Source organism: Pinus tabuliformis, chromosome Q, assembly GCF_031772625.1.
Source record: "Pinus tabuliformis cultivar Carrire ecotype Pingquan chromosome Q, CPIR1, whole genome shotgun sequence".
Lineage (NCBI taxonomy): Eukaryota > Viridiplantae > Streptophyta > Pinopsida > Pinales > Pinaceae > Pinus > Pinus tabuliformis.
Window position 1 is genome coordinate 1,320,313,953 of NC_142296.1, and position 72,089 is coordinate 1,320,386,041.

The window sequence follows — 72,089 nt, forward strand, 5'->3', positions numbered from 1 at the left end:
AGTTCAGTGTGCATTGTACTAGAGGGTGGACTCTTTGCACACAGAAGGGTGTGCACAAGATATGATATGGAGAAACATTTAAATTTCTTTGTGTACAATGAAAAATAGTTGTTATGAATACCAAGCTTCCTTTGCACAATTGTTTAGAACCCTCCTTCGCTCACCCAACTTTTTGCACTTAAGGGACCAGCAATATTAGGTAGAGAAATAGTAGTGGCATGCATCTCAAGGTTAGCAGTGTCACACATAGTAAGGTTAGACTTAACAGTGTTAGTGTTAGTGTGACTTACAAATACTAAAAATAAAATTCCCACCATTAGGGGAATTATGTCCCATTAGAGCTAGTTGAGCCAACTAAAAATTAGAAATAATATTTCTAGGAAAGTAGGAAATTATTTTTGAATTTACTAAAAATAGAAATACTTAGAATTTTTGCGAAACTTTGGTTAAAATTGCAAAAAAAAAAAAAAAAAATGTGCAAATTCAATGCATTTTCAGCCCAAGGTGAATGCTATAGTCCCTTGTGAGGAAGGTACTAATACGTTATTGAGAATTTATAAAACAAATCAACAATGTGGACTCAAAGAAAACATCTTTATAACAATTGTAAGGAAAAAAGATTGTATTCCTAGTTTGCATGAGTGTCTAGTACCAAACTGCTATAAGAACACATTGAAGATCATACATATAGAATCACAAGCTATAATTTTCTAATTTCATATCATGACAACAAAACATTAGATAAGATGATAGACGAGAATGCTAACGGAAAATACAAAATAGGTTAAATTATAGTATTGTAATTCATGTTTCTTAATTTCTACCACAGCTTGTCCTTCCCTTGGAAATTAATGGTTGCCTTCTAGGGGTCTCAAAATTATCAACATATCTATGCTTTCGCTTGCTCCAAAAACTTCATGTTACATAGATTAAAATGGCTAAAATACAGGTTTCAATTTCAAAATTAGTTATAGCCCCTTTAGAGATAAATTTATATGCTTTGGTGCCAAAACAAGGGGTATGTTGTGAACTTGATTTAAATATACAGTGTAACTAAGTATATTTACAACATTAGTTTTCAACCAGAATTAAATTTCATATATTGAAGTATGTTTTCAATCTTGAATGTAGGCCAAAAACGTTTTCCTTACATTCCCATTATCCTCATCAAAGCCACCTTTTTTCAAATTCAAGGTCTCTATTTTTATGAATGTCTCCTAACCCTCAAATCCTTCATAGGGAAGGCGTCTTTCCCCCTTGGGTAATAAGGAATGGAAAAGACTCATATATAGGAGTAGGGTTTAGATTAATTAGCCCTATATCCATACAACCTTGAACTTGAAATCCCATCCACTAACCACCAATGTGGGAATTAACGTCCTACCCTCGGCAAGACATGAATTAGATTAGTAATGATAACTTGTGCTTAAATACCCTTACAACAATAATGTTGACCAAATTTGTCATCTTTGTCCTTGTCCTAGTCAAGTTTAACTAGAAATAAGCTTGTCTCATTCCATTTCTTATCATGTTAATGGAAACATGCCAATTCCATCATGATATCGGTAACTAAGGTGTATCATTGTATTTTTCTTATCTTCCTATTGCTACTTGAAACTATAATGATAATTAGAGATTCTTGAACTTATAACTAAAACTAATTATCATTGTATTCAAGAAATGTCTATAGTAGTATTGACTACATGAAAGGAAGATGTGGTTTATTTCGCTCTACTTTTTCTTGGAGAGAATATAATTTATTCACTTATAGTGCCTAGATGAGGATTCCATGATACACTCTATAAAAATGTTGGAGAGAGTAGGCTTGGTCAATTTTAACTTCTTTTTTTGTGGATAAGGATGAATTGGAAAGATGCTTCTCTAAAATGGCATGTTGTGTTATACAACTAATGTCATATTAAGATAACTTAATGGCTATGATGGCCCCACTATTTAATGTAGAAAAACATACCATAGTATTTGGGAGAGTTGTCCTTAGATGGGGGAATTCCATTACCCATTATTTACCATCAAATCAAGACCTTGGTGGTGTTTATTGATAATATAAGATAAGTTGATTCCATTAATGTACAATAAGTTACCAAAAGGTAGGTCATTGGAAAGCTTAGTCTCTAGGAGTGTACTAGGCTGCTATGGATGAAAAATGGAAGTAAAAAGATAGATATATGAAAAATATGTTATACATCAATGAAATAAAATATACAATGAGACTTGTTATATGGAAATAGGTGAAAATAAAGAAATGTAGACAATGAAGAGGAGGAAGTGTATGTGATTACACTAACCATTAAAACAATAACAATGCACTATTTGGTAATGTTGTCAAGAGAAAGTCCAACACTGAGAGGGCATGGATGGGTGACCTTGCGAGGAACATGGATGTCATTAGTAGAGACCATCCTAATATTCAAGGTTGAAGGACTGATATCATGATAGGGGCTTGGCCTATGTTTGATTTCCAATCTAGTCCATGTTGATTGTTAAATTTATCAAGTGCTTGGCACAAAGATAAAATTTATTCTCAAAAATTTATTTATTTAGCCAAATAAAAGTAAAAAGATAGATATATGAAAAATATGTTGTACATCAAAGAAAGAAAAGAGATAGTGATACTTGTTATATTGAAATAAGATAAAATGAAGAAATGTAGACAATGAGGAGGACGAAGTGTTTATGATTACACTAACCATTAAAAGCATAGCAATGCACTATTTAGTAATGATGTCAAGAGAAAGTCCAACACCGACAGGGCATGGGTGGGCTACCTGGCGAGGAACATATATGTCATTAGTAGAGACCCTCCTAATATTCAAGGTTGAAGGAATGATCTCATGATAGGGGCTTGGCCTATGTTGGATAGCCAATCTATTCCATGTTGAATGTTAAATTCATCAAGTGCTTGGCATGACAATAAATTTTCTTGTCAATAATTTATTTATTTATCCAAATAAATTTGAATTACACAAAAAAAAAATGACTTGTATTTTTAACCTCTAGAAATATAGATATGAAACTGAATTTATATAAAAGAGATCAAACACAAATTGTGAAATATAATTCACTCATTGTAATTCTCCATCGTATATTAATATGGAAAATTTGGGTTTTCCACCTAATTGGCTTGCATTAATCCCATGTTAAATTCTCTTTGAAATTCCTATGAAGAAACTCACAATATAATGAAATTATCATTATTCTCATTGTCTTGATTGTGATAGTCATGTCCATCATGGTTGTTGTCATCATTATCTTTGTTTGATATGATAAAAAATTATAAATAATTTATCATCAATGACTTTCAAATACATGAAATTAATCTAAATCTTATATCCTTAATTCCAATGTTTACCATATCATTGATGGGTCAACTTAGCAAGGACATGGTTTAACCTTAATATGTTTCCTTAAATGTCATGAGCTATCCACAAGGCCCTCAACCATGACAATGGACTTCATAAAGAATACTTAGTATACCAGTGGTATATATGTATGATCCCAAGGATTAGAATTCTTTAGATGAATCTCCTCATCCAACTTAGACATTTTTCACGCACACAAACTAAGAAACTCTATACCATACACTATTTCAAGCACTCATGGAAAAACCGTGGGACCTTGATGATTATATAGAACTTATAGAAGGACCTATCACAATTGACATAAAAGACTAAATCTAAGGTTTAGTACACCCATAGTATGCCAATGAAATGTCTTGTGGCCCAAGGAATCATCTAGGGATAAGAATTGTTATTTTAGACCTTAAACACCACTTTTGTGTTTTTTAATCCACAAATTGGGCCTTAAACAACGACATAGCTATCTAGAAGGAATAGTTTCCTCATTAGTTTTGAGATGGATTTATTCAAATGTATAACATGTTAGGCATGGGTTTCCTCATAAAATACATGGTTCAATTAAATTATCATCACCTTGGGAATTATGCACAACTATTGTGGTCCTTGCATAAAGCCCTTGGTCAATAAAAATACCTCCATAAAGAGTATTTATCCCATATGTGGAATATTGGCATGAGTATGAAGCTTGACACACTGGAACTAGGTCTCCTTGTCCAATTTATGGTTAAGGAATGAAACCTAGGTTCATAGGCCCTACACAATGCATTTAGTTTTCTTAAAAAAAATTAGAGTCTCCACCATAACACACGACCTCCATAAGAAAAATTTATCCCTCAAGTGGCACATAAGATGAATTCTAATTTTTGGTGGATTAAGGGTGGGATTTTCACCCATGGAATCATTCATGGCTAAAAACTAAGATCTTTTGCCCTAAACTCTAATCTTAATTTGTATAATACATGCAATAGGTCTCAAACAATGACACAAGCTCCATAGATAATATTTGGATTTTGAGTGTGACACTAACCGGATTATGGTGTTAGTCACTCCAAGGAAAATTATTCCAACTAAATAAATTATTCAAGTATGAAAAGACAAACCTTATGCCATAAATGGTTATGAATGGTTTACAATATTGATTCAATGGTTTGGTGCACCAAGGATAGTTCTCCTCACCCAAGTCTATTTTTGAAGGGAAAATCAAGGGGCTTAGAAAAAGAGTAGTTATTCTAAGGTATATGGGACATGAATTGGGACTTGGAACAAGAAACATTTCCTTTATAGACACCTTTGGAATAAGAGTGAGATAACATACTCATTCCCAAGGTTTCATAACCAAGAACAAATACTCACAAACCTAAAGACCATGGAAAATCAACCTCTTGCTTGAATTACTTAGAGACATATTTTTATAGCTTGGTATTCCCTCAAATCATAATTTGAATTATATGATCTAGAATAATTTGAAGGAAGAAGTAGACATAAGTTTCACTTAGTTATTTGAATCTCTACAATCAAGTTATAAGAGAGGCTATGTTGTTAGATATTCAAACTAATCATTCTCCACTCCCTAGGGAAGTACCAAAATGTGTATGTATGAGGGTTGAACTCCCTTATGACTACTTCTCACATGAAGAGTAAAATATGCTTGAATTGTGGCATAACACATGAAGATTTGTTCCAAGTAGAAGAAGATAAAATAGATAAAATAAATGGTGGGATTATTTCATCGCATAAACAACCATGTTTTCAATTGGTTATGGTAGGAAATTTGTGTTAATCAAATAAAATAAACACAAGTAGAAAAGAAAATTTTGAATTCATACGCCAGTAGATTCAACTTAATACCTTTAATGAAGAGCTTCAAGTCTTGGATACCAAAATTGAACAACAATAAAGAATATATGATATTTAAGGTGTGACGTGGACTTAATTTTAATAAAAACTCCAATTACTTGATATTATTAATTAATTAATTGCTCCTTATCATTATACTTATTATTGAAACAAGAATATTTGATGGTACCTTGGAATTGTTGTTCTAGAGTTGTATGCGTATGAGAGATGTTGAAGAAACATCTTCTTGATAGGATATTGACTTTGATGGGAAGCTTAAGTAAGTTATAGAAGAAATATTCTCTTAATCTGTACTAAGAAAATCAAATCTATCCTCATATTTATCAAATATCAACTTGCCTTTGGTAATGACCATATTTTAAAGTGATTTTATTATTATTATTATTATTATTATTATTATTATTATTATTGTTATGTCATAAGTTCAATTATGAAAGATTTTTATGTAACTTACATTATCTAATTTACAAAATAATTTTATTTCTTATATAGTATGTTTTGGTGCCTCACCGCATGCATGGGTTGTGTAGAAATTCTGACTGTAGATTAACCTGATAATGCAATATAACTAAAGCAAAATACTTTAGTCTACTTCTACAATCGAACTTTAGGAAGCTTAATATATTTGAGCAAGATCAAGATGAACACATATAACCATAAGAAGAATTAATGCACATGAAACACAAAAGAATACTCAGGGGAAAGACTCGGATAAAAACCCCACTATCTGTATTATCATACAAGTTGGAAATATCTGAGAATTACACAAATCTTTAGCTCTCACAACTAGCTAGCTCTTAGTATAATCCTCACAGATGCTCATAGGCAAAATAGACTTCTCATAAGTCTTCCACACTATCGTCCAAGCTCTTATTTCCTAGCGTAGTTTTTTCCTGGGTGATCCTGTTGTTACCAAGTGTAACACTGATCACTCACACTGATCTCATGCCCTGTAAAACTGTGCAATCCTCAAGGAATGAATTCCTTCTACATGCATGACTTTTCCTTATACGAAAATTAATGCAACTAATAGTACAATGTCCTTGTCTTTAATCTCAACTGGGTCTTTCTCAGAATATACATGTATCAGTTAGTGATGAGAGAATATTTAGTTATCTGGAGTACACTAGTTGGATGCATGCATGCATTAACAGACTGAACTCACAATTAGTTCCTCAAATAGTTTGAAACTAATCTAACTGGACTTACCTCAGTAAACTGAGCTAAATAATTAAAACTCAAATACAACTCAACCTTATCTCTTTAATTAAGGGATAATCTCCTTAATTTAAGGGATAATTGTTCCATGACTTTAGAAAGACTTCTAACTTGAATTTCTCTAACTAATTAACTCAAGATGAATTAATTAATTATTTTTCAAGCAGCTGGTGAGACTAAATTCGAATTTTAATTCAAGGACAAATTAAAATTGGAATATTCTTGTTGCCACATTTCAACACTCCCTCTCAACAAGAAAGGAATTATTTTCCACCCCGATCCTATCTCTATGGAACTCAAATTTACACTTTGACAATGCCTTTGTTAAAATGTCAGCATCTTGATCCTCCGTCGAAATATACTACATCAACATGATCCTCCTCGCTACACAGTCTCTAAGATGATGATATTGGATATTGATGTGCTTGGACCTATCATGAAATACTGGATTCTCAGAGAGTTTGATACAACTTTGATTATCACAATAGATCACAGTTGGATCTATCCTCTGATCATAAAAACCAACTAGAATTTTCAGCATCCAAATGGCCTCGCATGCTACTTGACTTGCAGCCATGTATTCAGCCTCTACCGAGCTGAGTGCAACCGACCTTTGTTTCCTGTTGTACAAAGAAACTAAAACTAACCCAAGGTTGAGAATCCCTCCTGATGTGCTCTTCCAATCTGATGGACTCCCTTCCAAATCTGCATTAGTGAAGCCTGTTAGTATCCCATATTGTCTATTTTTGACCTTATATTTTGTCATTATATTACCCTCTTCAACCCTTAGTTGAAAGCCTTTGCTAGTGTTTTGACTTAATCATTCCAAAAGATATATAGTAACTCTCCTCATTGTTATATGTTTAATTATTCAACACGTAATCATGCTATCTTTATAATTGATCCTTGAAGTTGACTAAGTTGTTGAACAATTGTTGAAACTGCCTAATTGGCAGAACCACATTTTGCAGTTGCTGAAACAGTGGAAACAACGCAAACCGTGAAGTTGAAATAGCAAGAATAGCACGAACCTCGAAGTTGAAACAACAAGAACAGCATGCGAACTTCGAGGAGACAGTTGAGATTTTCGTAAAAAGTCTGCAACAGTAAAGGAGTCCGACCGATTACTATATTGGTCATAATGATCATGTCCACATGACTGTAACAACATTCTGTTAACGAGAGTTGATTTTCCTATTTTTGGTATAAAGGGTTGAACCAGAATGTATAATGAAAATATTTTGTAATAGATGTCTCCTCTATAAAGAGGAGACATCTACATTAGAGAGGGATATAGACGTATAGAGAGAGGATGAATAAGCGGTAACACAGGAATTATAGTGAAGGAATGAGACTGAATCTTTCTTGTAATATGGTATATTGACAGATGAATAAAGTTCTATTCTGAGTATTTCATCTTAGTTTATGTGTTTTGGGGAATCTTGTGAGAAGGACAGGGCCCACCTTCATCACAAGATTCACCCATATTCTTTCTGTTGTGTGTTGTGTGTGTGATTTCTGTTTATATCTTATTCACGAGTACTGCTTCTAATGATATTTTACTTTTGCTGAAACTCTGTTTTCCTTTTAACTGATTGATGTTGTATATGAGTGCCTCACCGGTGATTAGGATTTACAGAGTGCATTGGTGAACTGGATAACATAGGCAGGTGCTGAAAGTTCTTACTCTGAGGATAGGGTCCTGATCCTTTGTTAGAGGACAGCCATCACTCCCTTTTGCAGATTTGTTTTCTTTAATTAATTATCTGTTCTTATTCCATTCCTGCAACAGGCTGTAACTGTTGTAACATAGAGTAGGGGTTTAGTAGAGAGTGAATTGTTTATACTACAACTTTTAATACTATTAATATTGAGTACATACAGTACGTAGTCACCTTTGGAATAATCAGACTTTCCCGAGTTGATAATTTATGTGGCACTCAACTGTTTTATTAATAAACAATTAAAGTGACCAACATTTTGACGTTGTTGCCGGGGAAGGCGACTGAAGATTTTAAAAGTATTAACGATTTTATTTTAGAGATGCAGGATGCATGAGAGGACGTAGGAAGGCTAACCATTCAGGCGGCAAGGGCAAAGGAGGAGGTTGAAAAACTTTTATTGATGATATTATTTCAAAAGCTGAGACATTCCAGAGGTTAAGCTCTCGAAGGCCACAGACCCAACACTCTTCCCAGACAGATTATCTGACAGAGGAAGTAGTGGGACTAGAGAGGGTTATAGAACCATCAGAATATACTAAGGAACCGGTGGAAGAAGACGAACGACCAGTAGAAGAGCCGATAGAGGAAATTAAAGTGGAGGAACCAGTGTAGGACATTGAAATTCCAACAGAAAACTCCGAAGACCGGGCAAGCGCATCAGGAAAACAACCAATGGAGGATAAAAATGAAGTACTTTTCAGTGGAGGTCGCAGAGTAGAAGGAAGGGGAGAGAATTCTCTCTCCACCCTAGAATTCCCTATTGGGGATCTCCCTAGAGGAGCAACTCCTATTAAGAATATCCCCCTTTCAGCATTACCAAATTTCCATGGGTTATGCATAGAAGATCCTGATGAACTTCTTTTTGAATTTGATATATTGTGTAGAAGCTATGACTATGTTAATGCTGCTCAGAAATTGAAGTTGTTTCCAGCTACATTAAAGGGGAACGCATTAAGATGGTTCATGAGCTTGGGAGCTCATGTGATTACGACATGGGACCAGATGAAGGAGAAATTTTTGGCCAAATACCAAGATTATTGTCGAACAAGAGAAAGGAAGGAGGAATTGTTCAAGATGACTCAGAAGGAGGACGAAAGTCTGGAGGACTTCATGGAAAGGCTACAGTATAACTTGTAGCGATCTGATCATCCTGATATGAGTAAGGATATTCTCAAGTCAATATTTCTAAAAGGGGTACGAGATGATTGTTTAGATATGTTGAATATGCTTGGAAAAGGAGACATATCTAAGGAATCATATGATGAGATTGTCAATCTTTGTAAAAGACGTTCGAGACGAGTAGAAAGCAGACCAAAAAGCAAATATAGTACATACTCAAGAGTCCAAAAATCAGCAAGTGGAGGAGCAACACGGGCCGAAATAGGTAACTTGCTTGAATAATTTAAAACTGAAATGTTAAGCTCTTTTGCTTCACAAATTGATACCTTGCAGGTTAAAAAGAAGCAGGCAGAAGCAGAAGCTTCTCTGGCTATTTTCTACTCTAAATGCAGAGAAAAACACCCACTAAGGGAATGCCCCCGAGACAAGGTACCAATTTGCACTATCTGTGAAAAGGACCATGAGGCTCAACAATGACCTTCTTTGCCAGGAATAAAAGCAGCACTGCAGCCAACTGAAGAAGAAGCTGAAGCAGTGTACCTGCTCACACAGAGGAGGCAATGGCAACCACGAGGACAAGGTATGAATTATAACATGTCGTTTAATCATTGGAATAATCATCCTCCTTTTGAAGCAAATTACCTGCCCTTCAATCAAATGCAGTACCCACCCTTTAATCAAATGAATTTCCCACCCATGTAGCAACCGTATCCTCCTTTTGTTGATCCTACAATATGGAATCCGTGGGCTCTATAGAAAACCTATTTTAATCAATGGAACCCAAATTGGATAGCTCCAAAAATCCCATTTCCAAACCAACTACCTCAGTATCAGCAATCTCTCTCCTTACCATCAAATGCTCCACCAAATAATCAGACAATGAGACCCCAGCTGCCTGTACAACCTAACCCCAATCCAAATAACAATAAAGCTCTCCAGGTAATTGATATTCAAAACCAACTTGTTTTCCCCTATGCAATGTAATGATATTCATTTACACTATGGGAGAATAGTTGAACCTATTATTGATGACATTACTTCTTCCGATTCTGATAAAGAAGAAACCGGAAAAGAAAAGTCATCTAATAACAATGCTGAAACAGTTGGATCAGCCTCTAATAACAATGTTGAAACAGTTGAAACATCCTCTAATAATAATGCTGAAGCAACAGATCGACCATTCCCTGAACGTTTGGCTCTTACCAAAACACTTGAGCCACCTGCTTTTAATATTTTAGGAGAACTGCAGAATTTATATGTTAAAATTCCACTCTTACAAGCACTGAAAGATGTACCAATTTATGCTAGAACTGTTAGAGATATTTGTATTAAGAAACCTGGAAGAAAAGCTAAGGACCCCATCACAGTTCATGTGATGGGTGATCTAGCTACTCTAATGTCAGAAAAAAACCCTCCTATCAAATATGGTGACCCTGGTCATCCTATGCTCATAGTATAGGTTGGAAAAAATTTTGTTTCTAGAGTTATAGTAGATCTGGGTGCTGCAATAAACATCATGACACTTGAAACTGCACAATTATTACAGTTAAAGAATGTAATTACGGAAACCCCAACCATTCTAGAGCTAGCTGGCCGCTCCACAATCAAACCAGAAGGAGTCATTGAAGACTTGATAATTTCAGTCAAATCTTGGAAATACCCATCTGATTTTGTTTTATTACAGACCAAAAAAAAGTTGGGGGGTCATCCATTTATTTTAGGAAGACCTTGGCTAGCTACAGCAGATGCCTTGATCAGTTGTAGGTCAGGTTCAATGACAATTTCTAATGGATGTGAAACCAAACAACTTACTCTTTACCCTCATGCTACACCTATGATTAATAATGATAAATCTGTGTGGTTATGTTATGAGGACGATGAGACCCAACCCATCTTGATTGTCGAACAAACTCAAACTTTTAAAGATTCAACCGAAGATGAATTAATTAGTAGCTATATTTTTTAACTTTCTTTGGTTAACTCTAAAATACATGATCACTTGACTACAATCTTGGAATATAAATCCCAACAAAACCTTAGAACTGAAGATTTATCTCAGACATCAGCTGACACCCCCTCCAAAAGTATAATAGTTGAAATTGAGCCTGGCAAAACATTAAATATAAACCCTAACCTAACAGATGCTGAAACACAACAGTTAATGAAGCTACTCTGTGAGAATAAAGAAGCATTCGCATGGGATTACACAGATATGAAGGGAATCTCTTCTGAATTATGTACTCATCGTATTTATATTAAATAAGGATCTCGCCCAGTTTGTCAACCCCAACGACGAATGAATCCCAATTTAAGGGAAATTGTGAAGGAATAACTTCAAAAATTGTTGAATGCAGGATTTATATATCCTATATCTGATAGTGAATGGGTTTCACCATTAGTAATAGTACCTAAGAAAAATGGGAAATGGAGAATGTGTGTAGATTACAGAGCTCTAAATAAGGCCACTCAGAAAGATCATTTCCCCTTACCATTTATTGATCAGGTACTAGACAATTTGGCAGGTAAGAGATTCTTTTCCTTTTTGGATGGATTTAGTGGATATAATCAGATCAAGATTGCACCCCAAGATCAGGACAAGACCACTTTTACTATTCCATGGGGAACTTTTGCCTATAGAGTTCTTCCATTTGGACTATGTAATGCCCCAGCAACATATTAAGAGCAGTGATGGGAATTTTTTCTGATATGCTTAATGATTCCTTAGAAATATTTATGGATGACTTTACTCCTTATGGTGTGACTTTTGAAGATGCATTACAAAACCTTGAAAAAGTACTTAAACGATGTATAGAAGCACATCTTGCCTTAAGTACTGAAAAATTCCATATGATGATGAATCAAGGTATTGTATTGGGACACTTCATCTCATTCCTAGGAATTCAAGTTGATCTACCTAAAGTACAAGTAATTCATACTCTTCTTATCCCTAAAATACTAACTGATGTAAGAATTTTTTTGGGACACGCTGGATATTATAGAATATTTATCAAGGATTTTTCTAAAATAGCTTCTCCTTTGTTTGTGTTACTTATGAAAAATGTTGAATTTAAGTGGATTGATGGTTGTCAAAAAGCATTTAATGAACTTAAACATCAATTGTCTACAACTCCCATTTTAAGAGGACCTGACTGGGCACTCCCCTTTCATATATCCTCTGATGCTTCAGATAGTGCAATTGGAGCTATCTTGGGTCAAGAAGAAAAGAATCTTCCCTATGCTATCTATTTTATTAGTAAAAATATGACCCCTGCTGAACTTAATTATATAGTCACCGAGAAAGAATTCTTAGCAGTCATTTATGCTATTAATAAGTTTCGACATTATATTACTAGTTATACTACTTTTGTGCATACTGATCACTCGGCCATTAAATATTTAATGAACAAATCAGTTACAAATGCTCGAGTTACCAGATGGTTATTATTATTACAATAATTTGATATCACAATTGTAGATCAACCAGGTAAAGAAAATGTAGTTGCTGATTTTCTTTCTCGGTTAAAAACTGATGAAAATATTCCAGTAGATGATTCTTTTCCTGATGAATATTTATTTGCAGTATCTGCTCACTCACCTTGGTATGCAAACATTGCCAATTACTTAGTTGCAGGGAAACTACCGTCACACCTATCGCACAGAGAGAAAAGAAAGATTGTTCAGCAAAGTGCTAGGTACAGCTGGATAAGTGGGTTTCTTTTTCACACAGGACTCGATCAGGAAATTCGGAGATGCATCAGAGAAGATGAAGTTTATGATATATTGAAGGCTTGTCATGATGGCCCTTGTGGAGGGCATTTTGCGGACAAAAGAACAGCACACAAAGTTCTTAGAATGGGTTACTATTGGCCCTCACTTTTCAAGGACGCAAAGAAATATGTTAGGGCCTGCAATAGCTGTCAGAGAATGGGCCAGCCTAATCATAGGGATGAAATGCCACTTAACCCCCAGGTAATACTTGAACCTTTTGAAAGATGGGCACTAGATATTATAGGTCCCATCAATCCTCCATCCAATCAAAGAGTTTATATACTGGTTTGCACAGATTATATGACTAAGTGGGTAGAAGCCAAGGCACTCATCAAAGCTAATGAAGAATCAGTGTTAACTTTTCTATTTTAAGAAATCTTTGTTAGGTTTGGTCTGCCTAGAGAGCTAGTTACAGATGGAGGAACCCATTTTAATTCTCATGGCTTCAAAGATACACTCCAAAAATATCACATTAAGCATAAAATGACTACACCTTATCACCCCCAGGCAAATGGGCAAGTGGAAAGTACAAATAAAGTCATAGAAGCCATTTTAACAAAAACAGTCAACGAGAATAGAAGGGACTGGTTTCAAAGGCTTCCTGAAGCATTATGGGCTTACAGAACTACTTGTAGGAACACTACAGGTTTTTCACCTTATGAATTAGTTTATGGTAAAAGTGTTGTTTTCCCTGTGGAATTTGAAATCAAAACTTTAAGGACTGCTTTAGCTGATAACCTTCATTTGACTGATGCACAGATAGCTAGGTTGCAGCAGCTTCAGGAATTAGATGAAAAGAGGTTGGATGCCATCCATCAAACAACCATGATACAACAACAAAGAATCAGGTGGCATGACAAAACTATTAAGCACAAGCAGTTCCAAAAAGGTAATCGGGCTCTACTGTATGACTCCCATTTTGAAAATTTTCAAGGTAAATTAAGAACAAGGTGAATAGGACCTTATGAAGTAGATATTGTTTTTCCAAATGGAACTGTCAGACTCCTAACGATTGATGATTCTAGAACACCATTATTAGTGAATGGGTATCGACTTCATTTGTATCAACAACCTATTTATAAAGAGGATTTCAAAGCTACTTGCATGACAGACATACACTATGCCTTTTTGGGGGAACCTGCTATCCCTCAATGCACTTAATTTTATGTTTATATTTATTTTTAGATTAGATTTCTTAACTAATAATCCCTGTCAAGGGTTGCCATGTTACAATTAATTATTTTGCAGATCTTAGCTTTGGAGGGTGGCTGAAAAGAAAAATTCCAATATAGGAAGAACTAATTTGCAGAGTGGAAAGCATTGCCATGACATTTCAGATAATTCCCTCTTATATTTCCCGTTTCTGAAACACCATTTCCCGTTGCTGAAACACCATTTCCTGTTGCTAAAACACCATTTCCCATTGCTGAAACACCAAATCCCACTGCTTAAACACCAATCTTTTCCATTTTTCAAAAAAGCACCAATGTCCCCATTTCTGTTCCCGAGAATAAACTATTAATTCGATAAAAATATATCATTCTTTATTCAAAGGAATCGGCCATTTATCCTGTTAAAAATGCCCCTTCCCTAGTACCTCTTGTGAATAATAAAAACCTTGTGTATAAAAACCCTCATACCTTACAGACCCTTTCTATAATGATCATTGACCTATTAAGGATGAGATAACACTTTTCGGTGCAACAACCAAAGGTAAATGTAAAGGTATGTGTGTTTAAGTGTGAATATTAAATTGTAGTTAATGAGGAGATAATTGACACGACTGCCAAAAGCATCGTACCACCAACCATATCATTCAGCTGCAGTTGGGGGGGATTACCGAAATATCATAATCATTATATGACACGCCGATCACCGCCATCTCTATTCCTCGCGGTAGTATCTAATCCACCTCGTCTATACCTTATCACGTCATAATTTCATTTGTAACGTTCTGCTCTGTTTCGACCTCGGCAACTCGGCTCTGCACTCTGTATTTTGTCTAAACCAGCAACTATGGGAGGAGATGCTATTAGTCATGAACCTGGCTCGACGGCATTACTAGAACTCTACCAGGAGGCATACCAAATCTTTTTACAAGCAAGATGGGTGGACTACATCAGAAGACTTCCGGATTTTGATTCACAATAGGTTCTGGAATTTGCATGCAATTTGAGGGAAGGGTACTCCACTATCCGAGGGGTGCGAATTCCAGCAACAGAAGAAGACATAGCGCAAGTTTCGAGGCTTCCAACCAATGGTATTCACTAGTTTAGCAAGAAACACCTCATTCTCAATGCACAGCAAGATTTCCTGTTACCAGGGGAGCAGGTTGAAACCAAAGGCAGGGGTGTTGCACTTCGATCACTACCACCTCCATGGCCAAAGGTTGTAGAATTTGTTAAGCATTATTTCACCTGCGAGGGCCGTTATCAGGTAGTCTACCAACACGACTTTGTTTTATTAAATCATTTGCGGCATGGTCGTCTAATAAATATGCCCTATTATCTGCTTGGCTGTCTAAAAAATATGGCACACTATACCGTGAACACAAGGCACCAACTCCTCTGCCTCACGCACCATCATTTGGTCCAACTCTTAATAAATAGAGGCTTCGCTCTGCACAATCCACCTCCCCTCAATAACCCTCCTCAGCAAGTTGAGGAAAATCCTCAGCAAAATGAAGAAAATTCCCAGCAATCTGAGGAAAACTCCCAGCAAGCTGCTGAAACTCAGAAACCAGTAGCAGAAACACCCCAATTGAGCACTGAAGATATGTAGTAGACCTCACCCCCTGATAAATTCGAACCATCCACCCCCATAGTCCATATCCCTACCGATGATTCGAATGATGATACCCTCATCACTTTCCCTAAGAGGAAAAAGCACTAGAAAGTTGCAATCCCACTAAAAAGAAGAACCAGGGCCTCAGTTAAGGAAGCCACTATTTCTAATAATTCCCCTACCCTGAGGAAAAGTGCTCGCAAGAGAAAAACTATTGTCTCTCCTAATTCCCTACCACGGCAACGAACAAGGTTTTCTGCAGCAACTGAGTCCATTATCCCAAACGTCCCTCCTATCATTCTAAATCCCCGTATCCCGCATAGCCCTGAACCTTCACCTTTTTCACCCTCAGGTGCCAAAATACAGAGCGTTCACGATTTTGTGACATCATTTTTCTCAACAGAGGCAGCTACTCCACAAGAACCAGCTGCCGATACATCTAAAGTAGACACCGAAGACGATATAGGGCATGTGGTTGTTACACAAGAACCAACCACTGACCCAACAGGTGCCACACAAGAACCACCTGTTGGCAAACAAAAAGAAGATGGCCTACATGTGGCTGTTACACAAGAACCAGCCACTAACCCAACAGGTGCCACACAAGAACCACCTGTTGGGGAACAAAAGGAAGATGCCCTAGATGTGGCTGTTACACAAGAACCAGCCACTGACCCAACAGGTGATACACAAGAACCACCTGTTGGAAATCAAAAAGAAGATGCCCTAGGTATGGCTGATACACAAGAACCAGCCACTGACCCAACAGGTGATACACAAGAACCACCTGTTGTGGACGCAAATGATGAAGTTAATGCTGAACAATAATTTTCTTCTCCATTGGAATCTGCAACTACAAAAGCCCTGATTACTTTAGCCTCCCTACAGGAAGAAAATGAGTTCTTAAAATCAGAAATTAAGGCTTATTAGCAAGAGTTAACAATGGCTAGGGAAACCTATAAAAAGGAACTCAATCTGTACATTTTATCTCAGGTAGCATCTCAAGCTGAAAAAGTGCAGAGAAGGATCAATACAGTGAATACATGTGTAATGAATGTGGGGATATCTATACTCGAGCAGGATATAAGATAATTGCAATTCCGTTGAGTGGATCTAGTCCTGTTATAATAAAAAAGGAACACCCTGCTGTTACACAAGAACCAGCAGGGTCTTCAATAATTTTAGAGGAAGAAACAAAACCACCCCGGCCTACCCAAGTTGTTGATGAATAGAAACTAGAACCAAAGTCTTTTACAATTGTGCATACACAAACTGAACCTCTATGTGTCAGCAATGCTCACGCACAAACTTCCAGTTTTCAGGAACTAAGTAACACATGGAAGACAGAATATGAGCTCTCCCAAGGAAAGGCATTTCAGTAACAGAAGTCAGTATGGCTCAACTATACATACAGAAATTGGGAAGTACTTGAACAGTGCACAACATAAGGAGAATAAGGAATTAAAAGCCAAATTGTCCCTCATCTTTGATTTGGTCCAGCGGTTACTTGCTACAAAGAAGCCTTCTTTTAACTATTCTGTATTTTTGAGAGAACGTTTAGCGTTCCTCCAATTAAAAGCAATCAAGGATGGAACCACCAGGTCTCTACACCACAGAAATTTATTGAGACTCTTGCAGAAGCACCAAACAGTGACCAGAACTTGCTGTGTGAACTCTATCTTCACAATGAGGCTATGCCTGAAGATAGAAAGATTAGTTTACTTCCTCTTTGTGGCGATATCCAAATAAGAGCCTTTATTTCCTTCTTTTCCAATCAGCTTACTTGGCAGAATGCTTTTATGTCTGCAGCACACAATGAGGAGAATTGTCTTCTCTGGATTCATTCAGAGCCGTAGAATGCAGCCATCTTCATTATAGAACATCAACGAATTCTACGAGAACCAGGGATGACCGATCATATTAGGAATCTGCAAGCAGCAGTCTTGGAAGACTGCCAACATTATGTGAAAACTAAAGGAGCTCTGGCTATAAAAGCAAATAACCTATTCTGGGAACACTGTCCTAAAGAAAGATGGGAATATCATCCCTACAATCCCCTCAATCTTCAAGCGGCAATCTCACGCATACCTGATTATGTTAAATACATTAGACAGTGTGTTGAACGATGGATTGGTTACCGCTTTCATTTCCCTCTCCTATGGCTTCCTGGAGAACAATACAAGGCTCAATTTAAATTGACTAAAAAGGAAGAGTTGGCAGCATGGAAGAAACTTCAGAGTGTCCACGATGTTAGCATTCAAATTTGCCTCAGGCTAAGGAAGGAAAAACTCGAGGCCACATCAAACCACGCTCAGCCTTGTAGCTAGCCCTACGAGGACAGGAGAGGGCTCTCTCTGGTCAATCTCAGAAAAAGGTAATCAAAGAGGCTTGAGATGACTAAATTTATGACTAATTTTAGGCTAGGTATGAAGTACTAGGACTATGGAATTTATTTTTTGAAGCTTTGTTGAATTCAAGGGAAAGGCAATTTTGGGTACGGGGATGAGGCATAGCTTTTGCAGAGGTCTACTTGGGGCAAGATAGGCAATTGTTTTGATGCCTTTAAAGTGATTGAATGAATAGACCTGACATGTGAGGAGCTAAGGAGAGCAAGGAAGTCTCAAGGATTCTCCTTAAACTGAAGGAAACATGGAAAATTAAACAAACTTAAAGGCGGAGCATAGCAAATTTATGGATTTTACCTTAACACTTCATTTTTTTAATTGCAGAAGCTTAAATAAGGAAAGTGATACACATACACAACTTACAAGTACTGAGAGAAACACACCATCAACACATAAGGCCACATGAATCCCAAATAGTGCTGCAAAACCCTGGTCTATCCTTTGCCAAAATTGCAGATAAAATATGTACAATAGTGTATCAAGCTATTCCCAAGAGTCCAACCCTGAAAATGACTAAGAAAATACATAATATAGGCAAGCTAACACATTCCCTTGCCTCTAGGGGTCGAGCTCATCATCCTAGGAGCTGTTTCAACCAATTCTAAACAAAGCACTACAATCTAGGCAGTCAAAACAACTTGCCTCTATAAGCTAGGAAACCAATTCATTCATTATTTTTTTGCTATTTTATGAATGAATCATCTAGAATAGGTAAATAAGTGTCAAGTCAACATAAAGTTCCATTAATTACATCAAGGAGGTTGAAAAATCCCATCACAAGTCAAAACTGGTCAAAAATGGCCGAATTCCTGAGCTGGAAGGTGAAAACTGTACAAAAAATCCTGATGCGTAGCGCGCCTGAGCCCTACGCGTAGCGCGCCTTTCCACCTGCTTTTGGGGCACTTCCCGGCATCCAAATTGAGCTCACGATAGCTCGTTGGAAAGTTCTAGATTTCAAATTTCCAACTCAAGTGGAAGTTTCAAATTTGGTGTCTATTTGCCCCTCCAAAGGTTCATTCTCCCAAGGCTGCTACCTGTGCGTCCAAAAAGGGGCAGTGAGGTCATTTTTTGCATTTTTTTGACCTTTTGGGGACCCAAACCTTGATGAAATGCCTTGGCAGTGGCTGAGCAGGTGCATTTCATCATGAAAAATCCAAAAACACAAACCTTTCATGATTTGGACCTCCCAATTTTAAGGGTAGTGCGCGGCGCGCTACGCGTTGAGCCCAAAAAACAAATTGTGCCAAAAAACCCTGATACGTAGCGCGCCTGAGCCCTATGCGTAGCGCCCCTTTCCACATGCTTTTGGGGCACTTCCCGGAATCCAAATCGAGCACAGGATAGCTCGTTGGAAAGATATCTGAGTCTAATTTGCAACCGAAATAGAATTTTTCAATTTGGAGTTTATTTTCCTTGCCAAAAATCAAATCTCCCAAGACTGGTCAAAATTTTCCAAATGAGGTTGCATCAAGGCAGAGTACTGTTGCAGTCAACCTTTGAATGCCTTACTCAACTCCAAATTGAGATCATGATAGCTCATTGGAAATACCTTTGTGCTTGATTATCATTTGACTCATGAATAAAGTCATTTGGCCAACCAAGCTAGGAGAAAACTTGATTTTCCCGAGGTCACTTCAGAGGTGCATCAATTCTCCCGAGGTGATTGTAGTTTTTACATTTCTCTAAAACCATGAAACCTGTGTAAAACTTGAGGGAGTTTTTTCTAATTTGGCATGTTTTGGACAAAAACCTCTCTCAGTTTTCCAAAATTCATCTTTGATTGCTCTGAAACAGCTTTTGATTGAAACTTATCCCGATGTGTGGAACAAGGGATTTTGTCAAATTGAAGCGAAATGAAGAGGATAAGGGGCTTCTAAATTATTGGGGAAATTTTTGGAAGTAGGGAGGGATGTTAGGAAGTAGGGGAAAGTGGAATCTTAGAGATTGAGCGAGGGGAAGGGGTCCAAAAGGGCAAAACACAGGCCTAGCCTAGAAAATTGCCAAGTTTTGGCAACAAACTAGGGTTTGTGCAAAAATGAGGAATTTGGGCGATCTCAGTGATGGGAAGCATTTGATAAGGTAATTTAAGGATAGGAGAAGGTGTATGAACATCAGGATACAAGTTTTACTGATGATTTGACCATCCAAGAGAAATTAGCTTTCAAAACCCCAGGAGAGGGAAATGACCTTGCCTAGGCGCAACTGAAGCGTGAACAAGGTGTAAATTGACTCATTAGACACTCGCATGATAATAAAAACACTATGAATGATGACAGACTCAGATGAATGATGACATGGACCGACATCTGGAAAACTTTTAGAAGGAGTGAAAGCAAACCCTAGACCTAACGCCTAGTGACCAAATTTTGCTTGAAGACTATTTGAAATAACAAAATTTGACCTTGACACTCTGAGACCACTTTGTAAGAGCATATTTGATCACTGGAGGAAGGCTAGAAAGACTGACACTAACACGGGTTTAGAGACATGGTTGACAACACCTTCTACACTTACTGCATAAGCAATTTACATTGTTCATCCCAATATTCCGACTCAGATTCAGAGTAGACGTTGCATGCGGACATGCAACATTTTCAATTGGGGGGGATGTTAGGATCTCATATTGTCTATTTTTGACCTTATATTTTGTCATTATATTACCCTCTTCAACCCTTAGTTGAAAGCCTTTGCTAGTGTTTTGACTTAATCATTCCAAAAGGTATATAGTAACTCTCCTCATTGCTATATGTTCAATTATTCAACACGTAATCATGTTATCTTTATAATAGATCCTTGAAGTTGACTAAGTTTCTCAACAATTGTTGAAACTGTCTAATTGGCAGAACCACATTTTGCAGTTGCTGAAACAGCGGAAACAGCGCAAACCGTGAAGCTGAAATAGCAAGAACAGCACGAACCTCGAAGCTGAAACAACAAGAACAACATGCGAACTTCGAGGAGACAGTTGAGATTTGCGTAACAAATCTGCAACAGTAAAGGAGTCCGACCGATTACTATATTGGTCGTAATGATCATGATCCACATGACTGTAACAACATTCTGTTAACGAGAGTTGATTTCCCTATTTTTGGTATAAAGGGTTGAACCAAAATGTATAATGAAAATCTTTTGTAATAGATGTCTCCTCTATAAAGAGGAGACATCTACATTAGAGAGGGATATAGACGTATAAAGAGAGGATGAACAAGCGGTAACACAGGAATTATAGTGAAGGAATGAGACTGAATCTTTCTTGTAATATGGTATATTGACAGATGAATAAAGTTCTATTTTGAGTGTTTTATCTTAGTTTATGTGTTCTGGGGAATCTTGTGAGAAGGACAGGGCCCATCTTCATCACAAGATTCAACCATCTTCTTTCTGTTGTGTGTTGTGTGTGTGATTCCTGTTTATATTTTATTCACGAGCACTGCTTCTAATGATATTTTACGTTTGCTGAAACTCTGTTTTCCTTTTAATAGATTGATGTTGTATATGAGTGCCTCACTGGTGATTAGGATTTACAGAGTGCATTGGTGAACTGGATAACACAGGCAGGTGCTGAAAGTCCTTACTCTGAGGATAGGGTCCTGATCCTTTGTTACAGGACAGCCATCACTCCCTTTTGCAGATTTGTTTTCTTTAATTAATTATCTGTTCTTATTCCATTCCTGCAACAGGCTGTAACTGTTGTAACACGGAGTAGGGGTTTAATAGAGAGTGAATTGTTTATGCTACAGCTTTTAATACTATTAAGATTGAGTACATACTGTACGTAGTCACCTTTGGAATAATCAGACTTTCCTGATTTGATAATTTATGTGGCACTCAACTGTTTTATTAATAAACAATTAAAGTGACCAACAAAGCCCCATAGATTCACTCCCTCCATCCGTCTGTACCATAATCCATACTGAGTTGTGCCTCTGAGGTATCTCAATACATGCCTTTCTACCTTCCAAAACATCTTGGTAGGTTTAACCATAGCTTGACTCAGTTGGTTAACAGCATAGCACAAATCTGGTTGTGTGTTCACTAAGTACATCAGCGAACCCACAAGCTACCTATACATAGTAGCCTCTACTACTTCTCTTGAAGTAGCATCCTCCCTCCTCTAGTTACCTACTAGAGTAGTCTGCATGGGCTTGCACTTCTCCATGTGGAATCTCTTGAGTATCTCATTGGAATACTTATCTTGAGACACAGACAACTCCCCATCCTTCTACCACACTTCCATGCCAAGGAATTAATTCAAGAGACCCATGTCTTTCATCTCCAAGACATGATCAACTTATCATCACCTGTCAATATGAGATCATCAACATAAAGTACAATGGTCAACTGCTTACCTTTCACCATGATGTGGTACAAGTTCACATCCGCCTCACTCTTTGTGAAGCCCAACCTAGTGAAGTAGTTGTCTATCCTGGTGTACCAAGCACGGGGTGCTTGCTTCAGCCCGTACAAATATCTCTTGAGTTAGCACACATGTGACTCATGATCGAAGGTCTCAAAACCTTCTAGCTGCTCTATGTACACCTCTTCCTCAATATTTCCATTAAGGAATGTAGTCTTCACATCCATCTGATGGATCTTCCAACCCATTTGTGATGATAGTGCCAACATTGATCTGATAGATGAGTACCTTGCAATAAGAGCAAAAGTCTCATCATAGTCAATCCCCTCAACCTGTGAAAAACCATGGGCAACAAATCTTGCCTTATGTTTCTCCACACTACCATCAGCAACTTGCTTTACCTTGTAAAGCCAACGGGAACTCACAACTAACTTGTTCTCCCGTATCGAAACCTAATCCCAAACACTGTTACGAACTATGGAGTCATACTCCTCCACCATAGCATCAACCCAAATTGGTTGCTGCACTACTTCCTCAAAGGAAGATGACTCGGTCTCAACACATTCCCCAACAAGGGCAATGTATCCAGTGTACCTCTCAGGTGACCTCCTCTATCTACTCTAATAATATGGTTCTCCCACATTCTCTTTCGCATCGAACAACAATCTGTAAATTTCTCTTGTGCACTTCTATCCATATCCAGAAGACTCCGCTTGAGTGGATGTATCCACTCTTGGATCCTCTGCATGCGGCTACTCTGCATCAATGTGAGGCTCCTCCTCCTTAGGAACCAATAGTTCCTCCATAGCCTGTAGTTGGAGATCCCTCTCAAGGGAAACTCGCATGGCCTTCTATTCATCAAACTTGAGATCTGTACGAACCATTGTCCTTCGACTGGTACGCAAGTACACCCGATAGTTGTGGGGTGTATCAGTGTACCCCACAAGTATCCCCAACTCTATTGACGGCTCAAGCTTCTTCCATGCATCCTTTCTCACATGGCAATATACCGATGAGCCAAAGATTCTGAAGTCACCCACATCTGGTCTCTTACTAGAGAAAGCTTCCTCTAGTGTCTTCATCCCAAGTATGCAATGCAGGATTCTATTCTACAGATAGAACAACGTTGTTAACGGGAAAAGTGTCTATTCAGAACGACCCTATCCCACTGAGGTGTGACAGTGACCTCAGAAACAAATAGGGAAACTACTTTCGTATTCTCCTTTATGAACTATAAACGAAGAGGAATAGGATGAACCAACCTGTGTCTTGCACTAGTCCTTTGATCCAATATCTCTCCTCTTTGATAGCTTCCAGCTACCTGCTCCCTTACTTTCCCAGCTTCACCAAGTTCCTGTAAGATCACAAAAGAAGGAAACTACACAAAGACATGGATTTATATTCATAAATAGCTTAGGATCAGATTTAAGCTAAACATACAAATGTAAACAACATCAATGATATACAAGCATGTAGGAGAAACTCAAATACTTTTATTGATAAAACAAGAAGATCCAGGAGGAGTTACAACCAATGATTCCTGATCTAGCATCAACCTCCCAGCATAGAATCCCCTCTTCACCTCCAACAAAGCATAAATCACCCAATACTCTGATATCTATCTCAAAACCAACAGCGATTCTCTGCAATGTACAAAATTCCAGCCTCTGGATCTCTTGGTGAGGGATCGATATATAGATGTATGCAAAGAGGATGAGTCAGCTCATGAATTGATTAGTGGCTTCTCTCTGTCAGTTCTTGCTTCCACTTGGAGACTCAGAGCCTCTTACTCATCACTGGTCGAATTCAGTGAGGCAAGTGTCATTGGGGAAGATTCTGGAAGCTTCCATTGTCTCTCCACCTCGTGGAATGACTCTGCCACTTGTCATTTCCCGCTCAACGCACCCTGGTAGTGCATTTATGTGCATTGCAACGCACCTAGCTAGTGTATTTGGGTACTTTGCAACGCAGCTAGCTAGTGGAGCAGCTGAAATGATCCTGATTTGACTAGTTTTGAGCAGTTTCTGGTGGAGAACTTCTGGGAGAAGATGTAATTTGTTGACCTTTTAGGAGCTGGAACAACACTTTTAGGGACTTAGGATCCCTTGGTTTATGGACATTTCATGCTTAGAGCTGTAAGGCACAAAAATGTCTATAACAGTTGCCCCCTAAAGTATGAGGCTGTTTATCGGGTGAAATGCTTTATTAGGAGGATCCAAAGTTCTTCCAATGCTGGGAGGAGACCTGTAAGAATATACAATACAATACATTATCTTCATACTGTTTTCATGATCTAGCTGAGGCAGGCATTCCCATGCTCAGTCTTTATAAATTCATTTTCTTGTACATAGGACAGACAGTCGTCTGATGGTAGACTGATGATTCTGATGGAGTCATCATCCTTTTGGTAGGATGATTATCTGTGCTGCAATGCTGTACATTTCAATGTCTTTATTTTTCCTGAATATATATCGCAGCCCAGATGGATGAAACTAGATCCGGGGTCTTCAATCTTGTCCAATCTTCACTCGAAGTACAAGTCGATCCATGTGAGAAATTTTTTTAAGTCGAACATGGAAAGACATCGCTTGATTACCAGTCAATGATGTAAATTGTTAACAAGCGCGAGAGGAATCACCGATAATGATAATGACCCTCGAGGTATTGTAGTACAATTCACGTGGTGTTAATAAAGGACTTGGCGTCGAACACCACGCAAAATCTTTCGGTAGAAGGTCATTGATGTATACCTGTCGCCGGAAGTGAGAAACTTGCCATTGAGGAATGCAAGCTTCAAATTACTGAAGGGGTTGTTCCTAGATCAACTTCTTGGATAATGAGCTGATGTCGACAAGAAGCGATCCGTCAAAGGAGGGCTTTAATGAATCCCACATCAATGACACGGAACGTAGCAAATGATTTTGATGGAGGTGAAAACAATCTGATCATATATGATTCAGGGTGGCGGTCATGAAAGAATGAGGTATAATGTATGGTAGTGGATGGGACACGGGTGACTTCTCTGGATGACTTCTATTGAACATGTCGGCGACACTTATGTGATGGATTGGTAGCATTTACCCCAAATGTGGATGGTGTGGCGTGACCATGGTGATGTGACCGGTGAATGAAACAACCCAACCCGACTCAGGCACGGAGTGGAAGTGTCATGTTCAAGAGCAACTTGCTACCAATAAAGTTTCTTTGAGTTTTCTTCCCAATTTTTCCCCAGTCATTGCTGACCAGTACCTCTTTATTTTTTCCAAGCTTGAGGAGGATAACATATGCTTGTTATATAATTTTCCCTTCGGGCAAACCAATCGCTATGTTTTAATGCGCCTAGCGATAGTGAAACTTGTTCTCGCCTAAAGACAAGTTTGTCGCTATTAATCTTTTTAACGAGTCTAACAACAAAGATAACTCGGTCCTTTTCATTTTTAGAGAGTCTGAAAAGGTATGTAAAGGTAACTCCGAAGTTCCTTTTTCGTCATCTAATTCCTTAAGTCCGAAAAAGTATAAAACAATACGGAAGGGATGAATTGTCGATAGTTTTAACAAGCCGAACAAAACAAGCGCTCGATCTTTTTGTGCAATAATCCCTCATGTCCAAAAAGATTAAAATCTAGAGGAGGGATAGCACTTCCTGTCACTTTAACGAGCTGGAAGGCCAAAACTCGGCAATCTTTTCATATTTTATGAGTTAGTTGACAAGAGCTTAAAGAAGACTCATCTTTTGAGGAACGAGTGATAAAATGGGTAGCAACTGATTCCAGGTAAGGTTTGGAATTTTCCAATCACGGCAGTGTCACAAGGATGGCTAGTGAAATCACTCTTCGCAGCTGTTCCTCAAAATGGGTAAACAATCAAATGGAGGTGAATGATCGGCCAATGGAAAAGTGGAGGTGACGGTGCAAACACGACCAAGGCTTTAATGGCTGAAAATGCTTCATTCACGGTGGTTATTTACCGGGGGATAGTTCATTTTTTAACGAGCTTAAACGCGGGTGGAAACATTTGCTCGGTCTTATGTTTATTTTTTAATGAGCTTGAACTATGCGCTAAAACTGCTCGATTAGTCCATTCATATGATAAGAATGTCTCATATAAAAACGGCAAACTTTTAGATTTTTGCCCCACATCCTTCCTTAATGCAAGTTAGGAAACGACTAATCCAAAAAACGGATAAATAATCGCTCTTTGCTTGCACGCCAAAAGGTTTGCATGCCCCGAGGTATAAAACAGAGTTTCAAAGTTACCCCTCAATTTGCAGACAAAACATTTGTTCCATCGGGAGAGGCCTACCTCTTACAGGTTACCCAAAGATTGTTCAATTCGCATAGCAAATAAAACACTTCTTCAGCGATGTCTACCGAGATAAACAAAGGTGAGCGTGTTAGGGTCCCACCCTAACCCCCTTATTTATGTCATGGGATCACGTCATAGTCAAGAGTCAATAAAGCCCATATTAATATTTGTAAGTGGTTAACCCGCAATTAATGACGGGACCACAATTAGTTGCAAATGGGCCATAGTATTAGATAGATGATATTAATAAAACCCACGGTATTGGCTCGTGGTATTGCATGTATGAGTCATATATAAAGGATAGAGACTCCCTGTGAGGAGCGTCGTGTCTTATTTTGTAATCGAACTCTGCTCTATTGGAGGTTGCCCCCTTGAAGAGGCATGTGAACATTGCTCTTTGAATAATAAAATCATTGTTATTTTGTGTTATGGGTATCTTTTCTTCGCATATTCTGTATCTGGGTATTATTTTGCAGGTTAAGAGCATAACAAGTGGTATCAAAGCACTTTCCAGGGCTCGGTGGGATCTCCAATTTTTACCAAAATTTTTTTGGCTAGAGATGTGTTCCGGCGTCTTTAAACCACGGGATCTGTCATTGAGCGCATAAACCTGCGGTTTTGCAGAGGCATGCACGCAGGAAATACAAGAGGTGGTCACGTCTGTTGGACTCCCTTGTAACCCCTGTGGGTACCCCTTCAAGTAGTAGCGCATTAGACAGAACCGCGCACGGAGTGTCTTCCACGTACCCTCTGGGTATATAGGAAGCCCCCTAGGCTCCCTTGAAACCTTGCCCTAGATAGACCTTCGGCCGTCTTGTGGCTACAGTACACCGAGAACAACACTTGGAGAGATTACTCGCCCGTACGATAGGGTAGTCAGGTTGTACGGCTAAGGGTACGGTCGATCCTCCTTAGTTAGAGCCCTGAAACATTGGGCCGAGTACTACTGTCAGCCCCTTATGTATATTGAGATCTGTAGCACCTGACACTCCTCTCAACCATAGTTCCTTCTTCTATTAGGGATCACACATCAGATCCGTATGTGCAAAGATGTGCTGCAGTAGCAGACATCAGTCCCGCAGCTCCATCAGATCCGCAGCAGTAGTGGTTCCACCATTCAGATCTCTCAGATCCACCAGATCAGAGTTGTTGTGCAGGGTTCCTATACAGGGGAATACTTTTCGCAGGACTTTTGGCAGCATTGACATTTTGAGGATTTGGCGACTGTAGTATTGATCAAGAAGGAGTAAAACTCCGTTAGGAGTTTTCCAAAAAAAAAAAAATCTGAGATCTTCCGGGGCGCTTATTGGTGATCTAGCCCATCAGAATCAGGACGACGAGCTGAGCAAGGTGGTACCATTCAATTTATTAGTAAAAATTTTTAGGCGGTCCCAATTTTTCATCAGGTTGGTGTATGGTAGAAACTCGCGCTCAAGCGATGGCCAATGAAAGGATGGACAAAATTGAAGACAAGGTGACCTCCATCCAAACTGTGATGGACAACATCCAAACTGAGATTCGCGGAATAAGTCTCCAGGTACAGCTAGCACTCTCGAAGGGCAAGGAGCCAGCCCACGAGGAGGCATATAAGGGCCATGAATACCATGAGGGTGAATCTAGCCACTCTCCTCATGTCTGGCACACCCATCCACCACCCAGTCAACGACCTCCCAAGTTGGATATGCATAAATTTGACGGTTCTCACACGTCCACATGGCTAGCACAAATGGAGCAGTATTTCCAATTGAATCATATCCTAGATGAGGGGACTAAGCTTATGGTGGGGACTTAGGATCCCTTGGTTTATGGAAATTTCATGCTTAGAGCTGTAAGGCACAAAAATTTCTATAACAAACGTGTTGCATGCCTTGATCCAGGATATTTTCGCTTATAGATGTATAGAAAAGAATTGCATATAAAATTGCAACTTAACACATAAATGTGCACATGTGAAAAGAAGAAGAAAACACATAAAAGGCACAAAAAGAAGACACCAAGGCTTGATAACATAGTTCATCGAATTTGGACTATGTCTCCGAGCCCAGCTCAACAATGGGGAGGCCTTTCTTATTAAATGGCATGAATAAACAGAATTACATTCATCAATCTGTCGATAAATATTCTTATACCTCTAATCTGCATGATGGCTATGAAATGAATGCCGAAGATGGAGCGGTATGTAGTGCCAAAGCTTCCCACAGCTGTAGAAGAGGGCTGGAGTGTGTCACTATTCAAGAGAGATCAATAATTGCTCTTGGCCTCTAAAAAATAGCATGTTGCAACCATAAACATGCCTCCTCCTTGCTCTTCCATTGATCCTCTTTTATAAAGGATTTTCAGACAAGGTCCCATTTAAAACGGGGCATGCCTAGTTAATAAGAGAGGTTGGTAGAGTGGAAGGATTAGCAGGTGAAACCATTCCTGAAAATGGCATGTTTATCATTGCTTTGATAAGGCTTCAAAACCTCGAAAAACATTGCAAATCTGTCCAAAAACCATATGCTCGGACCTTTAATATTATTAAATCAAGCTTATAGTTTGTATCAGGTCCATGCCAGGGTCGTGGATCGGTGTTTCTCTGGTCCATAGGTCCTGTTCATGGGTAAATACCTACAGCCGATCACTAATCGCCGTTATTGGTGCTAGCCAATCACATCGACATCCTGTACTTATATCACCCTGGGTGTTCCACCGATCAGTTAATCATCAATCGCACTATCCCTTTACCGATATCCACATATTTATATATATATGATTGTCGATTGTGATGGCCTCTGGTTCGTCGATCCAATCTGATCGGAGATCGACAATCGGGGGTTCCACGGTCCAAACCTTAACTCTGCCCACATGCAACCTTCAATTGTGATTTTCCTTTAATTCTTTAAGACCCATTTTTCAAAGGAATTTCCTCATTCTCTTAACGATTTAAGAGCCCTTATTTTTGCGATAACTTCATCATCCGGACTCGGATTGAAGTACCATCTATGCCATTAGAATCAGGAAGACAATACCTCTGCTCTGATCCTGAGTTGAATTCCTTCCGATTACTTTGATTTTCTGATTTTTTCCATGCCATTGTATTTGAAGATCCACTTGGATCAATCCTCCCCATTGAGGAGCTTTTGGACCACCAAAATCTTTTTATTAGTCAATTGCCAAGTGAGGGTACTATGCCCTCACTTTCTCTTTCTCCAGCCATCTGGCCTTGCTGGGATGCATTCCCTTGAATCCAACTCGAAGGTATTCTATATCTCCTCGCCGTAAAGTCCTGGTCCTTCTGTCAAGGATGATGTCTTCAAGAAACTCATCGAGATATTCAGGTGCAAAATCATCGATGGTAGGAACTCTGCCCACCTCATCAGTGTCCATGATCAAAGGTGGTTCATACAACTTCAGGTTCTCCGCATTCACTACTAAGTACATCTGCATATAAACCGGTAAGTCAAGATGAAAGGCATTATTCCCAATCTTCTCCAATATGGTGAATGGTCAATACCTGATTGGTTGCAACTTCTTTCCTTATCCCTTCATCCTGTCTTTGCTGATGTGGAACCACACCTTGTCGCCCACTTGGAATTGACGGTCGACCTGGTGTTTATTATTTCGAGCCTTGTAACAGGCTTGACTCTTTTCCAACTTCTCTTGCACTAATTGGTGAATCATTTGGATTTGTTGAATGAACTGTTGAGCTTTGTCTTTATCATTACGTCCACTGGAACCATCGTCCCTTCCAAAGACCATGTCTTAAGGGTCCTTTGATAGGTAACCAAATCATATCTCGAATGGTGAATGTTGCATCGATGAATGCACTGCTCGGTTGTAGGAATGTTGTATATAGGGGAGAAGTTCATCCCACAACTTGGGATGTTTCCCATAATAGCCTCATCATAGGTGTACCACGGTATGGTTAACAACCTCTATCTGCCTATGGGTATGTGGGTGAAATGTTGTGCTTTTTTTTATTTTGGTGTCCATCATCCTCCATAAGCTAGTCTAGAACTCCCCAAAGAAGCGAGAGTCTCGATCCGACACAATTGATGTGGGTAATCCAAAGTGGACCCAAACATACTGAAAGAAAAAAGAAGCAGTCTGCTCTGCAGTAATTTTCTTTTTACAAGGCTTAAGAATACACATTTTACTAAAACAATCAACAATGACATACAAATAGTCGTGACCCTTCCTAGACAAAGGTAGACCTCCTACAAATTCCATTGACACACTTTCCCATGGACGACTCAGAATAAGGAGTGGTGCGTAGAGCCCAAGTTTTCTATTATAGGATTTTGAAACAGAGCACATCACACAACCCTTTATATAGCGAGCCCATCCACTTGAAATGACGAGTTTGCTGCAACTTGGTTTGTGACTAAAGGTACTGCAAGGGCTGATGATCTGTATGGATGATGGTCTCCTTACCGATCAGGTAGTGTTTCCACTTTTTCACACTCTGCACCAAGGCATAAAGCTCCTTGTCATAGGTGGGATAGTTTATCACAACTTGATAAAACTTCTCAGAATGGTAACAAATTGGCTTCGTTTGCTGCATCATTACAACTCCCATGGCATAACCATTGGCATCGGTTTTGATCTCAAAGGGTTGTTGGAGATCGAGTAAGGCGAAGACTAGTGCGGTGCTAATTTTCTCCTTCAATGTTTCGAAGGACTTCTATTGTCTTCCTCCCCATTGGAAGACTTGTTTCACACTTGTCAATGTGTGCAAAGGTGCTGCAATAATAGAGAAAATAGCAATAAATCTCCTCCAATACTGGACTACACCTAGAAATCTACGGACCTTAGTTACACTAGTAGGCTTAGGCCAATTTACAATTGCTTCAATTTTAGTGGGATCAATTTTTAATTGACCATGACTAACAATATTACCTAGGTAACCCAAAGAGGTTTTCCCGAACTCACACTTTGACAATTTTACAAAGAGTTTTTCTTTCTTCAGCACATCAAGCACTTTCTTTACATGACCCATATGTTCAAACCAACTCTTGCTGAAAACTAATATATCATCTAAATATACAAGAACAAACTCATCAATGAAAGGCTAAAATATATGATTCATAACCTGAATAAAGGTGGCTGGAGCGTTGCACAGCCTGAATGGCATTACCATCCACTTGAACATACCCTGTTTGGTTTTGAAAGTGGTTTTCCACATATCTTTCTCTGCAATTCGGACCTGGTGATAGCCACTGTGCAGATCCAATTTTGTGAAATATACAACATTTTTTAATTGATCCAATAAATCATCTATACGTGGGAGGGGATAGCAATTTTTTACTGATATTTGTTGAGCACATGGTAGTCCACGCACATCCTCCAAATATCATCCTTCTTTGGCACCAGAACAATCAATGACTCGCATGGAGAGGAGCTCGGCCTGATCATGCCTTGGTCCAGCAATTCCTGCACTTGACACTTGATCTCCTCCATTTCGATTGCTGACATTTTGTACATGCCAATATTTGGCAGAGGGGCATCATGCAACAGGTGGATCTCGTGTTGGATCTCCCTCTATGGAGGTAGTCCCCATGGCTCCTAAAACAATGCATTATAATCAGCAATTAAATCCATCAATTCTTATTTATGCTTACCATCGTATCCTTGGAATGCATCTGCGAATTCGGCCTCCTTTTCCCTAACGACCATAAGCATGCATGCCTTGCTGGAGTTCACTAGCCATTTCATCTTCCTAGTGCTTACCAGGTTGGCATTAATTTTGTTTTGATGAACCTGCACTATGTACTCTATCCCATCCTTAGTGATGTGGTATTTATTTTCATGGCGGAAAAAGACAGCATTTTTGTCATACAGGTAGGGGCTCCCCAATACCATGCTACAAATGTTCAGTAGTATAACATCCATCTCTACTTCATCTACCAGCTTAGAAGCAATCACAAATTTTACCTTGCACTGTTTGGTTACATTCAATTTGGCTTTATCATGTATCCATCCCAGCGGGTAAGGCTTTGGGTGTGGTTTTGTTTCTAAGCCTAGCTTCTTTACCAGAGGTTCTGCAATTAAATTTTCTTGGGACCCCATATCAAATAGAGTTTCTACTTTGGTATGGTTTACTACTACTCTGATATGAAATAATTCAATCCTTTTTCTATCATTTGAAATGGACTCATCTACAGAATTGGTGCTTTCCTGTGATTTAGAATCAACAGGAGGTGTAAAGGTACCTTTTGTTCCCATTGTTGTGACCAATGCTTCATCTCCTGAATCTGATCCAAGGTCTTGTTGTGCTGCTACCACTATTTTTTGCTTCCCTTTTCCTCCATACTTTTTTAGGTGTTTTTCTGGGTGCTAGTTCCAACAATGATCATCATCATGGCCTTCTTTCTTGCAATGATCGCAATAAGGCCTCTCTCCCTCTTTGGTTTTTGTTGTTTTCTTCTCCTTCCCTTTCCATTTCACTTTGGATTTGCCATTGGGAGTTTTGAACAGTGGCTTTCCAGGTTGGTCCTCTGTGTCATTCTTGCCCCTGTTCTCAATATGAATTGCTTTCACAGTATCTGCGTCAATAGTGGTTGGTTCAAACAACAATAATGAATGTCGAATATAACTATGCAGTGAACCAATATACTTAGTTACAACTTCAGGTGTATCTAATGAAATACCCAAATTCAGTGCTTGCTTCCTAAATTCTTCTATAAAACTCTGAACATCCTACCCTTTGCCTTGCCTTAAATATTTCCAATTCATCAAAGCTTTTTATTTGTATCCTAAGGGGTAAAATTGTTCCCTTAACGCATAAGTAAAAGCAAACCATGAGGAAAAGAGCTTACCCACATTTTTACTGCTCTACAATTTACTCTCCCACCAAACGAGAGTCGTGTTGCCCAGCCATAGAGAGTCCAGCTGGATTTTCACCTCATCCTCTACGATTTTCTAAATCCTGCAATAAAACTCAATCTGCCTGATCCGATTATTAAGCTTCTCTGCGTTATTTTGTCCATTAAACACAGGAAGATCAAATTTAACATCTAATTTAAAGAAAGGTTTCTTAGATGTGTCCCTAGGATTTCTAGGATTATTATGGTGAGGGGAAGAAGAACCTTCATTCATAGGAGGAGAAGGAGGGGGATCTCCTCCACCATCTCCATGTGCTAAGCCTAGTTCTTTTGCAATTCTTCCCTCTACTCTCTCCAGCCTTAGAACCAATTGACTAACATTCTCTTCCATCGAATAGAAAGTCTTTCTAAAATTGCGCTCCTCTTCAATACAACCTTCCTCTCCAGCCATGTTTCTTCTCTGAGGTGCACACCCTACCTCTGGATTGAAAGGTTCTAGATTCCCTTTGCCTCTTTGAAGCCTGCCTCTTGTTAGCATACAAACATGCAATTCACATCTAAAAATCCCTGCTCTGATACCACTTGATCTAGGATGTTTTCGCTTATATATGTATACAAAATAATTGCATATAAAATTGCAACTTAACACATAAATGTGCACATGTGAAAAGAAGAAGAAAACACATAAAAGTAACAAAAAGAAGACACCAAGGCTTGATAATGTAGTTTCTCCAATTTGGACTACGTCTTCAGGCCCAACTCAACAATGGAGAGGCCTTTCTTATTAAATGGCATGAATAAATAGAATTACATTCATCAATTTGTCCATAAAGAGGCTTATACCTCTAGTCTGTCAGATGGCTCTGAAATGAATGCCAAAGATGGAGCGGTATGCAGTGCCAAAGCTTCCCATAGTTGTAGAAGAGGGATGGAGTCTGTAACTATTCAAAATAGATCAATAATTGCTCTTGGCCTCTACGAAATAGCATGTTGCAACCATAAACATGCCTCCTCCTGCGCTTTTCCATTGATCCTATTTTATAAAGGAATTTCGAACAAGATCCCATTTAAATGGGGCATTTTTGGTTAATAAGAGAGGTTGGTAGAGTGGAAGGATCGACAAGTGCAGTCGTTCCTGAAAATGGCCAGTTTATTGTTGCTTTGATAAGGCTTCAAAACCTCAAAAAACACTGCAAATTTGTCCAAAAACCATATGCCCGGACTTCTAATATTATTAAATTAGGCTTATAGTCTGTATCGGGTCCATGCTGGGGTCACGGATCAGCATTTCGCTGGTCCATATGTCCTATTCACTAGGAAAGACCGACCGCCAACCATTGATCGCCGATATCGGTGTCGGTTGATCGCATCGGCATCCCGCAGATATATCATCCCAGGTGTTCTACCAATCACACTGTCCATTCTCCGATATCCATATATATATATATATATATATATATATGACCGCTGATTGCGATGGCCTCTGATCCACCATTCCAATCTGATCGGAGATCGGCGATCGGGGGTTCCATGATCCAAACCTTAAGTCCACCCACATGCAACCTCTGATTACGATTTGCCTTTAAGGCTTTAAGACCCATTTTTCAAAGGAAATTCCTCATTCGCTTAAGGATTGACGAGCCCTTCTTTTTGCAATAACTTCATCATACGGACTTGGATTGAAGTACCTTATGCGTCGTTAGAATCAGGAAGACGAGATCTTCGCTCTGATCCTGATTTGACATCCTTCCAATTACTTTGATTTTCTGATTTTTTCCATGCCATTGTATTTGAAGATCCACCTAGATCATTCCTTAGCCCACAAATGAAATGGTAGACCTGGGTCATGCAACATCACCCGTGCTGCTCCTATAATCGTTCTGTTCTTCCTCTCGGCCACCCCATTCTGCTATGGGTTATGAGGTGCCATCTACTCTCATTTAATTCCTTTCGCTGCATAGAAGTCCTTAAACTCTTGAGAGACATATTCTCCACTGTTTTCGCTTCTCAAGGCCTTGATATTCTTCCCTTACTCTTTCTCGACCAAAGCTTTGAACTCACAAAACTTTGAGAAGGTTTTAGCCTTCTTCTCCATGAAATAAATCCATCATTTATGAGAATAATCATCAACGAAAATCACATAATACCTTTGCTTCGTTGCGAATTCCATCGAGAATGGTCCACACAAATCAGTATGAACTCTCTCTAAGATCACTTTTGCTCAGTTGTCTCGATCATGAAAGGAAGACTTGGCGTACTTTCCCAAGGTACAACCTTCGTATGTGTCAACTTGCTCAAGTTTACCATTGGGAAGTCTTGTAGATATCTAATGCATTATCTTCAAAGCCCCATGATGCAAATGACCCAACTGCCTGTGCCACAACTCGCCAATGTCTTGGCTTTGCACCAATTCTACTTTCAAACTCATTGCTACACAATCATCTACCTCTAGTTTATAGAGATTCTTCACCCGAATCTCAATCCTCTTGGCCTAACCCATGGTTATGTGTCTTAAGAATGCCTTTTCTTTATTGAAGACAACATCATAGCCTTTTTCTTCCAACATCGCGAATAATACCAAATTCTTCTTCAGTACAGGCATGTTATAGACATTTTTGTGCCTTACAGCATTGAGCATGAAATGTCCATAATCTAAGGGATCCAAAGTCCCTAAACATGTTGTTCCTACCCCTAGAGGAACAAGGCTAACAAACCACAGCAATTCACAGAAGTTCTCCACCAGAAACTGCTCAAAAACAAGTCAATTCAGGATCAATTCAGTGGCTCCACTAGCTATCTGCGCTGAAATGCAAAGTCAACACTGGCTACCTACACTGCAACGTAGGTAGAAGCACTACCAGGGTGCGCTGAGTGAGAGTTGACAAATGGCAAGTTCATTCCACAAGGTGTCAAAACCCAGGAAGCTTCCAGAATCTTCCTCAATGACACTTGCCTCCTATTATTGTTGCATTAAAATTTGCATTTATTAAGGGCAACAATTCTAAAGAGAATTTTTTACTGTCCAGTTTTCCAAATATTCTACAAAGCATAGCTACAAAAATATGGGAAGGGGAATAAATAGATGTGGTGGTATACATATTGTTTTTTCTTTCTTGACTCTTTCTTCATTATTTGATGGCTAGGAAGTTACATGATCTTTCACTCTAAATAATGTACGGCTTATGTACCACTTACCATCAAATATATTAGCATCATCAATGATCCACTTAACCATGTCAATATAAGGGATTATTTTTGGTCGTGTGGCTATTCGGTGTGGAAATGAGCATGCAAGCTCAATTATTGAAGCATCAAAGGAATCACACCCATCAAATGTAATCATTGTCTCAAGAATACTTGGTTTTTCTTCCTCCAGTAACTGACACATATCCTCCCATGTAGATGTCCCTTACTCCCTATTACATGTAGTATATGTGAACAAAGGAGTTATTTCTGACTTCTAAGAGTCAACTGCTTTCCTCTTCCTCACCATTTCTTTTGGCTCCTTTTCCTATAACTTTTTCCTGAAAGTTTCAAGAGGAACAATTTATCGGATAAAAATGATACTAAATGTAGGAATGAATCGATGAAGAAAACCAGTAAAGGTGATAAATGTGTTTTATTTGAAATCACGTAAAAATATATCAAATCACTCTAAATGGCCTTTCACACATAAATGAAATTACTTCTTCGTAAATGCCCACTAATGATCCATTATCCTTTAACTTCAATGTCCATAAATATTCACATCATAAATTGGGAAACAATCTCCTAGGGCGGTGAGCCTTCAAACATCGATAATAGTGATTTTTTGATCTGCAAAGCAATATCATAGATTGTGATATCGCATAATACGTTATTGTTTAACTTACCATTTTTTTTAAGTTTGTGCAAAATTCGGGATGCAAGAAACAAGCGTCATCACTTGTCGGGCTTCTTTTTAACAAATAATGTACCTCCACATGTGTTGGTAGGAAGATTAAGAGGTAGGTCTAGGTTGAGATCTCATTTCAGAATATCGACATATAATAGGTTGAGGCTTGTCTCGTATGATTGAAATGCGATGCGAGAAGGCTCTTATACCATTGCAGTTCCGTAGATCACAATCCGGCAGATTGCAATACTTCAGGGTAACCTCTCAAGGGAAGTCTTTTATAATTTGTGATGCGAGACTTTAGAAGATTTAAGGACATTCTAACATTATGACCATGTTTTGAATATAGAGTTTCCTTTTTTATTATTTCAGTTAGGAATGTGTAATTTGTGATGCATTTTATGCTAAATAAGAAAAAGTAGTATTTTAATGCTTTTATATGTTTTGTTTGATATCTTGATTTATTCGAAAATTAAAAGAAATACCTACATTCTAGAATTGATTTTTTGGGTATATTCTTTTTTCGAAAGTGTCCCTATTTACTAAAACAATATTTTACTACTAAAGATAATAAATTATGGGCGGGGGGTTGTTTACAAGCACAACAATTTGCAATTCACTTGGAGGAACCAGTTATCTCTAACTATCTTTCTTCTGATTGCCCTTTTCTCAGAGGTAGTCCTTTTACCTACATCAGCCATTACTTGGTTATAAAGATAAAGCAAAAGAATATCCTTAGACCAGTTTTGGTATACTTGTTTGTAGTAGGTAGAGCGTCTACTACCACCAGTTGTTCATAGGCTCGACAGGGTTACCTATTACCCAGCAATGATTTAGTATCCCACTTAAGTAATAATGCAAATTTAAAGATAAATTATTTTGTGTACATGACACTTTTTTTCTATTTTATTGAAGTAATTAATTCCTATTTTATTTCTTAAAGGATAATGTCTTGGTTTGGTGGCCAAAATTGACAACGCCATTCACTTGATTTGTAACTGAACTAAACAAGTTTATTGTTGATGAGACCCCTTGTCTTTTGATTGACCAATCTCAAGGCATTACCCTATTTTGATACTCATTATTGGTAATGCCAGTTAGTTATAATCTTATGATCATGGTAAGCTAGCCCTTGATGAGACCTCTTATCCTTTAAGTTTAACTTATATTTTAGAATTACACTCTAAAATTGAAAGATACTTAAGTTGGAGGAATCATTGGCTCCTTAAGAGCTTTTGGATGATAATTGTAGAGTTTAAAGACGCTTTTCTGCAAAGAAATTTTTATTTGTTATTGATACTTTTCCTGACTGATGTAAAGAAAATTTCTTTCTAAAGTTTCATTTTATCAAATATTCGATAGTTTAACAGAAAATTGAGCAGTTTTGAAGCTGTAGCACTCAACTATTTATTTCATGAATGATGATTAATTTTCATGACCATTTCTACTTATACAAGCAAGAAAACAAAATTAAAAAATACTATCCTTCAACAAAACCAAATGTAGATGTTTTCGACTTGGATTATTACTTGAAAAGAAAATTAACTAAGGAATATACTATAGAGTGATCAGAAGAGATCATCCTCTATGGAAACTATTTCTTTAGGACCTGCCCATTAACAGGTAGAGGTTCTCTCTTACCTGCTAAATCTTGTAACAAAAATTTTGATAGGCCTATTAGCTCGACAATATGGAATGGGCCAAGCAACATTCCTTCGAACTTAGTATGTTTTCCTTTCTCTTCATGGGATTTGTCCCATTTCAACACCAAGTCTCTGAGTTAGAAATTTTTTGAAGATACAGAAGCTGAATCAAAGGATGCTTTGACTAACTATTGATTATGTGCATGGGTGTTTCTAGCCTTTTCCCGTTCCTCTTCAAGTTTAAGGATTCGTAATTATATAAGTTTCATAGATGAGGAAGGAGTTTCTTCAACGAGTTCAACTAAGGAAAACGAGGGAATAGATATGTCTGTTGGTAAGACAACTTCTTTCCCATAAATCAGATTAAAAGGAGAAGTGTTGATGGAGGTTTTATGAGTTATTCAATCTGCCCATAGAGCAAACACTAAAGATTTATGTGCTCTTTTGACTTTGATTAATAGTTCGTTTAATAATCCTAATAAGGTTCTTATTTGTGGATTCGGCTAACCCATTTCCTTGTGGATAATAATTAGTAGAGTATTTAAGTTCAAAGCCTCTTTTAATAGAAAACTTTTTCATAGCATTGCGTGAAAAGTAACATGCATTATCAAACATTAAGGTAGAAGGTAAACCAAACCTGGTGATGATAAATTGATCTATAAATTCAATAATGCTCTTAGAATTGGCTACCTTGAGTGGAACTGCTTCAACCCATTTGGTGAAGTAATTAGTGGCTGTAAGGATATATTTTTGCTGCTTAGAATAGTGAGGAACGATCTCACCTATTATGTCCAATCCCCATTGTTCAAATAGTTGATCAAACTTGACTGGTTGTAATGATAGGCTAGTTTCTTTTATCTTCTAGCAGTTGTTTGACATATCTTACATTTCCTTACATAACTATGTGAATCTTGGAATGGGGTTGGCTAGTACTAGCCTACACATAGAATTTTATGTGCTGTAGCATCTCCGACAAAGTGACCACCAGCCAGTCCATCTTGAAGTTCTTGCAATACTTTCTCTACTTCAGATTTCTTGAGACATATAAGAAAAACAAAATCATAATTCATTCTAAACAACACATTGTTGACAATTTGATACTGTTTAGATTTCAACCTCAAGGCTCTTTTCTTCCTGTAATTCAAACGTGGAGGAGCATATCTAATTTTTAAATAGAATATTATATCAACATATGTTGATTCAGTTTCAGTAAGGCTTACCTCATAGATTCATACCTCGTCACCTGAATGCTGTAATTCTGACATATTCGATGATCCTGCTAGCATCTTGCAAAAACCATGACCTTTCACAATGTTTGCGGGTTTGATTTCAATGCCATATTATTGTAATGGTGTAGCCAAAATTTTCCCTTTTTCACCCACGTCCCTTTGTACTAGAAGATTGCTTACCACTCAGAATGGTACTATCACCTTGGTGTGAATTTTGATAAGAAAAGGTCTGAAGTGTTATATTGATTTGAAAATAGTGTAAGATTGTTTTTCAACATTTGAGTAATTCAATTTAGGTCCCTGTAAAATAGAGGTAAAGAAAGAAATCAGAGCTTCAGCTTTGTCTTTATTTTCTTGAGTCAATATGGTTGTGTATGATTTCTGGGAAGCGAAAGTGTACTAAGTGAAATGATTGGAAAAATTCGGCATTGCTAAAGATGGGGGTGTTTATGATTGCTTATTTTATCAAATTAAAAGCTTCATGTTCCAACTGACCCCATTTAAATAGATACTTTTTCTTTAACATGGCTTGAAGGGGTGATACAATTCTTGAGAATTCAGGGTCAAATATTTTGACAAAATTTATTTGACCAAGGAAATATTGCATTGATTTTTTATTTTGGGGCAAAGGTATTTCAAAAATTTATTTAATCTTGTGAGGGTCAATATGAATCTCTATTTTGGACACAATAAATCCAAGGATTTTTCCTTCACTTAACGTGAAGAAGACTTCTTTGGGTTAAGGGAAATCCCATATTTTTGACAAAGTTCAAGGATTTGCTTTAGATCTCTGAGATGATTACTACGTTTTTTGGAATATACAACTATATCATCTAAGTAGATTACCACTTACCTATTTACTAAACCCTTGAAGGTGATGTCCATGGCTCTTTGAAGGGTGGCACCAGCATTAATTAGTCTGAACGACATCTTTTGATAGTCGTAAGTGCCACATTTTGTTCTGAAAATAGTTTTTAGTTGATCATCTTGATGGATTAAAATTTGACTGTAACATGAGGAAACATCTAGAAAGGGCATTAGTTCCAAGTCTGCAACTGATTGTAATATATGTTCCATAGGAGGCAAAGAAAAATTGTCCATTTGGAAAGCTTTATTGAGATTTTGAAACTCTTTACAAATTTGAATATCACTGTTTTTCTTTTTGAATGGCATGAGATTGGAGACCCACCTAGAATGCCTGATAGGAAAAATAATTTTGGCTTTTAGTAGTTTATTTAAAACAGATCTAATATGGATTTCTAAATTAGGATGAAGTTTCCTTAATATTTTCTAAACAGGTTTTTCATCAGAGGTCATCAAAATAGTATGTTGAATAATAGAAGTGTTATATGAATAATTCCAAGAAAACACATTCTTATATTGTTTCAACAAACATATAACAGCTAATTTTTCTTCCAATGTGAGTCTAAGACCTAAATTGATGTTTTGTGGTTTCTTGTTAGTTCCAATATTGCTTAATTGTACCTCAAATTTGAACTCTAAAGTTTTGAATTAGTAGATCATTTGAATCTATATTTAAGGCAGTATAAATCTTCCAATTTAACTAGAAATTTTGGTATAGTGTTGTTTTTGGTTTCTTGCTTCAGTTGGCTGTCATGTTGGTCTTCATCAACTATCTGGTCACCACACAAGCCTTCTAATCTAAGGAAGCTTACGATATCAGGATCATTGTTAAAGACTCTCCAGTTGGTGTTATTACTAGGAATAGATGACCTAAAAATTAATTCAATGGAGAATCGATCTAGGATGTAATATTATGATGGAATAAGCTTGGAAGCCACATTAGCTAGGAGATCGGTGCTAGCATTTTGGAGTCTTGGGAGGAAGTATTAAACGCTGTAAAATGTGAGGTCAGGTCTTGGACTAACGATTGATAGTTTTTCAAATGTCCTGACAAACACTATAGTATTTCTTACTTGTCTAATGACAATTTCAGAATATCCAAGCACTTGGGGGAATTTGATATTAAGACCAATTTCTTTGTGCAAACCTTGAACCAATGCTTCATATTCATGAATATTTTTTGTGCAATAAAATTCAAGTCTACATGCTAGCAGAGTCTTGTCTCCTTCTAGACTAACTAATATGCATCCTGCCCATGCTCTGTCATTGGATCTAGATCCATCAAAAAATAACTTCCGAAATAAATATTTATTTACAGGAATAATTTTTGTTTGAGATACAACATAATTTTTTAAGAAATGTGAAGTGTGAGCATTGAAAATCCTTAGGAATGACTCGACAAATAGTTTTCAATTATATTATTGCTATATGCTACCGGCTCATTTTATCCTTCCAGTTTTGTCACTATATATTTTTGGGAATAGTTTTTATTTGAGATACAACATAAGTTTTTAAGAAAGGTGAAGTGTGAGCATTGGAATTCCTTAGAAATGACTGAATAGGATAGTTTCCGATTATATTATTGCTATATGCTACTAGCTCATTTTCTCCTTCTAGTTTTGTCACTATATATTTTTTATGTTTCTCTCAATCAACCCTTATCTGATTTGGCTTGCCATTATAGGGAAGCCACATGTGAGACTAGTCAGTTGCAAAATAACCATGGAGCTTCTCTAACTAGTGCCTACTGAGGATTAAGCCATAGAGTTCATGAATATCAGCTACAAGTATATCAATGAATTGAAAAACTTTTGGGTTTGATGAAAGTCTAATGGTTACTTGATTAAGTACTTTGAAAACTTCAACTTGAGACCAATCTAATTGTACTATGCGTACAATAGATTTCTGAGGCTGGACATTTAACTTAGAATAAAGTATTCCAGGCAAAATGTTAGATGAAGCACAAGAATCAACTAAATAGTTATTCAAGTTTTTATTAGAGAATTGAAAAGTAAGGAGAAATGGTGGAGTATGAGATTTAAATCTTCCTCCACTTAGAACGATGTCGATTGGATCAGTTTTGTTTACAGAAATAATATGGGGTCATCTCATTTCCTAAGATGCTTGTGATATTACTATGGTAGGAAGTAGGGTAGTGGGAACTTCTTTGAGTTCTTTCAAAAGTAGCTTCTTCTGATGTTTTAATTCACTAAGATCATGAAAGTTGATGTTTGTCATAGTCTTCTTCATATCCTCAACAATATTGTATTCAATTTTGTTGTGAATTATCCGAGTTTTGGATGAAGGTGAAGAATCTGATTAGGTAGGATTTGTTTGAGTATATTTTGGTAAAGATTTATTGCCTACGACTTTATCTCTGTGAGGTGGAATTGAAGTTTTCTGTTTAGAGCTTGATTGAGGTGGATCAAGTTGATTCTTGATTTTACTGGAAATAGGTAGTGCTTCTTTATGTTCATCATTTGGAAGGATAAAATCCCACATTCCTTGTAATTCCACTATTTCTTCATCATCCGTTTGTTCTTCACTTGAGGTTTCTTCCTCATCTCCATCTGATTCAGTGTCTCTATATATCATTTGGAGGTTTAGTGTCAGTTGGGGCATTCCTTTTATATCGTCTAAAAGGTTTCTTAGAAGAAGATTCTGCTACTTGCTTTATTATGTCAATCATTTTGTTAGACATGGTCTTGACGATTTTTTGTAACCCTTCCAGATCAAAAGGATTGTTTGGTGGTTTTTCCTAGAATCGTCTCTAAAGGTTACTTTCTTGGATTTTCTTTCCTCTAATGCCTTTTTCTTTTCTACGGCCAAGATACATTTTTCAAAAGCTATTATTTCTTTCTAACATTGGTTTGGTAGCTCTATCAACGAAGATGGATGTGTTTTAAGGTAGAGAAGAAATGTAACATTCATTTTGGACCTCATCGCTAGGCTTGGACATTGTAGGTATTTTATTCAATAACTTATTGGAACGATATTTTATGTCCTTAATGGGTTCTTTTGGTTTTCTTCCAAACTAGAAAGGTCATTTATCAAATATGTTGTAGACAAATCATCTCCAAATTTAGTTAAAAATTTCTCTTGAAAATTATCCAAGCTATTAATAGAGACTGATGGTAGTGAAAAGTACCATGACCATGTTGCTCATTATAGAGTAAATGGGAATAATCTTACAACTACATCTTCCTCTACTATTCCATTAAAATTAGTGGACGACATGAAATTATTTATATGTTCTTCATCTAACAGACCATTATCAAGGTTAAATTTAGGTTACCATTTTTCTGGATGTGCTGGCAATTTGGACAAAGGTCCATCCATTCTAACATCTCGTGGGTTGGTCCATGTCCTTGGTTGAGGTTGATTTTGCAGTTGACTCTATGCCATTGTTGGGATATTCGTAGAAGAGGGTGAAGCAATGGTTGAAGGTGATTAGGTAGAGGATGGTGTAGGTCTTGTACCTGTGTGAATCATGATCTGGAGTTGTAAAGTGGGTGTGTGACTTTGCCATGATATGGATGGAAAGGACGATGATGACAAAAGAACCTCGCTGTGAGATTCTGATGATATCTTCTTAACCCTTTTACAACTTGGAATGATCTGGAGTTAGGAAGTGGGTGTGTGACCTTGCGATGATATGGATGGAATGGATGATGATGATGAAAGAACCTCACTGTGAGATTCTTATGATATCTTCTTAACCCTTTTATGACTTGGTAGAGGGAATTCAAATGGTGGGATTCCAAGTTTTTCACTTTCTTCTTTATTTTTCGGTTGTGATGAGGTATATCGAGAAGTGACATTGCCTTGGGATAACTCAGATTCTTCTTAAGATATTGAAATCCCCTACAATTTGTGGATCAAAGATTGTACTTGACGGTGTTCAGAAGAAGAACTACCTGTCTTGTTTAGGATTTCAATAGTGGGCTCTGTATTTTTCTTTTCAACTTCTTAATTGGGAATAGGAGATTTGGAATGCGAATGAGAATTTGGAGGTGATGGTGAGGGAATTTTACGCTAAGCATGGCGTGTAGATTTAGATATACTTTCCATTCATAGTCATGGCCCTCCTTCTAGCACCAATTATATTGAAAGCTTGGAAGTCGTTGCCTCAAAAAGGGGGATAACCTCTTGGTCCAGATGTTGGGACAATTCGTTTTATATTTGGAATAGTGACACTCACTAGGGATTATGGGACCAGTTTCCCAATCTATTTTTATGATTGCGCTAATAGAATGATGTTTTGAGATTTTGGAGTAATACTTATGCTTAAACTAATCTAATTTAACTAATAATTAAATGCAATTTATCCTAATCAAGAATATTTATCTAACTATAATTACCCTGGGAGTAACATGATATATGTATTCTAAAATGATGTCCTAAAGCAATTGATAATAAAGATCATTCAATTACAATAAGAAGTGAACCCATTTAAAAATGATTGTTTCGTATAAAAGTGAGCTGAAATGATATGAGATATATATCGCATAAAAAATTCATTCATGTATTTAGCATAAACTATAAATCATTATCATAAAATAATGCAATAATGGCAATCATAAACTCACACTTTCATACATAAATAAACTGAATATAATGTATTTCTTGGCGCATAAGTAAAAAAGGATTAAGAGATAAAAGTACCATTTATAATATGTTCTACTCATGTGCTCCAAGAGTATTGGACTACCTTCAAAATCATCCTCTTATCACCAAAATATGAGTTTACATTTTTCCTAATCGTGGTATTAGATGAGTGTCAAGTCATCCTATGTTTTAATGGGTAGGTGATAGGTTAGGAGTCTCATGAGTCTCATTTGCATCAATAAATAAAGTCCATCAGCATTTTCTGACCCCTTAGATCCCATATCATGTTTAGAGTTTCATGTGTCTGGTCATTTCAACAGTTTGAATAAGATACGAAACTATGTAGGAATTTTCGTACTGTAAAGTTCTGAAATTACACTACGTGCACTAAGAAATCACTGAAGCAACCCTTTTTCAGCAGAAAAATTGTTTTAAGTAGTCAACTTCAAGGAGGTTTTTTGAGTAACTGAAAGAATACTTTGGAAAATTGAAAGGGGTTCTTCCTCCTTACATACATATCTAGAAAAACCTTTTCTCATTTCTTCAAATTAATTATGAGTTGGGAGACGTTGATGGCTCAAATTACGCTACAAAACTGTTGTAGGAGCAGTTTTTTCAGAAATCAAAATCTTCCAGTTTACACCTGATATTCAAAGACATTTTATGGGTAGTACCAAAAGTATTGCAAAAAACAAAGAGAGGGTCTTTTTCAGCACCGAGTGATACACAAAATCCTCCTTCAATTTTGCAAAATACATTTTTGATGAGGAGCTAAAAGCTCTGTCCCAACACCTATTTTTCAGCCAGAATAGAGCAGGGGACAGTTTCCTAGTTTTCAGGGCAGGTGAAGGAGAAGCTATTGAAGGCTAGCAGGAGGGTTATGGACATTACCAAGGTCAAAATTAAGGAGGATCACTTTTCAAATATCAAATTAATTCATAGTTTAGGTTGTTACCATCATAAAAGGATTTGTACTCCTAATTGTATTAGGACCCTAGGATTGTTAGTTAACTATCTCTTGTAATTAATTTTCCGTTTTAGGTATGAGTAAGTGTCAGGTCAAGCAAGTTCGAATTCCCCTCATGTTGGATGAAGTAATCCAAGATTGTAATGATGACTCTATATAAGGCAAGAGGTGGAATGCATCAACGGTTGGAAATTCTCAAAAGAAATAGTCATCTTGTGTCATTGTGGAAGGTTCTGTTTTTTGATGTTAATACAGAGATTTCGCTTTACTACTTAGGATTCAAAACAGAGTTTTAATGTTTCATTTTCCTCATGGTTTCCTCTAACTTCCGACATGTGTTTACAGGTTGTGTTCCTTATATTTATGTCTCTATTTTGTTGATAGATTAAAACTTTCTATGCCCTGACTTCCATGTAAGCTAATCTATTGTTGTAATAAAAATATACTCTGACTCCATAGCCCAATCGATGTTTATTGATTGTGTTCAATCATTTATACATTTAACTTGTTTTTTCCATAGAGTTAGCCATCTAATCCTTAATTGAAATATTTAACCCAGTGAGAAAGCCCTTTCAGGTTGATGACGCTAAGCCTTAGCCAAAAGTTTGGTTTCAAATAGTGACTCAAAGTCTTCCTGATCAGCAACCTATCAAGGTTTGGTTTTGTGATAACATTTTTGGTGCGTCTACCGATAGTTTGAAAATTATTCATTCCCGAAATCAAGAAAGCTGAACTTCTGAAGGTAGCAGGAGCTCGAAATGTTTTCGAGGTTGCAATCTACCTTGGCGACTCCACACATCAAATAACAAATTGGAAGGTGACTCCACTGCTAAAAGATCAGTAGCTTGATGAAGTTTCAAGATGAGTTCCATTGCAAGAATGAATGCGAGGTATGCCCCTATGAATAGGTCTCATATCCTTGGTTTTCCAAATCCTATGCCAATGGTCAAATGTTTAGATGATATTCCAATATTCAAAGATGAAAAGGAAGACAATGCTTCTCTTCATTTGGTTAGGTTCCATATGCATGTACACAGTCTTAAGGTTTAGTTCCCTAAAGATTGTCTCATGAAGATGTTTATGAGGACTTTAGAAGTAAAAGCATGGTCTTGGTATAAAAGCTTGGAAAATGGTTCATTATATTATCTTGCTAATTTCCATGATGTATTTTATGACATGTATAAAGAGTGTCATCCTTCTTTATTGTTGGTCAAAGATTTTTGTAAACATTCTGCGAGTTTTATTCAATATTTGGAGGATTGTTATGATGATGATGAATTCATGGATGAAGAAATTTTAGAGGCTCTTCATAACAATACATTTCAACACCAAGAAGAAAGGATAACATCCCATGAAAAGCATCATGAAAATGAGTAGGGGTTTACTTATGAAAACCATGTTACATCCTCTGAGATTAATATGAAGATGCAACAAACTTGCCTGTATTTTGATCATAAAGAATATGAAAATGATTACAAACACCAAGAAGAAATACCAGATGAAATTTTTTATAACCATCAAACAGAGGAAAGGGTTGATCATTTCTGTAATTCCTTACAGCAGGTTACATCAAAGAATGACCATAATAATGAAGAAAATTACATTGTTTATGGGAATCATTCAGAAAAGCAGTTGGATAACATATCAAATGAATCTTGTGTGGCTGAGAATTAGTTGTCTGAAGATATAAAATGTTATGAGAATCATAAAACTAATAACCTTTTTTTTGACCCTATAGTTGATTACATGGAAAATATTTGCTATTGAGATTTCCAGTTATATTTTTATCTCAAGGATTAGTTACATCTCATGCTGACTCACTTATTTCAGTATCAAGTTTATTTACTCTTCAAGCACAGCCAAGAGATTCAAGTGTTGGATCAGATTAATGATTGACTTCATTGGATGTTTCATGTTCCTTGAGCTACAAATGGAGGTTGTAGTTGATAGGGTAGGTAGGAATGTGAAAATAATCTCAGTGTAGGTTGACTAAAATTTTTTTAATAGATATAAATTTCTTTCTTCTACTGTGATCATCAAGCTTAAGCAGGAGTTGAAGGCCCAATAGTTTGAAGAAGATGCTTATTAAATCAAATAAAAGTATTTATGTTTTACCAAAAATAGATACCACTGGAGCTACGAGTTCTTAGTGTGCAAGAGGGGTACACTATCCCAACTGGAGCCACTGTTATCACCAAAATAAGAGTTTAAATTTTTCCTAATCATGGTATTAGATGAGTGTCAAGTCATCCTATGATTTAATGGGTATGTGATAGGTTAGGAGTCTCACGAGTCTCATTTCTAGCACTAAATAAAGTCCATCAGCATTGTCTAACCCCTTATGGATCCCATATCATGTTTAAAGTTTCATGTATCTGGTCATTTAAAAATTTTGAACGAGCTACAAAGCTGTCTAGCTGTTTTCATAGCAAAAAGTCCTGAAATTACACTACATGCGCTACCAAATCACTGAAGCAGCCCTTTTTCAGCAGAAAAACTGTTTTAAGTAGTCAACTTCAAGGAGGTTTTTTGATCAACTGAAAGAATATTTTGGAAAACTGAAATGGGTTCTTATTCCTAACATAACTATATACAAAATAATATTTCCATATATTCAAATTCATTATGAACTGGGAGAAGTTGATGACTCAAATTGCACGATGAAACTGTTGTAGGAGTAGCTTTTAAGAAATTAGAATTTTCCAGTTTACACTTGATATTGAAATACAGTTTCTAGGTAGTAGGAAAGGTATTGGAAAAAACCAAGACATTTTTTTGTTCAGAACCAATTTGTCTACAAAATACTCCTTCAATTTTTCAAAATAAATTTTTGATAAGGTGTTAAAATCTCTATCTCAACACCTATTTTTCAGCAAAAAGAGAGCACGTGACAGTTTCCTAGTTTTCAAGGCAGATGAAGGAGAAGCTATTGAAGGCCAGCAGGAGGGTTATTGACATCACCAAGGTCGAATTTAAGGAGGAGAATCTATCAAATATCATATTTAATTCATATTTTAGGTTGTTACTATCATAAAAGGATTCGTACTCCTAATTGTAATAGGACTCTAGGATTGTTAGTTAACTGTCTCTTGTAATTAATTGTCTTCTTTAGGTATGAGTAGGTGTTAGGTCAACCAAGTTCGAGGTCCCCTCATGTTGGAGCAAGGAATTCAAGATTGTAGTGATGGCTCTATATAAGACAAGAGGTGGAATGCATCAAGGGTTGGAAATTTTCAAAAGAAACAGACATATTGTGTCATTGTGGAAGGCTCTATTTTTTTTATGTTAATACGGAGATTTGGCTTTACTACTCAGGTTTCAGAAGATATTTTTAATGTTTGATTTTCCTCATGGTTTCATCCATTTACTCGGTTGCAGTGGTATGAATACATGTTACTTATAATTCATTGACAATGCTCTAACTACCTACATGTGTTTATAAGTTGTGTTCCTTATATTTATGTCTCTGTTTTGCTAATAGATTAAAACTCTCTATGCCCTTACTTCCATGTAAGTTAATCTGTTGTTTTACTAAAAATATACTCTAACCCAAGAGCCCAATGGATGTTTATTGATTGTGTTCAACCATTTATACTTTTAACTTGTTTTTTCCATAGAGTTAGCCATCTAATCCTTAATTAAAATCTTTTACCCAGTGAGAGAGCCCTCTCAGGTTGAGGAGGCTAAGCCTCAGTCAAAATTTTGGTTTGAAATAGTTACTCAAAGTATTCCTGATCAACAACCTATCAGGGTTTGGTTTTGTGATAACACAACCAACGTCATCTAAGAGTGCAAAAGTGCAAGTTCAGTAGAATATGTCAAGTTCAATTAGAAAATAAATCATGTTCCATTAATTTCACTAGAACTTCCTCAAAGGGACAAAAGTGCATGTTCTGAAGTATGATTTTGATAAAATTTCTTGACCCCTCTCTAAATGCATGAGAGGGGTTTAAATACTAACCTGTGAAACTAAAAATATATTATTACAAAAAAAGTTGATGACGTTTAAATGCCCTACCTCAATTTAAGCAAAAAAAAATAAAATAGAAATGTGCATAATGACTAATCCTGCATTCGATCTTTCACATCAAAAATATCTAGCATGGACTTGAGGAGTGTAGGTTGGATGACTTCGGCTTTCATTTTTCCTGTAAATAGGGCATTGATGAACGCTAGCACCATTTTCTCGATAGAAACAATTAGGCATTTCAGGGTCATACACTCGTTGTGCAGTTTTACCAGATATTGCGTGTATGTATCCCAATTTAACCTGGTAACTTGCCTAGTTTCTTATGTTCTTTCTTCTGCTACCTATTTCCACTCTAATTTAAGTCTTTTTCATTTTGAAGGAAACTAGGAGTGGTCTTCGCCACCAGATTAGCACTATGCAAATTTTCATTTACACTTTCAATGACGTTGTTTGCCACTACTGCTGCATCCTTTGTTGCATGCTTTTCCTCTTTGAGACTAGAAGCCCAACATGCAAATAAGATCTTATATGATTCATCTAGTTTGGGCATGTCGAATCTTGTCCCATTCTCAGAATTTGGCCAAGTTATGAAATCTAAAACCCTTTTAAGATTTTCATCATATTCAAGTCACATTTCCACAACTTGGCTTGTTAACTTGTCACTTATTTCGTAGTGATAGTTCCACTACGAGATGTTTTTTCATAACAATTCTTTGTCTTGTGTGAAATGGGAGTTGAGGCTAAGTGGGTCGATGATAAACTGATCAATATTTGGGTCATCCTTATGAACATCTGTTATGCTTTTTATTTGTGTTTCCTTACCTGCAAAGTTGCTTTGATGTTTTATTTTCATTTGTTGGAACTCCTCTTATAGCTTATCCAATTGTATTTCTACTTGTTCATTGGTTTTGGCTTATTGTGACTGCTATTCTAGTGACAAAATTTGGTCTCCTTTTTCTTTAAGCAACATTTGTACTCATGTTTCTTTGTCAATGGTTGTCGTAGCGTATGCACTTGTGAACTGTGAGAGCCTCCTGAGGTTGGCCAGTGGGTCGATGGATGAGTCTTTCCAAAGGAAATCAATTCACTCATTGCCTGGAGTGGTAGCAGTTGTGGATTCGAATTTTATTTTCTTTCTTTGTCTCTTAACAATGGCCTTGTGCTGTGAGCTATAAAATACATCAAGAAGAGGAATTTCTTCTATTCTTAAAAAAATCTCAGAAGTTGGGTAATAGAAATGTGTTCTATTTCTTGAGCATTCACAATCCCCCCTGTTATAATTTCTGGAGTTGTTTCTTGATGTGTTATTTTCATCTCCAATGCTTGTTCCTCTGCGTTGAGTTCTCTGTTGAAATTATCCCACTCATTTTCCAAATTAATTACCACAAAATTTACCAGCTATACAGAGGGAGTATGGGTTTTAGGTTGCTTGATGGTTGAAGTCTCTTCATCTATCTTTGGTGCAGATTGGGTTGTACCCTCGATTGATTCTCTGCTCCTGCTTTCCTTATTTTCTGATGAATTCTCAGATCCTTTGGCATATTTCTCTCGGGACTCGTTTCCAGAACTAGCCTTATATTTTTTTTTAGAGTCACCATCTAGGCTTACACTGGGAGTCGGCTCCCTAATTGGTTCAATTAACAATTGGTAAAATGGGACCTTTTATAATCTCTCTTCTCTATATCTATAAAATGCTTCAATACCCTCTCGATCAAAAAGTATCTGGGCCATCTGCTTCATTTCTTTGAAGGTGTTCTTCTGTATTAAAAAATCATCAAATGTGTCCTTCTCATAGCTGAATATCTCTATTTTGACGATAGTCGTAAAATCCTTAACAATATCGAATCGGTCGTATTGTCTTCCGGGGAACCTAGGTAATCATAGAGAGAATATATTATCTTCTTCCCTGAACGCATGTCCAAGGCCACGTAATGAAAAAAATCCACATGATACAGAAAATTGAGGCAAAATGGACTTCTTTGACTCCTTCAATGTTTTGCTCATCCCTCCTTCACTACATGTCTGATAGGCTATCTCTCTAGCCATTAATTTATCTAGGACATAGAAAGGGAGAACATTGGGAGAGGCGACGCTACCAAATACTCTGATATATGCTAATGTCTCTTCCCAAACCATTATGCTACCAAGAGGATGTCTAATTCTACTTATTGGGAGAATCTAGGGGCATCAACATTACAAAACCCTTTATGGATGGGAAGCATAACCCCGTGACAAATCTTGAAAAAATGTGGTTCGAAATTGGATTCCCACATGTCTCTTTTGTGGATGGGAATATGAAATGTGTCTTGAATAGTCCACTTCCATCCCATAAGAGGGAATTTAGAACCAAAGAAAATAGCGTCCATAACATAAGCACACATAAAAAATGGAGGCTCAACTCTCGAAGCAATGCTCATTTTCCTCCTATACTCTATAATTGCTTTAGATAAATTACCAGATAGGATTTGTGCCTAATCTATTATTGTTACATTAACGGTTGCATCTATTAAGGGAAACCATTCTTATGGTAATGTTTTACTCTTGGATTTACCAAATCGTCTACAGAGCATAGCCACAAAAAAATAGAAAGGGAAACAAATAGATGTGGTGGCGTACATATAGTTTTTGTTTTTCTTGATTCTTTCTTCATTATTTGACCAATCCTTTATGTAGTCTACCGGGCCCTCATTTTCCTTGACGAATTTCTCAAAAAATTGCTTGTTGTAGGTAACCTGTGGCTCCAGTAAGTGGTGCATAAGCCTTAGGTTATCTGGACTGAAAGATCCTACAACTTCCTAGCCTCCTGTTTTGAATTCTCTGTCATACATATATCAGCGTCGTCAATGACCCACTGAACCATGTCAGTATGGGCGATTATTTATGGTCGTGCGGCTCTTCGGTGTTGAAATGAGCATGCAAGCATCAGAGGAATCCTACTCATCAGTTGTAATCGTTGACTCAAGAATCCTTGGTTGTTCTTCCTCCAGTAACTAACACATAGCCTCCCACGTAGATGTCCATGCTTCCCCATTACATGTAGTATCTGTGAACATAGGATTTATTTCTGACTTCTTAGAGGCGACTACTTTCCCTTTCTTCACCATTGCTTTCGGCTCCCTATTCTGTGGCTTTTTCCTGAAAGTTTCAAGAGGAACAATTTTATGGATAAAAATGATACTTAGTGTAGGAATGAATCGATGAAGAAAACTAGTAAAAGTGATCAAATTATTTTATTTGAAATCACGTAAAAATATATCAAATCACTCTAATTACCTTTCACACATAAATGTAGTTACTTCTTCATATATTCCCATTAATGATCCATTATCCTTTGAATATCCATAAATATACACATAGTAAATCAAGAAAAAATCTCCTAGGGTGGTGAGCCTTCAAACTGTGGTAATAGTGATTTTGTGATTTGCAAAGCAATATCGCAGATCGTTATATTGTATAATTCATTTTTGTTTAACTTACCAATTTTTTAAGTTTGTGCAAAATGAGAGATGTGAGAAACAAGTGTCATCACTTGTCGAGCTTCTTTTTAACGAATAATGGACCTCCACATGTGTTGGGCAGAATATTAAGAGGTGGGTCCAGGTTGAGATCGCATTTCGCAATATCGACATACAATAGGTTGAGGCTTGTGTCGTATGATTGAAATGTGACGCGAGAAGGCTATTATACCATTGCGATTTTGCAGATCACAATCTTGTAGATCACAATACTTCGAGGTAACCTCTAAAGGGAAGTCTTTTAAAATTTTGCGATGAAAGCCTTTAGAAGATTTAAGGACTTTCTAACATTATGACCATTTCTCGAATATAGATTTTCTTTTATGATTATTTCATCATAGATTCTGGTGGGTTAGAAAGGTATCATTTGTGATGCATTTCATGCTAAATAAGAAAAAGTAGCATTCTAATGGTTTTCTAGGTTTTGTTTGATATCTTGATTCATTCGAAAAGTAAAAGAAATACCTACATGATAGAATTGATTTTTTGGGCATATTCATTTTTCGAAAGAGTCCCTATTTATTAAAGTAATATTTTACTACTAACGTTAATAAATGAGGTGGTTGTTGACAAGCACAATACAACTGCCCTTGGGACAAAAGAAATAATATTTGAATGCAAAACATACACCCTAAAATATTTAATTGACTTTATTGATGCAAATGCTCATTTTTCCATAATGTTGTATTTCAGAGATGCATCTCACAATTATCTGCTAAAAAAGGCAATTGGTTGTTCATGTCCTTTAGTATTCTTATGCAATAACACTACTGCTATTTTATGATCATATATCATGAAATGTTTTATAAAATTAGGACTTACTAAAATGGGTGTCATTGTTAAAGCTTTATTGACCTTAGTAAAACAATCATTTTCTTAATTATGCAGTTTGATTTAGGTATCGTTATTTAACATGTCAGTTATTGCTTTTAAGTTTCCAGCCAAATTTGGTATGAATCTGTGAAGCAAGTTTATTTTTATAATAAAGAATTCGACTTCTTTTTTGTTCCTAGGGGGATCTATTTTCAATATTTCTTCCACTCTACTACGGTTAATTTTTATGCCATACTTTGACATGATATCTCCTAAACATTTTCCCTCTTTTAAGTGAAATAGAATTTTCTTAGGGCTAAGAGAGATACCAAATTTTGTACTTTTTTAAAAATCCTTAAATGGAAGAAATATTCCTCATGTGCCTTTGAGAAGACAATGATGTTATCTAAATAAATGACTATAAACTTACCTAATTAATATGCAAAAGAAAAGTCCATTTCTGTTTGGAATGTAGCCCCAACATTAATCAAACCGAAAGGAATTTTCACATACATGAAAATGCCCCTTGGTGTTTTAAATGTTTTTTCTCTTAATCATTAGGATATGCTAGAACATGGTTATAACCAGAAAATCCATCTAATAAGGAAATTCTTGTTGATCCAGCAACCTTTGCAGGATGCCATCCATTTTTGGCAAAGGATAGTTGTATTTTAGAGAAGCTTTATTAGGAATTCTAAAATAAATTCATAGTCTAACCTCCCCAGTATTTTTCCTAGTAGGAACCAAGTTTGATACCAACGTTGAAAACCGCAAGGGTACAACGATTTTGGCATCACATAGTCTTTTCATTTCTTTCTCCACTAGGGGAAAAAGCATTGGGTTTATCCTTATGAGTTTCTATTTAAAAGTTTTATGGTCCTCCTTTATACGAATTTTTTCTTTTATAATGGTGTTTTCATAGGACTTTAAATCCTCATAACTCCATGGAAATAAATCTATGAATTCTTTGCAAAACTCTATATACTTCTAGTTTTCAGCTAAAGGCAAACATTTGGAAAATTTAACTATTTTAGGGTTTCCTTTGGTTCCTATGTTACATTCTTCCACATCGTCTCCATTAGGTTCCATTTTAGTTTTTTTTAGCCTCATCAATGAAATAAAATAACTCTTCCAAGGGAACTAACCCTCTAGGAAAATCATTTTCCTTCAACCGAAAAATTTATGACTCTTCTTGATCTTTATCCTATTAATTCAATTCTACTTTATTGATTTTTTTATGTACATTATTATCTACATCCAAATCTATGTCTATATTGGCACACTCGAATTCATCCTTTGATTGCCAAAAACATTCAATTTTTTCACCATTACCAAAAATTTTCCAGTACCTGATATTATCTGGGACATCTAGTTTGTTATTAACTTCAACTGTGCACTGGTGACTCAGGAGATAAGGCATTTTTCAAGTACTAGATGAAGTAGCTTGACCATCATCTATGATGTTTTGACCTCTTATAACTACAAATAACTCATACTCAACAAAACGTTCAAGGAAATCTAGAACAAAATTCCTATAAGCTCTTAACCTTAGATGTTTAGCTGAATATTTACCTTTCATTTATTTAATTATGAGATTAGAATCTCCATGAACAAAAATTGTTTTCGAACCTAATTTTCTTCAAAGATTCAATCTTATTAAGGCTTGATATTGAGCTATATTATTTCTTCATTAAAATCTCAAATTATATGAATGCCCTTCAACCTTTCTAGTTTTTGAACTGAAAACCCACACACTTGCTCTTGATCCTTCGTTGCTTACAACCCCATAAAAATACACTCCATAAAGGCTCATTTTCTTCATCAAGTTTTACAATATCTTTTTATTTTATTCCATCTCACACTAAACAATTTCTAGTTTAGGGATTTTTTCTTCTATACCTCCATCATTATACAAGAGAAAAGAGTCTATGTCTAAATGTACTGAATACAAGGGATGGTTCTTTTGTCTATCTTGACTTCTAACCATGTATTTCATTAGGGTTTCTCTGTAATGTCTCATAGGCTCACCAAAATCAGGTATGGTAACATAACTTATATCCATTTGCAGGGTGCGTTGTAGCTTCCCCCCATGATCTATAGAGTAGCATTCCATACTTTGGGGGTATGGCTACCACTACAATATCCATGACTATGCTTCTGGCTAGAATTTGTTCTAGCATGACACAAAGGTATTTAATGAGACCAAGGCACCTCACCTTGGTGGAATCAAAACTATACAATTCTTTATATGGCCTAGTAATGTCAAGATTCAGTTTCTCCAATATGGATTAGGCATTTAATTCTGTGAAGCACGAGAGTTGAGCATGACATTACGAAGAATTTTATAAAGGACATTGAGATTGATGTAGAAAGGGGGGATTCTTCCATCTTGGGGTTTACCATCTACCTCTAGACCAAACAACAATTCAGGATTTTTATCAATGATGTTTATAATATGCATTCCTTTAGCTACTTTTTACGCTCTCCTTACATATGTCTTGTACAAATTCTTATTCATCAGTTCAGTGAGGATGATTGAAATTTTATCTTTAGCCAATCCATTTTCTATGTTGAAGGAGGTTTTTGGCTTATCTATTTCCTTGATGTTATGATCCTTTTTTTTAGGTTTTCTATTTTATTATCTTCTTTGGATTGACTATACGAAAGAAGATATTTAGTTTGACTAGAAGGGATATCGACCTAACTTTTCATTGGTTGATTATGAGTAGTCTTGTTGGAAGGAGTATAAGAGAGTTTCTTTGAAGGAGTATCAAACATCTTTATACTCCTGAGGTTATGTTTCCTATCCATTTCCATTATGGCATTCTAATAACCTTTCTTGTATTCTTTAGACTCTAGTGGAATTGTTTCTGGTTGTGAAAGCCAAAATTGATTTTTCCCTTCTTTAGTAAAAAAGATATGATCAATTTATGTCTCCCGAAACAAATTAATTTGATTTTCCTATGAATATTCTTCTGGTTCCACTTCTTTTTGGAATATTTTTCTTGGAAGGGAGGCCTAATTTGGTGATCATTACGGCCCCTCTATTCCCTTTATTTTATCACAGGTGAAATTCTCCTCAAATTTTTCTTTCTGTTTTGAGAATTTTCTTTGCTATTCCTAGGAGGGGTTCTATCAACCACTGTCATCCTCTCCATCATTCTTTCCATGGTTTTGACTAGGTTGTATATTTTTAAGTCTGATGAAGAGGAGGAAGGTTCCTCGTTGACGTCAACCCTTCTTTCAATTTTAAGCTTTATTTTTTCCGATTAAATTAGCCTTTACTTTGACAATGTTACTTTGCATTTCTACAAGTGTGGTAGGGTCTCTTTCTCTTAATTAGTAGGCCATGTCAACATCAAATCCTTCTTGGAAATGAATAATGGATAACCCTAGTGGGGGATTTATAGAAGATGGAATGGCATTATAAACTCGATTAAACCTATCACAATATTCTTCAACAATCTCATTAGACCCCATTTTTAGATTTTTATATCCATTTAAAACCTAGAGGGGATTCTTTTTAATTTCCCATATGTTAAGGAAATACTGATGAAAGGTACAATATCATTAATGGTAGATTCTGGTAAATATTTAAACCACTTTCTTACCTCTCCATTAAGGCTTTCGGAAAAAAGATTCATCTTCACATCATCTTCATTAACCTCCTGAAGGTAAAAGTAGTCATTCATTTTATCTACATGTTATTGTGCAATGGTGGAACGAGTGCCATCAAATTAAGGAATCCTACTTTGATATCCTTGAGGCATGTTATGCAATTGGGTAGGTAAAACTAGGGGAGCATATCAAGTTGCCATGATTGGTATATGGGGATGAAAAACGGATGATCTTGTGTGAGGTGCACATGTGGAATGGATTAAGACAATTTGTATTACACTTTGTGATGTTGATGGGGAGGTAGCAGAATTTTTTTAAGAGTTGGAACTAGTGTAAACATGATGTAAATATTTTGTGATGGGAGAAGAAAAAAAGAATGATACAGATGAAAGTTCAACTGATTTCTAGATGTAGGCTTTGTGGATAGCTTGGTCAAGGTCTATCACTGTGTCTTATAATTTTTCAGATTGCTCGAGAGCTTGTTTCTCAAACTCCTGGTATGTAGATTATGGTCTTAACATCAACTCATCAATGATAGTTTCATCTACATGGCTTTCATGCTTAGTTCTAAACAAGCTAAGTTCAAAGGGTAGACTAAATTGAATATTTTCTATGGTAACACAAATCTATGGAAAATAATTAGCTCTAGGTAGAGGACTATTACTCCCTTGACTTTCAAACAAGCCTTTCTTCTCATCAATTTCTTAGGATTATCTAGGATATTGGGAGGATTCAGATCTAGATGAGATCTAGTATGAATTATTTTAGCAGCCACATCTATATAGTATTAAATAAGAAATTTCAAATATGTACAATTTTTACAACCTCAAAACATGTATTTCTGAAAATAAATCTTAAATTTTGTTGAAATAAATTTTTTGAACGAGGGAAATGAAATTTCAAATGAAGATATGCTTGTCCCTAGTATGGTAGCTAGGATGTTATCGCTCCATAATTTTTGATGTTGCAAATTAAATTAGTGAGGTAACCTTAGAACCACTTTGGAAATTAGGAATCCATCCCTTCTAGTTTCAGAGATGGATCACTCTTTGTGATTTAACTTTATTTTATTGATGATATTATGCTAGTTATCATGTCGAGGTTTAGGTTTTTTTTTTATGTGGGTTGAGATAGTGGAATTAGGCCATTGGTAAATAGGGTAACAGATTAGATTGTTCGAATGCAAAGTTTACAAGCTAAACTTATAGGGCAGGTAAAGCAAGTTCACTGGATCCTTAAAGATCTATGGTGTGAAGGAGAGGAAAATATTTAGAGATTCAATTATTAAATAGAGTAATTAAGAATTCTGTTTTTAATTTTCAGTAGAAAACATAGAATTATTCATAAGCCAGATACCGACTGTACTTTTAAACAATGTTTGTTGATACTCTTTTTAGAATAATTTAGATTTCATAAACATATATGGAAAACAATGAAAACATTTAACAAAGAAAGAAGCACTTCACAAATGAAATTGAAACAATAATGATGCGATGCTTGTGATGTATTACTGAAATATGATCAATGATAACTTTGTGCGCTTCTTTACAACATAGTTCCTTTCTTACAAAACTAATCCCAACGCTTCATAATTCAGATAACGAAGTACTTATAGAAATTATTACAAAATATCTACAAGATAGAATCCTAAAAGTATCTAACAACTAATCACAAAAATAATATAGAAACTTAGACATATTCAAACTAGTGGAATTGTTGGCCCTATTTCTAACGGTGACTGTTGATGATTGAGCCTCCAACTTTGTTGTGTTTTATCTTGCTATATTTTGGGGTCCTATGGTTCATAGGATCAAATGATAATTGAATATTTCTTTTAGTATATTCAATTGTAAATAATATTGCATATTAAAAATGATTTCCTATATATATATATATATATATATAAATTAAAAAGGGTGTATGAAAAAGAAAAGGAAAGAGAAACTAGAATTAAAAAAGGAATGATAAAATAACCCCATAAAAAAATAATGTGTGAAAGTGATGCAAATTCAAATGCCACTGAAATGAAATAGTTTGTTTTGGTAACAAAATTAGGATGTTGTGTGCAGCATGATTAGAAATGCCACAATCATCATTCCTTGTTTTAAACATATAGTCTAATCATGTTCAAACAAATATCAATTTCAGATGTTAGATTAGAGAAAATAATTTTTCCAAACTGTTAGAACTTGTCTAAAAATAGTTAGGTAGATTAGGTGAATAAATTTATCCAACAGTTTAATCTGGATCAATAAATTAGCATGGTTAGGTTGCAGTTGGATTAGATAATTTTCCCTTTTAAATAAATAAAACAAGGGTCTTCACCTCTAAATGCAACCTTTGTCAGTCAAAATTAACCTTACTCTAGGGGAAAATAGAAAGGAAAGAGGTTGAAATAAACAAAATTCATGTTTTGGGTCGTCTTAGGTTTCGCGCAAAATACATTTTATCCAAATTTTGGAGCTCGTGTTATAAAATCATAAGAAAAAAAATTGCTTGTCATGGAGTGTTAACCTCTACAATGATCAGGCTATGGATCGCCATTTGCAAGTGGATCGACGTCATTGTAGGCCTTTCACCTCACCCACCTCCTCCCCCCCCAACCTTGTCAATATTTATCAATGGAGGGTGGGTTTAAAAAGGTTGATTCCTCATCTAACCCCACGCATATGTGTCACCCTCCCGTTTCTTCACACCCCACCAACCATACCACATACCGCTCAAGCTCCCTTTGAAAAACTACCTAACCACCATTCCTTCCCACCAATGTTCCCTGCACCCATTATAGGTCAAAACATCCTAGCTGATGGTCTTGCTACTTCAGCTAGTACATGTAAAATTCCATATCATCCTAGTCACCAACATATTGTTAAAGTAAAAAATAGACCAACTATACCTCACACTACCAGATACTGGCAAGTCTTTGGAAACAATGAATGTATTGAAAGCTTTTTATAATCAAAAGATGAGTTTGAGTGTTCTAATATAGATGTAGATATTGACATAGAAGATAGTGTACATAACATTGTGACTAAGTTATAGTTGAAAGAAACAGATCCAGAAAAGGAATAATAGCAAATTTTACAATTGAAAGACAATGTTTTTCCTAGAGGATTAGCCCCCCTTAGAGATTTTTTATTTAATTTGACGATTAGAAAAAAATCTTAAAATCGAACGTACTAGAGATGAAGTTGAATAATGTTACATCGAAATTGAGAAAGAACACAAGATGTTTAAATTATCCAAATCCATACCACCAGAGAAAAATAAAAAGTACATCAGCATGTTCAAAGAATTCATAGATATGTTTGAATGGAGTTATGAAGATTTGAAATCTTATGACACCAACATTATACATCATAATATTCCCTTAAAATAAGTCCAAAAGCCTTTTAAATAGAAACCTAGGAGGATCAACCCAATGCTCATGTACTTAATTGAAAAGGAGGTCAAAATAATTTATGATGCCGAGATCATAGTATCATTGATATATTCTATGTGTGTATCAAATTTAGATCTAACTAGGAAAAACACTGGGGAAATTATACTTTGTATTGATTTCCAAAATCTTCATAATCCCTCCGTGATGGATAACTGCCCTTTCTCTAATATGGATCTCATTTTGCAGAAGGTGGTTGGATCTAGTAGAATTTATTTATTAGATGGTTTTCTGGTTACAATCAAGTCCTAGTACATCCCGAAGACCAAGAAAATACATCATTTACTACTCCTTGTGGCATTTTAATGCGTGCGAAGATGCTTTTTGGCATAATGAATGTCGGTGCCACTTTTCAAAGAGAAATGGACTTTACCTTTGTAGATGAAATGGGATAATTCATAGCCATATATATTGATGATATCATTTTATTTTCAAAAATAGATGAAGAACACTTGCCCCACTTAAGAAGGGTGTTTGAGAAATGTAGGATATTTGGTATTTCCTTAAACCCAAAGAAAACATTGTTTGGCTTAAAAGAAGGAAAATTGCTAAGACATATTGTTTCAAGAGAGGGAATTAGAATATACCCTAGAAGAATTGACGCTATTTTAAAAATAAATCCCCTTATAAATGTAAAGGAAGTCCAATCTTTCATTAGCCAAATCATTCTTTTGAGGAGATTTATTCCTAATATAACAGAGATTCTAAGAAATATAACAAATATGTTGAGAAGATACACTAAGGTAAAGTGGAATAGTGATGCCAAAAAACCATTTGATAAAGTAAAAGAAGCCTTAACCCAAGATCCTATGTTGATCAACCCTAATTTCACAAAATGTTTTATGATTTTCAAGTTTGCTTCTGAGCATACTATTATAGCAATTCTCTTACAGAAAAATAATGATGAACATGAAAAGCTATTTTTTTTTTGTAAATCGTTAACAGATACTACATTAAAGTACAACATCATGGAAAAGAAAGAATTTTCTTTAGTAAAGAAAATATTTTAGAGTTTATATCCTTCATTCACATATAATTGCTTTTGCTCCAAATGTTATGGCAAAAAACATACTGACCCAAAATGGTCCTAGTGGAAAAAGAGGTAAATGGATTGTCATTATCCTAGAATATGACATTGAGATCAAACCTTCCAAGCTCATTAAAGTTCAAGGGTTAGATAAATTGATGGATGAATCTAATTTACATGATTTGGATATAAATTTTGTAGTTATACTTAATGAAACAGAAGAGTTAGTGAATCCACAAGTAGTAGAGGATTTTTCTACCTCTCCCTGGTATGTAGACCTTAATGTAATACCCCTCCCCTTAACAATAAATAATAAATAATAAAATTAATAAATAAAAATATAATAATAAATAATATATCACTTAATAATAAATAATAAAAATATTAAATCATAAATGTTAAATAATAAATGATATTTAAAAATATACAAGAAAATAAATAACAATAATAAAAATAAAAATAGTAATAGTATTCCATGTGATTTTCGCCGAAGAATCTCTCACAAACTTGATATGGATCACAGAAGCTTGAACTCTTTAATAGTAATAACTATATTCAGGATGTAAATAATAATAAATAGAAATAAAACAAAGAAAACAATAAAAAAAACAGTAAAGCTATCGAAAAGAAGAAAATAAAACAAGAAAGCTAAAAGTCAAAAGAAAATTAAAGAAATAAAACAAAAAATATAAAAATCAAAGTCGCATGTAGACACATGGAGTGTGTGCATGTGGTTCCCATCCAATGGTTGCTCTATTTATTAGATGGTGAGGAGGATGGGAGGCATTCCATCTTTCTGAGATTCTATCTTTCATTCTTTTGGGAGAATGGTGTTGTAAGACGTATGAGTCACTGGTAGTAGTACGTTGATTGAGGGCTCGGGGGTGGCTAGTTGTAGCAAATCCTTGCACAATTGAGCCTACGGTTGGGTGGAGAGTCATCCCCAAAACCTTGTTGCGGTAAGCCTACTTCTACCACAGGTAAGCACTATTCATAATTGAATTTATTTTATTAATTACATGTTTATTTGGCTAGGTAAGTGCCACTCTAATTTAAATTTAATGTTAATTAGTAAATTTAATTAGATATTTACTATTGGACTGTTACAATTAATTTCTCTCTACACCATTTAAAAGCTCCTCCTAGTTTGACCAAAACTAAAACTAGATTTCTTAAACTCAAAGCCATGAAATTTTGTATTATAGATAATAATTTGTAATGGAGATATGTTGGAGGATTTCTGCTAAATTTCTTGTTGAAATATAAAGAAAATAAAGTAATTCAAGAATTTTATGGAGGAGATTGTGCAGGACACCTGTACAAAAAATCACTGCCAACAAAATCCTAAGAGTTGGATTTTACTGGCCAACCTTATTTGTTGACGTCCATAAGAAAGTGACCCCGTGTCACCAATCCCAGATGTTCAATGGTAATTTAAGGAAACTATTTCCTTTACCCTTGAAGTCCATATGAGTGCAAACTCCTTTTCAACAATGGGGTCTAAATTTCATTGGAGAAATTCATCCTTCATCTTCGGCCAAACATAAATGGATTCTTACAGCCACCAATTATTTTACCAAATCGATTGAATCTATACCTAACAAAAAACCCTCTAATTCAGTGATCATTAAATTCTTACAAATAATGTTCTTTCAAGATTTGGATGTCCTTGGAAAGTCATCACAGATAATGCAACAATATTCAAGTCAAAGAATGGTGGAATTTGGGAGAAAATATCAAATAACTTTGGGACACTCTATGTCATATTACCCTGAGGGAAATGGATTAGCAGAGTCTTCCAATAAAACTATTGTTAATATCATTAAATAATTGTTGCATGATAACAAGAAATCATGGCATAACATGTTGGTAAATGGATTATGGGCAGACAAACATATCATAAAGAAATCAATTGGAATGTCTCCATACCAATTAGTTTATGGAATGGATATTTTTTTTCCAAGTCCATTAGGTATCCCTGTTTTGAAAATGATGCAAGAATTACAGGTGGAACCAAATGAACTACAAAGAAGAATAAATCAAACAATTCAACTGCAAAAATCAAGAGAAGAAATTTAGAATAGAACTCAATTAGTCTAGGAAAATATCAATAATGTTTATGACAAAAGAGCTAAGAACAAGTGATTTTGAGATAGAGAACCATATTTTGAAATGGGATTCAAGCAGGAAAGAAAAAGGTAAGCATGAAAATTTTGATAATTTATGGATGGGACCTTACCTAATCCATGCTTACAGGGGAAATAATGCTTTTTTTTTTCTGAAGGACATGAGTGGAATAGAGCTGCCTGGTGGACAATGTTTTCCATGTCCACAACAACAACAACAACAACAACAATCGAATGCAATAAAACACTAAGAAGAGGGTTCAAGGCTACTAGTCAACAATTCTCGACACCTCACTAGGAGGGTGCCATCCCTCGTTGGACCCAGTGTTATGGTCCTATGATTCATACGATCAAATGATGATTGAATATTTTCTTTTAGTGTATCCAATTGTAAATAATATTTCGTATTGCAAATGATTTCCAAAAAAAAATATAAATAAAATTATGAATGAAAAGAGGGTATATGAAAAATAAAAAAAGGAAAGAAAAAATTGAATAAAAAAATGAATTATAAAAGGACCCTATAAAAATGTAAAGTGTTAAAGTGATGCAAATTCAAATGCCAATGAAATGGAATAGTCTATTTTGCTAAAAAAAAATAGTATGGTGTGTGCAGCTTGTTTAGAAATGCCACAATCACCATTGCTTGTTTGAAACATATAGTCTAATCATGTTCAAACAAATTTAATTTTTAGTTGTTAGATTAGAGAAAATAATTTTGCAAAACTATTAAAACTTGGCTAGAAACAGTTAGGTGGATTAGATGAACAAATTGATCCAACAATTTGATCTAGACCAATGAGTTTGCATGGTTAGGTTTGAGTTAGAATAAATGGTTTTCCCTTTTAAATAAAATAAAACAAGGGTCTTCACCTCTAAATGCACCCTTTATCAGTGAAAATTAACCTTAGTTCAGGGGGAAATGGAAAGGAAAGAGGTTGAACTAAAAGAAATTCATGTTTTAGACCATCCTAGGTTTCGCACAAAATACATTTTATCCAAAGTTTGGAGCTCATTTTGTAAAGTCATAAGAGAAAAAAATGCTTGTCGAGGAGTTTTAACCTCCACCACGATCGAGTCGTGGATTATTGTTTGCAAACCAGATGAATTGTGCTTAAGGCCTTTCATCCCCCCACCCTGTCTAGCTTTATCAATGGATGGGAGGTCCGAAAAGGTGGTTTCCCTATCTAACCCCATGCCTACATGTCGCCCTCCCGCTTCTTCACACCGCTCACCCCCCATAAAAAACTACCTCACCACCATTCCGACCTGCCAACATTCCTCACGCCAATTCTACCACTCCCTTCGTGACACCTATCCCCATATTCCCTGTCTGTTAAAAAATTTATTTCCCACTCCTAAACTACCATTAATACCTCTAACATCCCCACACCTGTAATGAACACATTGCTAGGTATAAGAACACTGTAATTGACCACATTGTTCACCTTACTGTCTATGAACTCTACAAGCCTTAAAATTGACAATTAACAAACCAATTTGACTGAATATGAGCAGAGGACTACCAACTTCCTATCATCTTTGCCATCACCATCAACCTTATGTTTTTAGGTTGTCCCAGTAAATTTCGTCCAATTTTCTATCTTTATATTCCTAAAATTTCTTAATATGACTCCTAAAGGTAAGAATGACAATAGTGTTGAAAACCCCATGATCACTCGACCCATTGACCTACATCAAATTCACCTAGTTGACAAAGCTTATAAGGTCTCATAACCATATTGAAAATTCAAATTTTTCAAGTTGCTTAATTAGCTCAAATATCTTCACCTTAACTAAAGTGATGATATTTGCATCTAGGAATCAAATTTACCCCTCTGCATGTTTCTCGAAACACATTATTTTCCTGAATTTAATCTCAAATGAAAACCAACTATATACCTAAAAACGGAGCCATAATATCCCCCACTAGTGATGTTTTCATTACAATTACCCCTCAATCCATCCAACAGATGATGCAAATTCCTCCAAAGAGTGCATCCACTCCTTTTTGAATAGAAGCCCTAAATGAATTGTACCAAAAGCTAAATTTTCACCAAAGGGCTAGGATTTTTGAGATTTTGCTCACTGAGGATACACAGTTACCTAAGAAAAATCATGCCTATCCTTCTTCAATGTTGCTAGAAAGAGGCAAGCAAATCATATCAATGATTTCATATTTATTAGGTTACTATTCTGATGGATGGATGAACCTATCTTAGGTTTTCTATCCATATTTTCCACTAATGAAAAATGACTAGTTATGTTTTATTTTAGCCAATTTCTTACTGATAAGATCCATGGACAGTTTATTTAGCTCCAAACATAAGGAATGTTCATATATGCTTATGTTTTAATGTACATGTTTTTATTCTTCCAAGAAAACAAATTCCCATTTGCAATGTAGAAACTCAATGAGCAGGGGGAGCCACACTCAGTTATATTTTGGACCCCCATTCTAAGAATAAATTTGGAGGAATATAATATCAAGGACTTCATAGATTAGTGTGTTCATTTAAATGCTTGCTTGCTAATCAGTCATACATAGCTTACAGTTAGTCAAGAAATACAAAATATCTTACATCTCAATGAGAAAATAAAGATAGGTGACTAGTACTTGTGCCAAAACTACAATTAAATTAGAGTATACAAGCGTGAAATTCCACCTTATAAGCTACCGAGTTATATTCTAATGAGGATTTTCACCTTGGAGTACATCAAGAAAATGATCCACTCTAATGAGGTTTATTTTTTTTCATCCGAAAAGAAATCACAATTCAAGATCAAAACATATGTTGGACCTTTTACCTGCAATAACAGGATAGTAGGGCAGGAAGTAGAGGAGATTCCAAAACAAATGAAATTTCCCCTATGTTTCACCTAGTCATATTACCCATTTCAGATAATTTCAAAGCTTAGGGTCGAGCATAAGACTATAGCATATGTGCATACTGAAAGACTAGAAATTGAAAACTGTATGAACCAGGTTGAGTGGGAAAAAGACACTTTAGAAGACGTAGAGGAACAACTTCTAAAGAGATCCATTTCACATACTCCTTCTCCTCCCGAAAATGTAGAGAAAATACCAATAAAAGAATACTCACATTCAGTCACAAAGGTCTCAACAAAGGAGTTTAAAATATATAAGAAGAAAACCAAGAACAATCCTACAACATGGTTGTTAGAATAAGAAGAAGGACAATGACCATCTACATTAGTTCTGAAAGGACCATTGTTTCCATCATATTCAGAGGATATATCTACAGGGACCCCAACTTCTTCATTTTCACAAGCCAATCAAGAAACCACTCCAACATAAAAAATTATCCACAGGCAAAAAGAGTTAAACATTTTGGAAAAGTATAAAGAGAACAAGAAAAGAAATGAACCCCTCAACCACAACACCTACACATAGTTTTGGAAGCAAACGTCCACCACTCAACATAGGATTATGTCAGCATTTGACACAGAAAAGGGAAGAATGTAGATGGAATTCTTCTAGGCACAGGTCCCCCATCCTCAATCAACAACAAATTATAACAAAACGACATTTGAGTTTGAAGAAAAGGATGACCATGCTTTTGACCAAAAGGACAAGCATAAGAAAACTGGAGAGATGGTTTACTCCACATTCACACATACTGCAATCACTGCTTCCAAAATGCAGGTATCTTATAATATTATTCAATCTCAGCTAAAACTTGAAATTTTTTCCTCTTTGGCTAAGGATAATAGGATGAAATCCTTATAATATCTAGTTATGAAAGCGGGGTATTATCCAGGTAACATAAATGCAGTAGCAGAGATCATAAGAAAGAAGAATGCTAACACAAATTCTCTCATAAAACAATTAAAACTTACATCTACTGAAGATCCCCAAGCTAAGGACATGGGAGAAGATGAAATTCAAAAAGAAAATATGCTCATGATCATCATGGAACATAATTCTCACATAAAGGAAACAGAGGTATAGATGGACAAACTCATGAAAGATAAATAGTAGAATTCTCAGCTTGATCTTGTAGCACTTGATGCAGCGCCTCTTGCATCAATAATTAAAACAAGCATTTCTACATCAGCTATAATAGTAGGCATATTCAACTCTACAACTCCCCTTGCATCAACTTTAGATGATTCTATAAAACTACTCCACTCAATGGAAAATATGTCAATACAAGAAGAAGAAATCAAAATGATGTGGGAGGATGTAAATAGCCTACAAGAACCAAAAACCAGATATGAAAACTTTGTCCTAATGGAAGTGCATAAATCCTAGAGACTTACCCAAAGAATTCAACAGATAGAGAAGGAGACATCCATGGGTAATACCCTGGCCCAGGTTTAGGAGAACATTTAGAAAAGGATGAATGCAGGAATTATAGATATATGGCCATCCATAAAGATCATATTTGAGTAGAAGGAATTAATTGAGAAATATAGGGAAGATATTGAACAAATCAAAGAGGAGTTGCATGATAAATTAAGTGAAGCTACAAATCTCATAAATTCATTAATTCCAAAATCATGCGAGAGCTAGAAGACCTAGAAATCAAGGATAGGATTGAGACAATACTAGAGGTAAAAAAGTGCTAACCAAGAGAAACTTAATCAGAAAACTGGAGAAAATGGTCTAGTTCTCAACATTGGTGTACAAAGGTTCTTCAACAAATTGTAAGTCCTCTAGAAAAGAGACTTCCCAGCTTACTAGTGATAAATGACAAGCTTAGTAGATGGCTCGATTAAAACCAGAAATTGATGACCATTACCAAAGACAATACTATGTTTACAACAACAAAGTGGAACATAACAAGAAAAAGATTTCTAGATGCACTAGCACATGATTTAGACATCCAACATGAAATTGGTATATTTTTATTTCCAATCCAAATTTTGCAAAATACATTGAAGTGGACAAGGTCTACGGAAAACTACTTAAGATGTCTATTCCAAGTGAACAACATTGGAATAAATTATGCGTGTTACTAGAGTAGAAATATGATTTTATTTTCAACACAGGACCAATATCACAATAGAAATTCAAGGGTTAGATATTCAAAAGTTCCACAAAGCTAGGGCTACCAATGTAAGTGGTTTTAATTTTCCTATATTTTTTAAAAACTAGAGATATTTTTTTAGAAGTTCTTAAAATACATCCTCAGCATTTTTGAATAGATATTTTGTAAATAAACTTATAAATACTTCTCTTTTTGAAATATTGAGGGTTGGATTTTGTAGAGAATAAAGTTATTGTATATTTTTCAAGCCTTAGCGGACTTACTAGTAATACTAAAAGATATTTCATGGGATTCTTGTGTCAAATTGTTGGTGAAGTGCCTATATTGTCTTATGTGTTTATATTTCATTGTTTACCATACACATTTGTTTCTTAATTTGAGTTATTCAATAGAAATTTAAAGGAAAAAAGTTGTTAGGATGTACACTCTGATTCTGGCTATGAATAATTTCAATTTTTTCAAGTGAGATTAAGTAAAATAATTCTTAATTGCTCTTTAATTAATTAAAATATTTTCTCTTCTTCTTAAGGATTTCACATAAAATTAAAGAATCCAATTATTTTGGTTACCTCGCCCTATGAAATCCATCTACAAAATACTAAAATTGATCCATACTTTAAGGAATAGACTCCATAGCCCAATGGTAATATAGACATCAACCAACCATACAGTACAAACCAATTCAAAAGTCAAGCCTTAAACTTATTAACTAGCCTCAGATGTAAAAACAAGAAAATCTAAATTTTATATAAAGATCCCTCTCTAAAGTCGCTAGGGTTAGATCCCAGCTTCCAAATAGGTTTCACAATTACATTTTTATTTTATCTAAAAACCTCAGAAATTACAGAGCGAACACATTATAGAAGATAAAAATTACTCAATTAATTCATGCAACTTCTCCCATTTGTCTTTAGTAGGGATCAAATAACTAATTTTCTATAGGCCTCATCGACATTTGTGTACTTCTGGAAAGTTGGTTTCATGATGAAAAAATGCTTGAGCTCATGGTTGATTAACAAGTCAAAGTATAAGTCATACAAGAATTGCTTTCCTCTTATGTGTCACTTCATACCTTAAAATTTTGACATATGTTGGGAAATAGTGGATATTTTTCCTAGTAATATGTTAGGCTCATCAGTTTATCTTCCCTACCAATGAGTTTTGGTAGACCATTACTGTTCAGCACCTCCATCTTCTTGTGACATCTTTGTATGCTCGTTTCTAGACTCTAACACTTATTATCAAGTTTTAGCATAAGGTTCCTCTTAGTGTTGATCCTCCTTACTTCTAAAATGGTCTCTATCCCATATTGAATTCCCTCATGCCCTAATTCTTCTTTTTTTTGGAATTCAAGAACTTAATAAGTGTTGTTGCTTCCCCAGGCTTCTCTCCTAAGTCTATTTTAATTTTCCTTACTAGCTCCTTGGTCATCTGTATCAATTGTTTTAGCTCAAAAATAATTTGTATGGATGGGCATATTTTGTGATGGCTTCACTGAATTTTTTTGTATATTCTCTCTGGCTCTGGCTAGAGTTTGACCCATAGATGATTCACTATGCAACTACTCAATTTTAACATTTAAATCATGTTTTTTCTTCAACTCTTCGACATAAAAATCATAAAATTTTAATCGTCCAGGAGGATGTTTGTGGCCACCAACC